General features: G+C 49.1%; 12 protein-coding genes across 12 annotated transcripts; 5 read left to right on the forward strand and 7 right to left on the reverse strand.

Moving 5' to 3' along the window:
- Positions 1–5,140: 5,140 nt before the first annotated feature.
- Positions 5,141–10,117, reverse strand: KVR01_013202 (uncharacterized protein; the record flags this gene model as incomplete). The annotated part of the gene is made up of 3 exons (XM_044792955.1): positions 5,141–5,788; positions 5,845–8,407; positions 8,565–10,117. The coding sequence occupies 3 exons, from the start codon at positions 10,115–10,117 to the stop codon at positions 5,141–5,143; spliced, it is 4,764 nt and encodes a 1,587-aa protein (XP_044637847.1).
- Positions 10,118–14,746: 4,629 nt separating this feature from the next.
- On the reverse strand, positions 14,747–17,484 carry KVR01_013229 (uncharacterized protein). The gene is made up of 5 exons (XM_044789803.1): positions 17,204–17,484; positions 17,086–17,119; positions 16,844–16,964; positions 16,373–16,697; positions 14,747–16,285 (listed from the first exon to the last, which is right to left on the reverse strand). Exons 1-5 carry the CDS (start codon positions 17,205–17,207, stop codon positions 16,272–16,274), a joined length of 498 nt encoding a protein of 165 aa, XP_044637874.1. The 5' UTR covers positions 17,208–17,484; the 3' UTR covers positions 14,747–16,271.
- A 175-nt stretch (positions 17,485–17,659) lies between these two features.
- KVR01_013154 (GTPase-activating protein SEC23) lies at positions 17,660–20,795 on the reverse strand. The gene is made up of 5 exons (XM_044787691.1): positions 20,453–20,795; positions 20,263–20,393; positions 18,341–20,210; positions 18,082–18,281; positions 17,660–18,025 (listed from the first exon to the last, which is right to left on the reverse strand). Exons 1-5 carry the CDS (start codon positions 20,552–20,554, stop codon positions 18,001–18,003), a joined length of 2,328 nt encoding a protein of 775 aa, XP_044637799.1. The 5' UTR covers positions 20,555–20,795; the 3' UTR covers positions 17,660–18,000.
- A 2,172-nt stretch (positions 20,796–22,967) lies between these two features.
- Positions 22,968–26,563, forward strand: KVR01_013227 (uncharacterized protein; the record flags this gene model as incomplete). Its single annotated transcript, XM_044785033.1, has 3 exons — positions 22,968–24,265; positions 24,338–26,402; positions 26,534–26,563. 3 exons carry the CDS (start codon positions 22,968–22,970, stop codon positions 26,561–26,563), a joined length of 3,393 nt encoding a protein of 1,130 aa, XP_044637872.1.
- A 2,464-nt stretch (positions 26,564–29,027) lies between these two features.
- KVR01_013151 (cohesin subunit SMC1) lies at positions 29,028–33,839 on the reverse strand. Its single transcript, XM_044794377.1, has 5 exons — positions 33,290–33,839; positions 33,136–33,229; positions 30,112–33,067; positions 29,386–30,060; positions 29,028–29,311 (listed from the first exon to the last, which is right to left on the reverse strand). The coding sequence occupies exons 1-5, from the start codon at positions 33,318–33,320 to the stop codon at positions 29,294–29,296; spliced, it is 3,774 nt and encodes a 1,257-aa protein (XP_044637796.1). The 5' UTR covers positions 33,321–33,839; the 3' UTR covers positions 29,028–29,293.
- An 806-nt stretch (positions 33,840–34,645) lies between these two features.
- Positions 34,646–37,271, forward strand: KVR01_013215 (glycerophosphocholine acyltransferase). The gene is made up of 2 exons (XM_044790519.1): positions 34,646–35,020; positions 35,244–37,271. Exon 2 carries the CDS (start codon positions 35,314–35,316, stop codon positions 36,931–36,933), a length of 1,620 nt encoding a protein of 539 aa, XP_044637860.1. The 5' UTR covers positions 34,646–35,020; positions 35,244–35,313; the 3' UTR covers positions 36,934–37,271.
- A 954-nt stretch (positions 37,272–38,225) lies between these two features.
- KVR01_013140 (uncharacterized protein) lies at positions 38,226–41,159 on the reverse strand. The gene is made up of 3 exons (XM_044782222.1): positions 40,207–41,159; positions 40,032–40,150; positions 38,226–39,973 (listed from the first exon to the last, which is right to left on the reverse strand). The coding sequence occupies exons 1-3, from the start codon at positions 40,536–40,538 to the stop codon at positions 38,604–38,606; spliced, it is 1,821 nt and encodes a 606-aa protein (XP_044637785.1). The 5' UTR covers positions 40,539–41,159; the 3' UTR covers positions 38,226–38,603.
- Positions 41,160–42,435: 1,276 nt separating this feature from the next.
- Positions 42,436–47,589, forward strand: KVR01_013189 (uncharacterized protein; the record flags this gene model as incomplete). Its single annotated transcript, XM_044785957.1, has 3 exons — positions 42,436–45,001; positions 45,073–45,881; positions 45,941–47,589. Exons 1-3 carry the CDS (start codon positions 44,574–44,576, stop codon positions 47,587–47,589), a joined length of 2,886 nt encoding a protein of 961 aa, XP_044637834.1. The 5' UTR covers positions 42,436–44,573.
- A 58-nt stretch (positions 47,590–47,647) lies between these two features.
- Positions 47,648–50,401, reverse strand: KVR01_013156 (uncharacterized protein). Its single transcript, XM_044787201.1, has one exon. The coding sequence runs from the start codon at positions 49,658–49,660 to the stop codon at positions 48,431–48,433; it is 1,230 nt and encodes a 409-aa protein (XP_044637801.1). The 5' UTR covers positions 49,661–50,401; the 3' UTR covers positions 47,648–48,430.
- Positions 50,402–50,903: 502 nt separating this feature from the next.
- KVR01_013141 (peptide alpha-N-acetyltransferase complex B subunit NAT3) lies at positions 50,904–51,532 on the forward strand (the record flags this gene model as incomplete). Its single annotated transcript, XM_044792965.1, has 2 exons — positions 50,904–51,072; positions 51,129–51,532. The coding sequence occupies 2 exons, from the start codon at positions 50,904–50,906 to the stop codon at positions 51,530–51,532; spliced, it is 573 nt and encodes a 190-aa protein (XP_044637786.1).
- A 2,139-nt stretch (positions 51,533–53,671) lies between these two features.
- Positions 53,672–54,498, reverse strand: KVR01_013180 (uncharacterized protein; the record flags this gene model as incomplete). The annotated part of the gene is made up of 6 exons (XM_044792128.1): positions 53,672–53,838; positions 53,893–54,025; positions 54,117–54,172; positions 54,236–54,313; positions 54,376–54,418; positions 54,472–54,498. The coding sequence occupies 6 exons, from the start codon at positions 54,496–54,498 to the stop codon at positions 53,672–53,674; spliced, it is 504 nt and encodes a 167-aa protein (XP_044637825.1).
- A 1,678-nt stretch (positions 54,499–56,176) lies between these two features.
- Positions 56,177–56,462, forward strand: KVR01_013163 (uncharacterized protein; the record flags this gene model as incomplete). The annotated part of the gene is made up of 2 exons (XM_044783386.1): positions 56,177–56,299; positions 56,346–56,462. 2 exons carry the CDS (start codon positions 56,177–56,179, stop codon positions 56,460–56,462), a joined length of 240 nt encoding a protein of 79 aa, XP_044637808.1.
- Positions 56,463–68,121: the final 11,659 nt, after the last annotated feature.

Genomic DNA, 68,121 nt, shown 5'->3' on the forward strand with positions numbered 1-68,121 from the left:
ACGCACTGGTTCCTCGCCAAGATGGGACGTAGACCGCACAGTAGAGCGAGGGAGGGAAGAAACGGCACCAAGGAGATGAGGGAAGTAGATTCCATCCAGACAGCAAAGTCTACTGCCGCATCAGCTATCTACGTAAGTCTTCCCCTTCCCAACTCTTCTCCAACCTCTTCCTGTTGCACCGACTAATCGATTTTTTAAGATGCCTTATCTTTCTTATTCCACACAATGCGCAGGCACAGATGACAGCCAGAGAAAGGATACGAACGAGGGAGGCGAAGACCCTGAGCTGAAACGGCTGCACCATGAGAAGAACAAGTACGAAAGACTGATACACCATAAAGAACGGATCGTCCATAGGTCACCGACTTTGGATGAATGGTACTACCATTTTGACCTCAGTGACGACGAATCTGTCGAGGACATGGAACAACGCAACAAGTCGCAGGTGGTGCACAGTTACCTAGCAAAAGGTGACAACGAACGGACTCACTGGCCCTTGATCCGTGTCAACCAGTTGTGGGTTTGGACTCTTGGCAATAGTATGTCCCCACAATATTCGTCGCTCTGCTCTGGTAACTATATAATGACAAATGTATGGTCAGAATGGCTGATTACAGCATCCTCCTACCCGATTGATGGAAAGAACACTCTACTACAAGGTATCCTTGGCCATCTCGATAAACAAAGGGAAGCTGGAGGGAGTCGTTCTCAACCAGGCACCGCAGCCGAGATGGCCAAGCTAATCGTCGACTACTGCATTGAGTCCTACGAGAGGTTACCACATGGTCCAGACGGCCTCTTATCCATTCGTCAGATGTTTTCCAAAGCGATCAATACTATAGTACGTGGCACAACTTTTCGAGTCAAAGGCCTTTTTCCCCCACTGACAATTCCGTAGGGCAGAGACGAAACCAAGCTTTTCAAGAACTTCAGCTCGCTGATACAACTATGGAGAGGTCAAGCAGGAGGCAAAGTTGACAAGAATGAGAAAAGGGGAGGGGAGATCTCAACGGATGGTGAGCTCAGCAGTGCCACCAAGACCGCCCAAGATCTCTCAAATAAGATCAAAGATATCCGAGATGAGCTCAACATCCTCAAGGCGGTAGCCCAGTACCAACAAGATGTCCAAGGGGCCTTGCATATGAGTCAGGAAGTAGTTCCTGGCTTGAATCAGAAAAGTCACTTGATGGATCGTACCCAGAGGCTCCAAGCTGATCTGAGTGCTGTCCACGTCGTCAACGACATCAAAGAGATGGACAGTGTTGCAGGCAGAATTCAGGAAGCAGTGAGTATCTCGTAGCATACCTACATACTTTAGACATGAGTCAGTGTTCATTAATACGGGCGCAATAGGTCAACACAACCCTTTCGCTTCAGCAAAGTGAGATCGCCAACCTACAGGCGAAACTTTCAGTGAGACAAGGACAAGAAGCAGTGAAACAAGGCAGAGCACTTATGGTCTTCACGCTGGTAACCATCCTATTTGTGAGTTATCACAGGCCATTCCCTCCAGTTGAGCAGAATCCTGTAGGCTCACAGCAATGATCCAGCTCCCGCTTTCCTTCTTGTCTTCCATGTTCGCCTTGGATGTGCAGTCCTTCCAACAGGCCCCGGGCTGGGTATTTGCGACTATGTGTATGTAAATCACTTCATCCTTGAATACTGATTGCATCCTCGATTCTAACGTGATACTGAATCAGTTTCTGTGTCAGTCGGATTCTTCGCACCATTAGCAGGATACGCTGTGTGGTCGGAAAAGGTCGAAGACTACGTCTCCGAGGCGTGGCATTTCATGCGGAATGCTTTCCAAACCAAGAGTGGTAAGACAGAAGCGATCCACAGCACAGGAAAGGACGTCTCCACCAGTAGTGGCCTTGGCTTTAGTCGGAACGAGCTTGAGGACACTGACCCCCCAAGGACCACATCAAGAAGACAGCCTGACGAGGAGGAAGGGCGCAGACTTATGACGTAGGAAGCTTTCAGATGCTTCTGATGATTGGATATATTAGTGTTGCAATTTCCGCTGGAACTTTCCTCTCCTTTCTTTCTTTCTTTCCTTCTGTCCTTCTCTCTTCCTTTCCTTTCCTTCTCTCTTCCCTCTTTTCCTGCTGTCCTTGTTGTTTTCCTCTTTTCCTGTTGTCCTCTTTTCCTGTTGTCCTCTTTTCCTGTTGTCCTCTTTTCCTGTTGTCCTCTTTTCCTGTTGTCCTCTTTTCCTGTTGTCCTCTTTTCCTGTTGTCCTCTTTTCCTGTTGTCCTCTTTTCCTGTTGTCCTCTCTCCTGGTCTATCGCTAGTTACATGTTGTCTTTTTTCTTCAAATGTTTCAAGGCCTTGGATTGTCGGTTCCACTTCCACCTGGAGCACTCAACACGAAGAAATATTCGTATGAAGAGAGCCCATTTCATTCGCTATTCCGTTGCGGATATTATTATCAGCGAGTCGATCAAAACTAGGAATCTTTTTCTTCCGCAACATTGCTACATATCTCCTACGCGCCCCCAAGATTATGCCGGGTGAGGAATACTATTGCTTGACGGACACAGACTGATGAGTAGTTAGTAAATTATCAATGCTTACTTACCACCTTGTGTATTTTAAACGCTGGGTCTTGAGCGTTTACCACTGTGTCAAGGCGCCATATATGTTCTCGGATGTATGCCGAATAGAAGCGAAACCAGTTGGTTTATAAGTGGCTTTCTATTGCCGTGTATTTCTCTACCAGCCGTTATTTTCGATAGCGGATATTCACACCCGTAAAAACGGATAGTATACCCGTTATTAAAATAAGTATATAATCTAATTACTAACTTAATTTAAATAAATTATATAATATATATATATATATATATATATATTAAATATCCTTTAAATGTTTTTTTATAATAATATAAAATTTAATAGTATAATTATTATTATAAAATAAATATTTAATAAATAATAATAAATATTAAATTTTATAAAAAGAGTTATATTATAACTTTTTTTTTAACTTTAAAGAAAAGTTTCTTTTAAATATAAAAAGTAATATTATAATATAATATAAAGAATAAAGTGTTTAATTATATTTTTTATATTCTTATAATTTTAATAAAAAGTAATTTATAATTTAATAAAATTAAGACGGTCCTTACGACCTATAGTAAAAGAAGGCTCAAATTGTCTACAAAGAATTATTGATTCAAAACTAGAGTTACCTAAGGAATAGTATAGGGGAGGCAGCAAAGCTGCAATCCCGCATTACGAGAGGTATAGAGGCCACTTAGGCTAATAAGATAAGTAGAGTACACAAACCCACTAGTTAATCCTGCAGGCGTTCAGCCCATAGCCCTAACAAAAATAATAATTATTTACTAATGAAAAATATAATAAAAAAATATAATTTTTATTAACTTTAATTTTATAGAAAATAAATACTTAAAGAATAGAATTAAAATAAAAGAATATTTAATATAATTATATATTAATAGATAACTTTTTAAAAAAATAAAAAGGGTATAAGCGGGTGTACCATCCGTTTTTATAGGTGTGAATATCCGTTCACTTATTTTCAGTTAAGGGGGGTCCCCTATGGCATGTAAGGGGGAATAGAAATGAAACCATTTACATACCACCACGCTTCCAGCCGAACAGCGGTCAGTCACATGTCATGTGAACTAGATAGACCACATACATCTGCGCACTGTTTGATAATCACACACTTCCACAACTAAAGGTCAAAACTCACTCTGATGAAAAAGGTGCAACAGACCAAGGAAAGTCCTCGATCATAATAGATTGATATCTCTTCACCAACAACATGGTGACCGGGGTATAACCGATCAATACATACAACTCAAACTCCACCCAACCCACCCGCCCACCCATCCATCCACTCATCCAGAAAAAAGACAAGAAAGCCCAGCAACAAAGCCACTGCAAAAGCCTAGCCAGTGTCCATCCGTCCACGGCCGACATACGTGTGTAGCCATGCCTGACAACCAACCAACCAACCAGACATACTCACTCTCCGCTGCGCTCCCAAACGCCGTCCACACCACACCTAAGGACCGGAACAATACGGCACATTCGGCAAGACATCAATGCACACACGCCTGCACGAAAAGCATAATAAAAAGAAAAGTCAAATGCCACACATGCACGCAGTAATGCGTGTGTGTGTGTGGTGTGTGTCCTGTATCACAATCAGACCGACCGTCTTCACCAAGAAGCGACCGACCGACCACGTGCAGGTATTTGTAGGGTACCTAGGTAGGTAGGTAACATGGATATCAAAAACCCCCCTTTCCCCCCTTCCCCCCTCCTCTCCCATCATCTAGTCTGTCTGGTCCAGCATCAAATCAGAGGGAGCCAGTCAGCCAGTCCGTTCGCGCCCCCCCCCCCGGGTGTGCAAAACCATACACGGGGAGAGCGAAAAAAATAATAATCAAAATATCAAAAACACCAACAAAAGGGGGCCCAGCAGATAAATAGATAGATAAGATGCCCCCGCCGCCCCAAAGAATCGCTCCGCAGCTCTCTCTGAACTGGATAAGATAAAAAAAAAAAAAGAGCATGACATGCCTGATCCGTCCCGTCCCTTCCCGTCCGCATCTTCCCTTCCCTGCCCTGCCCTGCCCGTCCCATACATAGGATAAGATAACATGATCCCCGACGAAAGTAAACTCGCTTTCAATGCTTTGCTCCGCTCCGCTCCGCTCGGCTTGGCTCGTCGCTCAACAGACAGACAACAGACGCGCGGCCATCATCAAGACCCCGTGGCTTGCAAGAACCCCCAATCAATCAATCAATCCCATTTGTAAACTGTAACGCCTTTCAAAATCCAAACAAGAGAGGGACTCGCGTCCCTGCTAATGTTGTAAATCCCCCAAGATGAATTCTTGTTTTTTCTTCTTAAATTTGGTTTTCCTTCTCCTCCTCCTCTTCCTCCTCCTCCCTCCTCCCTCCTCCCTCCTCCCTCCTCCCTCCTCCTCCCCCCTGGCATCCTCCAAGTCCTTTGGGGGGAGGGGGGAGGCAATCTGGAGGGGTGGGTGGACCGATGATGTTATATCTCAATTGGTGTGCAGCAAAAAAAAACTGCTGTTGTTGATGCTGTTGTTGATGCTGTTGTCGTTGTTGGTGCTGCTGTTGTTGTGGCTGCTGAACCTCACAGGTAAATATCCCCATCAACGCCCGCGACCCACCGCCGCCAGGCCTCATCATACGCCTCCTCGAGGTCAGCCACCCAGCGGCGGGTGTTGAACAGCGCGCAGCTCCACTTGCTCTCGAACAGCAGCCGCCGCAGCTCCCAGAGGCGGCCCTCGGCGACCCCGTACTCGCCGGTGCCCGTGCCCGCGCCGCTGCGGTACGAGATGCCGTTGGCCAGCCGGATGGCCTTCCTCTCGTAGTCGTCGTCGTCCTCGGCGACCAGCTCCAAGGCGGCCCGGTCGCCCGCCGCCGTCCGCGGCAGCGCGCCCTTGAGGATCGACGCCGCCATGCGCGAGCACATCTTGTAGTCGTACCGCGGCAGCGTCAGCAGCGGCGTGCTGGACCACAGGACGTCGGCGGCCGTCGTGTGCGCGTTGCACTCGGGCGTGTCGAGGAACAGGTCGCACACGCGCGCGCGCGAGATGTGCATCTGCTTGGGCGCCACGTCCGTGAACCGTATGCGGCTGGCGACCTCGGCGCCCGCCCACTGCTCGGCCGTCTCCTTGAGCGCCCGCTCGCCGAGCTCGGGGAACTTGAGTAGCCAGAGGATGGCCTTGGGCGTGTTGGCGAGGATCCTGAGCCACGTGCGGAAGGTGGTCGGATCGATCTGGTAGTAATTTGTCAGTGCGACGAGGCCACAAGCGGGACACAGGCGTGACTTACCTTGTATAGTTGATTGAAGTTGCCCAGGATGATCATGTCATCCGCGAGGTCGGGGAAGATCTCCTTGCGCATTTTCCACCTTCGCCGTTGCTCTTCTTCCCAGGTCACTGTTCGCTCGGCAGCATCTGCGGATTGTCTGTGGTCACAGCAGAAGAACGTGTCCCTGCAGAATATGATGTTCTCGGAGTACACCCAGTTCTCGGCATCGCCTTCGGCGTCGTCACGGAATACGTCTGTGAGTGTGAGGTTCCCCCTCCACGGCCTAAGGGTCTCAGGAGGGATCGCGGTAGTGTCTGCCAGAAGATAGTCGCACCATTCAGCCCCAAGGGTACCAGCAAAGCCCATGAAAGACATTTGTATGGGAGCGGGGCGCGCCGCAAATATCTCGTTCCGGGCACCCCTAGTGTACCCGTTCAGGTTGACAAGAATGTGAATACCGTCTTCGACGATTCGCTCAATCACCTTGTCGGACGACCAGCTGCTAACATCACGGAATACGGGAGCCTCTCTTTCGATTTGTTGGCGATGCGATGATCCGTCACTGGCGGTTGTCGCGTAGCAGAATGCTTTCGCACGAGTTTGATCATGGAAACCGAAGACAGACTGCATGAGATGAGCTAGAGGATGGTTATTGAAATCGGATGAGACGTATCCAATGTTCAAGCACGGATTCGGAGGTTTCGGGGGCCGATAAACTGAGGGTGGGAGCCATGGGGATCGTAACGTGGAGCATGATATTCGAAGCGCATTCCGTTGAGAAATCCTGCGCACGTCCTTGGCCGTCAGAGGGCAAGTGAAGGTGTGGAATGGTAGCACAGTCGGGGCGGACGGAACCGTGAGGTTGCTTGGAGGCCGAGTTCGGGGGTAACCATGCGGGGACTCCTGTCCACGCTCGTACTTGTCCAGGTACCAGTTCCGCATGGTTGCCCTGGTTGATCGTTCGATGAGGCGCAGTAGACGAGAGCCTTCCCACGGTTTGCCTGCCCAATAGCGCAGCTCAGAATCCAGATGGAGATTTGAATCGGCCTGAGGAGCACGAGCCGGGTCCAGTTGAGACACGATGGAGGCAATCACGCCGGCGGTGAGGGCTCCAGAACCCCAGGCGGAGGCTTCCTTGAGCTGACGGGCAACGATGTCGACGACCTTCTTCATCAAACCGGAACCCTGCCGCGTCTCTTTTACATCGATGATCATACCGTCCTCACCCACGTGCCACCTGTCGAATTTTCCGCCACTGAGCAATACTCCACCGCGCCCTTTCCAGTCGCACACCGAGTTCAGGGCTGTCGACAGCCCGCACACGGCCTCGGCAAATTCGGGATTCGAGTCAACAGCACGTCTGTAGTATTTGATGGCTTCTTCGATGCGACCCCGGTCCTTGACGGCATTTGCTAGGTTTGTCAGAGCAATGTCGAAATTATTGTCACACTCAACCGCCTTCTGGTACATTTGAATGGCGAAGTCGAGTTGGCCAATATCCTTCAGCAAGCTACCCAGGTTTGTGTGGAGGTGGACGTGTTTTGGGTCCAGCAGCAGGCCGTACTGATAGTAGGCCAGAGCAAGTTCCAATCCGCTTCCAGGAACAATGCCTGGTATGCGAGCGGCGTACTGTGTCGAGATCGAAGGCGACTGTGAGGCAGACTGTTGGACACTCGCAAGCAGGATGCCCACATTGTTGGCAGTAGATGGACTCTCCTGGAGCGCCAGAGACAAGTAGTACAGCGCGAGAATGTCGCCCACACCGCGTGGTTGTGCCACTGGCCCTGGGCTCGACCCACCTGCAGACATCGCATCCTGGAATATTTTTGCCAGAGAGAGCAGAGAGTTGCTTGTCGTCGAGATGGCGTTGTGCTTGTGCTTGCCATCGGGTACGTATCGCAGACCGGGTAATTGACCGCCACTCGATGCGAAGACCAACTCGGCGGTGCGCTTGGCCCTATCTGGCGGCAAGAGAAGCGGCGCAGACAAGCTCTTCGCGTCTAGTTGTTGTGGCCCGATCGCTCTGGGTGAGAGCACCAACTGGATTCTTTTGATCAAGTTCTGAATGCCACCAATGTGACGCCCGGCGCTGATCAAAACCGCTTCCTCGAAGGCCTCAGAGGCGCGGTCGATGAGTTTCAGAGCGTAGAGCATGTTGCCCTTGGCATGCACGAGAGTCAAGATTCGCCAGTTCTCGCTTGCTGGAATCCTGTAACCACTGGAGCCCCAGTCATCCTGCATTTCACCCGAGACCGAAAGTTTGCGGACACCCTGAGCAGCGTCTATGAGCGCTTCATCGGGGTTAACCACGCCATTCGAGGTCGACGTTGCTGTACCTATGCCCTTCTTCAGTTTGTTCTGATGCAGATCGTGCGATGAGAGGCGCAGTTTTTGTTGTACGTGCTCGATGATATCCACGGCCTGCTTGTTGCGGTGAGTCGAGCATAGCAAACCAACAAGGTGTTCTAATGCCTCCAGGTAATCTGGCCGTAGTTCGATGGCCCTTTGCCACTGCCTCTCAGCCTCATCTTGCCGGCTCAGGCAGTACAAAGTCGCCGCAATATTCGATATCGCTTCCACGTGGCTTGGCGATGTGTTAGCAGGCGGGCACTTGTATTTCATTTGCGAACAGTTCGAATGAAAACGGTCTTGGCGGTCTATATTCTGGCTTGGATGGGCTTGAAAGCCCGGGGAGAGAGGGGACGGGGGAAAAGTGGGGGCTGTGATGTCGTGTTACTCACTTCGCGTTCAGATCGATGATCCTCTTGAACCACTCCAAAGCCTCCTCATATTTCTCCAAAGCATAATGCAGGCAGCCTCCCAGAAGCATGCCGTCGACCCAGTTCCATTCGGACTGTTCGCAAAGATTGTGAAGGATTTCCAGTGAAGCCCTGGCGTTCTCGGTGGGGTATTTCTGGACAAGCACATTCCCGTAGACGTCGCCCATCATCGCAGGATGAGTGCTGATGGACCGCCCATTCGCATCGAGCCTGGCTGAAGGAAGCATGTCCGAGGCTCGGACCATGCGGTTCATGGCGCTTGGCGTATTGAGCGGCTGTTGAAGGGCACGATGGGGGAAGGGAGCCCCGGCGCCCGGGAACGTCTGGTGAGCCCTCTGCAGATGTGGAGTGGGCCGCGCAACGACCTGCTTGGGGGGCCTTGGGAATATCATGTTTTTCTGGGATCTCGAGTTCGTCTTGCCGTGTTGTCCCTTTTTCACCCTGTTCAGGTGGTGGATGAGATCGGTGTACGCCTTGTGTCCGGTGGCCAGGACTCCCTCTTTGAATTGCATTTGCGACGGAGCACCGCATGTCGCAGGTGACGCTGGGCCGATCGACATGCTCTGTAGACCTCGATGTGAGGGCTGAACCATAGATGGGAGTTGACCATGCCGTGAATAGCCATCGTCAAGCATGTATGGAGGGGTCTGCATCTGCAGGGGGAGATTGTGAGCATTGAAAGGCACCATGCCCAGGCCGCCCTGCAGCAGCGGTGCCTGAACAGCGACGAAACCGCTTTCGTATGGGATATTATGGGGTGGGTATCCTGTTGAAGACATCTGTTGTAAGCTTGGATGGAAGCTCGCGAAAGGGCCGTCACCCCAGACCGGAGCTGGGTTGAAGCCAGCAGGCGAGAAGCTTGAAGGGCTGGGTGTGGGTTGGTTCGGGTATGTATTTCCATAGGCGTTGCGCAGGACCGGGGTCAGATTCATGGGATGCAGCTGCGCAGATGGTGATGGAAGCAACGAGCCATGAGCCGGGCTGTATCCCAAGCTGCCCTGACCGAAGCTGGCGCCTATCGGGGTCGAACGAGAGATGGGACTGGGCTCATCGAGGCTGCCCCTGACGGGCTGGGAGGGGTACCACCAGGAGCTACCGCCGGCTGACAGACGGTGACCAGAGTTCGCGGTTGGGAATATCTCGCCGCCAGGAGCCAGGTTGAGATACTTCTGGGGTGGCGGGCCAGCAGCCAGCTGGGTGGGTGTGCCGTCGTAACCGTTGTCGATTGTGCCGTTGGGGGTCTTCCTCCTGAGCGAGTGCTCCGAGTTGTCGGCCATGTAGGAGGGAGGCAGGTTCGTGACGATTCGGTGGTAGGCGCTGTTCCACTGCGAAGGGGGATGACTGGTCTGGTAAGGGTTGTACGCCCTCGGTGACGGTCGGGCCTGTTGCGAGGCATGATCGTAGAGCCTGGGACCGGGGGCCTGGTCGGAGTTGGTCTGGGACGAGCGACAGCCTCTCGCATAGCTGGGAAAGGCTGGCACCGTGGGGTGCGTCAGGCCGGTGATCAGGTCCATGTCCGACGAGGTCGACGTCGTCGTCGAAGTCGCACGGGGGCGGGCAGCGGCGGGACTGAAGGGTAGGTAAAAAGGAGCGTCTGGCGGCGAGCCTGGTCGGGGCGGATTCACAAAACCTGGGCCCGTCGGGTCGGGATCGTAGTCTTGGGAGGGAGGCCGGCGTAGGTGATTCGGATGCCTCTGAAGGGGGAGTTGCTTGAGCGCCGCCTAGTGCCTGATAGGAGGCAACGAAAGGACGCTCAGGCCGTAGAGGAAAACATCTGGGGCTAGCAGAGTCGTCGTCGTGGCGACCAACCCTTCGACAAGCCAAGAGGACGGGAGGAAGGATTCGCAGGTAGTTGGTCGTCGAGACAAGCGGTGGTTGCTGGGTGTGGGAACTGGGAACCGCCAGACCTTCGTGAAGAAGGTGGGGTGTGTGGTGGAGGAAGGACGAGAACGCACAGTATCAGGCGGTTGTGGTTCTGGTGATGATGGAATCTTCGATTGTTGTGGGTCGGGTCAGAGAAAGCTAGCACACGCGGCGGACCGTCGTAGCAGTGGTATGTAGGGTGGAATTGTGTCTATTGAGAGAGAAGGAGCCAGAGGCGTCCACCAGGGGCGGGCCTGTGCAGCACCCGCTGCTACTGTATACGAAAAGGCGGTTCGGAGTACGGAATTGGAGGCCCAGGTACTCTGCACCGTACAGTACGCACCCGGTACAGCCCCATGGTTTCCCAGATCCCAGGCACGGCACAGGGCGGGCAGGCGGGACGGTGCTGCACAGTATGCAGTACATACATAGATAGTCCGTACAGTAATAAAATGGCCAGAAGCGGCAGCACTTTAGCCCCTGGGAGCAAGGACACTGGCCCGCTGGAATGTGGAGCCAGAATTGCACCGAGTTATTATTGTTGATATCTCCTCCCTTGCTGTGTGTCACGGTGTAGCAGCTTGTGGTGATGTTGAAATCCACCTGTCTGGTGTTGAAGTCTAGTCGTTGATCTGACCTCGACTTACAGATTATTTTTGACTAGCCTGGGCTGGTTCGCTTCAGAAGGCCCGCCAGGGGGAAGTTCGAAGGCCTTTATTGCGAACTACCCGGGCCTACTGTGCTACCGTTGCGCTGGACTTGGAGCTAGAGGAAATCGTACTTCGAAGCGTGGGCCCACTGGCCCACTAACCAGCCTAACTCAGGCGTTGCTAGCCGCATCTTGCTCAACCTTGGTTTTCAAAGGGAAGGGTCCCGCTTGCTGGGTTCTGTGGGAGCGGACCACGACGGCGTACAGAGCGCACGGAGCAGTAGGCCTTAGACCGAGAGCCCGTAATCTGTACACTGCTCTGTAGACCACTGACCTTGGGCACTGACCTTGAGCTGGCCCACAGCCCACAGCTCGCATTACGTCGTATCCTCTTTTATCCTCGCCTGCAGGGCTTACTACCATGTTGCTCCCAAAACACACAAATATACCACAGAGGAAGCATCTCAAACCGACAAGCGACAAGCGACGAACGACGAACCGTCGTCTTACACAGTGCACGCGAGGCTCCAGCCCGGCAGGCGCGGCCTAATGCGATGCTCTGCTTACTTTGTTACCGTCGCTTGCAGGCCCAAGGATTCGACCTGTCAGGGATTCCGTGCCCACCTGCAAATGCACACACAGTACCCCAGTACTTTCGAATACGTTCCCACCATGGCTAGCTGGTACCCACCCTTGGCATCAGATCATCCGAGCATCAAGATTGTGGTGTCTATATTGGTCGGTCTGTCTGTTTGACTGACAGACTGACGGACAGACTGACGGACAGACTGGACAACAGACTGCCAGAATTGCCAGACTAAAATGCCAGAATAAACTGACAAAATAAACTGACAGAATAGAGATAGATAAATTGACTGACTGCCTAGCCAGCCAGTCAATCCAGCACACTCACTTCCACCCGGGCAAATGCCCGCGCGTACAAACACGGGCTGTGCTTCGGGAAAGGATTGTCCTCGTTGCGTAACCAACCCAACACCACCCCTTCAACGACATGTCCTGTCACCCGTGTGATGGGCTGGATGGGCGGCGCAATCGGGAGCGATGGAAACAGGTGCGAGACTGTCACACCCCACTCCCGTCGGTCGTCACTGACATGTACCCGGTGTTCATTATGAGTCGGTCCTCGTCACAAATCCGCAACAAAAGTTCGCCGGCGCCGCGCTTCTTTTGGCGATAATAATAAAGTACGTGCGACTGGAGATCTGCATCAGCATCCATACGCCATCTCATCATCAGCAGCACCACCAGCACTACCACCAGCACTACCACCATACCTATCATCATCAGCAGCAGCAATCTGGCAAAGCAGAGTCAGCAGCAGATCTGGACGCCACCGCTCCCAATCCGTCTCTGCATCGCCCTGCCCGGGCGTGAAGGCCGTGCCACCCCAAATCCTGCGCCGTGAGAGCGTCGGCGTATCTGACACCTCACCTAGCCCACCAGGGGGAGGCCCTTCTGCGGAGTACCGAGTACCTCGTCCTTGGGATTGGGCCTTTCCTGCCTGCCTGCCTGCCCTGCCCGCCCGCCCTGAGACCTGCCTGCGTGCTCCGTAACACAATATCCCACAGCCCCGAGGGCAGGAATCCCATCTCTCATTTTTCCCTCTCTCGCCGTCGCACGCACGCACGCACGCACACGCCCCCCCAAACTCCACACCGACACATCAGACCGACCTTGGATCCTCATTCACCAAGCACACAGCGCCATCCCGCCCGCCGGCGCTCGGGAACCTGTTTTACCCCCAGCAGGGCAGCAGGGCAGCAGGGCAGGGCCGGGCAGGACATGGCATGGGACCATTGGGGGGGGGGCGTGTGGCACGCTGTCGAGACTGACACACTCCCACACGCCTGACTGACACCCTGCCATCCGGCCTGCCTGTGGGCTTGGAGCCCACCCACACCCACACCCCCCATGCAGAGACACGCAGCGACACGGCATGGGAAAAGGGCTGACAGGCTTCCAGGATAGGCTGCGAGTGGGTCACTAGGATCCTCGCTAGGCTGTAGCCGCTTGATTAACTTTTGCGCCGCTGCCAATCAAACCCAGAAGCCCGCCGCTCTGGCACATTAGCAGAGACCCTCCCAGGGCTGCCAATGCACCCGTCCCGCCTGGGCACAGAGACAGATTGACAGAGAAACAGAGAGAGGCTTGAGAGGGTGCCACACCTGCTGCTTGCTTGCTTGCTTCTGCCCTTCCTGCCGAACATGGGAGCGAAGCCGCCAGCCGTCAAATCAGTCAAAAAATCGCCCTCGCCCACCCCAACCCACGCCCACGGCGCGCCCACCTGCCCCGCCCCGTAACCGCCGCCGAGTGCATAGGCGCAACGCCGGCATCAACAAGAACCTCGGTTTGGTCGACATGTGCTGTCTCAGGATCAATCAATCACATCACCATCACGGGAACCTGGATGGCATGTTGGGGAAAGAAAAAAAAATTCATTAGCTAGCTATACTACTAGCCAGGAGGGAACAGCCAGGAGGGAACCGCCCGGTCGTCGCTCGCCGTCGACGACGACTAGGGCTTCTAGGCTGGCACTGGTAGACAGACGAGACGAGGCGATGGTAGACTACACTACAACAGCAGCACGCACTCCCGTAGATCGTCATATACCGAAGCACGCACGCACGCACGCACGCACGCCCGCCCGCACGCACAGATTTATAGGAACTCGTCAACTTGTCCAACTCGTCCCAGATCTCCCGTGGGACTCGCCATTACCACCCACCCCCTGTCCCGCCGCAACGCACCCGTCGCATCTGCAAGGCTTCCATACCGCCCAAGCGCTCGCTCCGCAGGCCAGCCCGGGGCAACTTCCCTGCGCCGGGCGGTGCGGCACATTTCCAGTCTCTCTACCAAACAAATCGTGTACTGTACATATGTACTTCTTTCTATGAAGGGTCCCCCCCCCCAGCCCCGGAGGTTTTATTTTTGGGTATATCCCGAACCCCGTCCGGACAAAGCCTCACACACACTCCCTCTCAAATCTCGCCTGTGCAAATAAATACCACTTGACTACACGCATGCTGGTGGCGGTGGTGCTGTTTGCTGCTGGTACCGAGATACAACGAGCGACGGCGACGGCGACGGCGACGACGTGACACCCCCGGATCCATCATCAAACAGCCCAACCTTGGAACCCAACCCAGGAACAGACACAGACGCAGCCGCAGAGGACACAGACACGCGCACCTACCTACCGGAGGCCCCGGTGTCATCCGATGTATGTCCTTTTGCTCGACGACCTGCATGATGGCTTGCTTGGAAGAGCATGTTTGTGTGTGTGTGTGGGCGTCGTACCCGGCCGGCCAGCCCAGCCCAGCCCAGCCCTGCCGTGAACAATACATACTCGCATCAGTGTCGGTCTGATGAGAGAGGCCTCACAAAAGAAACAACAACAAGAAGAAAAAAGAAGAGTTGCCCGTAAGTAAATCCCCAAAAAGCTCACTAGAAACCGGGGAGGACAGCCCTACCCTGCCCACCCAGCCACGTTTTGGCGGGGGGGCATGTGTTTTTGAAACTCCACTCCCGCAAACGGGTCAATGCCTTGGGGCCCGCCCCTTGCCCTGTCTCGCCGGAGCACTGCGTCACTCTTTTGCTGGTCCGTGAGGTGAGCAGCAGCAGCAGCAGCAGCAGCAGCAGCATCGGCCGACGCAAGGCGAGGCAAGGCAAGGCAAGGCGTAGTGTAGGATTGGGTTTTGGGTTTTGGGTTTCTGGGCCCCCCCCCCCAGACCGCCCAATCGGCACATGGAATAGAGCCCAGCCCAGACCGGCGGTCTGATACATAGTATCCTAATTCTTTCTCTCTTTCTCACACACTATCTTTTTTTGCCTTATTACCTTTCCCTTTCGCTCTTGTTAACTTCGGACGAGGGATTCTCGGCCATCGGTGATCCCCTCGTCCGATCTACGAATGATGCCGGTCATCCACCCATCGTTTTCTCTTTTTTTTTCCATGCCCACCTCGGTCCCGTGGCGTGGGTCAGTTAGTCATGCTGGGCCAGCCAGGAAAACGCCCGCCCCGCCCCGGCAAAGTATAACCCATACCAGTGGTTGAGGGACAGAGGGATCGCTCATGCGCGGCAGCGGCGACATCCTGGGACGGAAGAAGAAGCATTGCATGGGTGGGGGGGGTGTGCTCTGTTCTAGGTGAAGCCCACCGCCCACCGCCCACCGCCTTGCCTTCCACGTACATGGCGGCGGTAGGAGGGATATGCTAACATCGATGAAGGGGAAATCGATCCTCTGTGTGATGTGTGTGTGTGTGTGTGTGCGCGCGCGTGTGTGTGAGTGTATTTATTTCTTTGTCTCTAGCAGCACATACATGATCCATCTAGTGATGCCATAAAGGGGTCAGGTCAGTCCCTGGGCTGGCGGGCGGCCGCCGCGCCGCCGCGCAATTCCTTCCCGCGTCTATCTGGCATGCACATACATACATACATGCGTCGGATTCGTACAAAAGTAACATATTAAATGGCCCTGCCCTAATAAGCCTGGCCGCATCAGCAGCAGCCGGGCTGGCTGGCTGGCTGGCCGTTGGGGTACCACAAAAGGGGACGGGGCCTGGGCCGGGCTGGTCACCGCAGTACGTGTAGGGTGCCGATTCCAAAGGCAGGGGGGGAGGCGAAATTGGCAATACTACGGCAGCATACCCTGCATGGGCGCAAGCAAAGCATGTGGATGTATAAATGTCGACCTCGAAATAGGACCTCGCGCTCCACGTCGCCCGAGAACGAGCCAACGGAGCCGCGGTGAGTAATGGGTCTCTTTGATCTTCCTGCGCACTAAAATTGAAAAATACCATGGAGAGCAATGGTGAAATTTCAGAGTGTTGGCCAGGGTCGATTGGTTCGTCCGGGGACGACGGGAGGGGAGGGGAGGGGAGATGGGGAGGGACTCGAGAGAGGCGTATGGATGATGGTCAACAAGACATTTTTCACAACACCGAGCGATGTGGTTCTCTCTCGGCAAAGAGCTTGTTCATGGTTGTTTGGTGCGGTTGTATCACTGCCATTCTGTTTCCGAATGGGCGCGCCTAAGCTGGTGTGAAAAGAGCAAACCCTGAACTCCTCGTGACAAGCCGAAAGGTCCCAAAACCACCATGCCTCATTAAAAGTCAAGCTTTTGTGTTGTTTTCTTTACTCCTCGGGGACTGTAAACAATGGTTAGCATATAACTCTGTGTCGGACCAGAATGCCGACACTCAGGCCCATGACGTGTAACAGAAAAAAAAACTCACTGTCAATCTCGCCGGCCTCGATCTGCTCCTGGATGACCTTGGGGCTCTTGCCCTCGACCTGGCAGCCGACGGAGAAGGCGGTGCCCAGGATCTCCTTGACGGTGCCCTCCAGGGACTTGGAGAAGGACTTGAACCGCATGGTGCGGGCGATCTCGATGATTTCGTCAAGAGGAATGGACTTGCTGTGCTTGACGTTCTTCTCCTTCTTGCGGTCGCGTGGGGGCTCCTTGAGGGCGCGGATCACGAGAGAGGAGGCGGTGGGGACGACCGAGACGGCGGCTTGACGGTTCTGGATGGTGAGCTTGACCGTGACACGGAGGCCCTTCTGTAATTTTGCAAAAAGAACTGGTCAGCTTCATTCCATGATGTGCTATCATTCAACAGCCGCCCCACCCCCGGCCTGAGCCAGACGGCGGTAGGGCCGAGACGGACGGGAGGAGCGTGAACGAGGGGGTCGGGGGTGGTTCGTACCCAGTCACCAGTAGCCTTGGCGATATCTTCACCAACTTTCTTGGGAGAAAGACCCAGGGGACCGATCTTGGGCGCAAGGGCGGAGGAGGCACCGACCTCACCTCCGACGGCGCGGAGGTGGCTGTAGTATTCCCATCACGTCAGCATCGTCTGGCTCATCGATCACAAACTTCTTGAGATCGCGAGGTCAAATCGCTGTTGTGATGGTGTCGGGCGAGGAAAGGGAGCAGGCTTTTGCGTACATGACCTTCACCTCATTGGGGTCGAACTTGGGAGCTGCGCGGCGGGACGGCTGTCAGTATTTATGTCCTGAACGCGAGGCAGGGTCTCAATGGGGGAATGCAGATCGTGTGTACTCACGCATATTGACTGGTGGGTGAAGATTGGCTGGTGGGTGGTTGGGTGATTGAGTTGGTCGTCCGTCAACTTCAGAGGCCAAAAAGTTCGTCGAGGTCGACTGGCGAAACTGTCCCCACGAAATTTTAGGCTGGTGGGCAGCCTTTTTGGAAATCACGTGCTAGTGGGTCCGCCAACAGACGTCCCAGTTCTGATTGGTTTGTAGCTGAGCAGGGGTCCGGGGCCTCTGAATGTTGCACTCTCAGTCCTTCGGATACCCTCCGCAAGACGTGCACTCCATTTGCAGCTTATTTTCAAAAATCTTTTCAGTGAACATTTAACTGTTCAGGAATTTCCTGGATTTGAAGTCATGGTGTTCCGTGCCGGCCAGATGCTCAAGACCCCGCTAGCCGTTCCTGGGTTTCGGTGGCTGATGCCCACCCGATACTTGCTGCACCAAGAGGATGTAGCCAGATTCAGGGCGATCTTGCTGAATACATAATGGAATTCTTCTCATTTCTTCTTCACAGGCACTATGGCTCCAATGCATACTTGACCCTCTTGCATGAGTTACGCCAGCGGTTGAAAGCTGTCTATCACGTGTCGCGCTCTGCGGACCACCCTTCTCTTCTCAAACTTGAGCATAAGCCGGAAAAGAGCACCTCCCACAAGACGTAGGCTGTGCCACCAAGATGATGTACTTAAACTTGTGTATAAATTTTGCTTGGGCTATCTTTCTCAAAACACCATCGCTTCAGTCTTTCCCCACCAGAAGACAAACAGGGTCACCGGCGGAACCCTCTTACCCTCGTCTCCCATTCCTAATTAGTACCGCTGACAGCGAGCCTAAGGGGCGTGGTTAGTCCGGCGCTCGAGCCTGGGGCGTGGGGTGGATAACATACTTCATGAGGTGGTCCATGAATGTTTGCAGAGAAACGTCGTCAGTGAAGATGGTCTGTGCAGTCTGGGCCCCGACGCCACCGTACGCCCCTGTGGTGTGCGTGGTGGAGGGGTTCAGCTTGGAGAGCAGGAAACGGGCCTGCGAGCCGCCCGCGTCACAGACGATGAAACGGGGAAGAGGGAACCGGTCGGTGATCAGGTCCTGCACATTGTAAGTATGAATACAAAATTTCTCTTCATTGTTTGTCTCGTCAGGCTTACCCTTGCGTCCTCCTTAGGCTTCTCCAACAGTGCCGCGAAGTTCTCGTAGCCCTCTTGCTCCTGGTAACCGGCTTTCCTCCACTCGGCGATGGTCTCGCCGTGGAAGATGAGGATGTGGAAGAAGGTGTCAAGCAGGAGGATGTGCTGGGGTTGTATGGAGGTAGAGTCCAGCAGGACGGGCTGGCCCTCATCCTGGTCGAACGTGTACGAATCCAGTGTTGGCTGGATCATAATGAGCGAGTTGCTGACATCCTCGTGGTTGAGCACATGTCGGTAGAAGGCGGTCTCGTCTGGGGAATTGTTGAAGACCTGGAGGAATTGACTTCTCCTAAGATGGAACATAAACTGTGGATAGAGAGTGAAGTTCTTTTCGAGTCGGAAAGATGATGGGTCGTCCTTCCTGTAGTCTGCGAATCTCGAGCAGAGTCGGATGAGCATGCGATCGACCCAGCGCAGGACATCAGGGCCATCGTCCACCTCAGCCTTGAACACAGCAATCCTGGACATGAGCACCGCCGCGGCCTCCTGATCGAAAGACTGCGCAATCGCTGGGTCACCAGCTGGCCCACTCATGTTCCTTGCGACTGTCGTCACCCGCAGGTGGAACTGGCCGGAAGAGTGCTGGTAGTAGGTCAAGAACTGCATCATTCCCTTCTGAGGGGTCTGTTGATGAGCCGCCGGGCCTCCCTGACCAGCAATCTCAAAGTAGATACCGTAACTGGCGTTAGGGTCGATTCCGCACATCTTCCACGAGCAAGTGTTTCCGATACCGCATTCTGTCTCGCCGACCGAGGTGGACTTCTTGTTCAGGGATACCGCATGGCCGATCAGACCCGTGACCTTGAGCTCCTTGGTTGTCAGCACCTCGAGAACACCGTTGAAGCCCATCGTGAGGTTGTCGTCGTCATCCTTGTCGAATACTCGCACAAATGATTGCTTGAACATAGAGGACGTGAAACTGTCAGTCAAGATCATGTGGCCACCCGTAGAGTTGCAAAGACCCTTCATTTCGAGGAGGCCGACCTGGTCCAGACACCCAGCAAAGATGTCGATAATGTGGCCATTGTGGGCGGTTCGCTTGGCCAGGTTATCGTAGAACTTGAGCGCCTTCTTGTAGTACTTGATGTTGTCACGGTCAATGTCGTGGTGGGAACGAATGGGCTCTCTCAGCTCGGGTCCCACCACCAGGCCAGGGCCCTCCGTCGCTGCTCCACCGGCAAACAGCATGACGCGCCCACCTGCATTCTGGAATGAGGTCTCGAGGAGACCGACAGCCACGCTCAGCGCAACGCCGGTGCAACGCAGGTTCCTGCGGTCATTCGCGACGGGCCATGGGTCCTTCTGCAGCTGCTCGATGGCCTTGGTGAGGTTGAATTCGCATTGCGACACGGGCAGGAGGAATCGGGCGGCCGGTCCCATGGGCATAGGCCGTCCAGGCTGAGGCTGCATGCCGGGTCGCAGGGCAGGCTGTGACAGTCCGAGCATCTCCTGGACCTGCTTGGCAGAGTATTCCTTGCTGCCGCGGAAGACGTAGGACTTGGCGCATTCGGTGTAACCAATCTCGTGGACCTGAGCCATGGTGCCGAAGGTGATAAGGCCGACCAGTGCGTTCTCTGGCAGCAGGCTCAAGCTCATGATCAGGGACTCCTTCAGGGCGGCCAAGCTGTCCTCCTCCTGGCACGTGTCGACGACATATAGGAAAATCGGCGGGCTTGGCGCGGGGCGAGACAGCCTGTACTCGATCGTGGTATTCTGGGGGTGGAGCTCGGGTGGGATGGCGTTGGCCGAGATGTCCTTGTAGTGTGGTGGGAGGGCATTTCGCGACAAGCAGAACGGGCAGATCCAGAGGCGCGCCCTGAGATCAACTTGGCTGGGGTCATGTCAGCTGCAATTGTTCCCAGCCAAGACCACGGCGAACTCACCAGAATGGGTTCAGGACCGAGCGACATGGTTGCTTGCAGGTCACTGGCTCGAACTGCAGGAGCGGCGACTCTGGCTTCTCCTTCAACGGGGTATACAAGGCACCGATCGGAACCACGAGTCGAGAAGCCTCCTACAAAGTCGGTCAGCTTCTGGTCGCAAGACACACGCGAGTGGGCGGGCTGAACCAACCATCCGGGAGCTGGGGAAGACGTTCCAGCTGAGACGCACGCCATCGCGCTCTTCGACGTCGCTCCACTGCTCCTTGAGCGCCTCGTAGTCCATGGCGGCCATGATGATCTGGGAAGTATGGCCCTGAGGCTGGCTTGCTGTTTTGCCGAGCACTTGCTGTAAGATTGATGGGACACCTATTGCCGGCTGCTTGGGAAATGTTGCGGGTTCCTGCTCCAGTGGGACGCAGCAGGTGCTAGTGGCTGTCAAGTTGAATCGGGTCGACAGACGTGGCCGGAAGGCGCGAGGTTAGCTCGACGAAGCTGCCTGCCCCTCGAAGTTGAGGACAAGTTCACTGTCCGACGAGTTGCTAGCGCCACAGTGGCCCGAAGCTCCCTGCCTGTCAGCCCGCACGGACCTCGCCCGTTATGACCAACCACTTACAGATGTCTATTTGTTAACTTCTTTACTAAGCCCCTAGGGGTCCATATATTTTCAAAAGATAGTACTCTTTAATAATTCTAGTTTATATATACTTAATATAAGAAAATAATTATATAATATTATAGTTTTTTATTATTTTTTTATAATTAATATATTTAATTATTATTTTAAAATTTATTAATAATAATTAAAAGTTTTATTTTATATAAAATTATTTTATAAAAAAATTAATAAAAAGTTATTTATTTATAAATAAAAAGTTTTCTTATAAAAGTTTATCTTATAAAAGGTTATTTTATAAAAGGTTATTTTATTTATAAATAGAATATTATCTTATAAAAAGTTATCTTATAAAAGGTTATTATATAGAGGTTATCCTATGGGAGGCTGTTACATAAGAGGTTATCCCGGAGGAGGTTGTCCTAGAGGAGGTTGTTCTAGAGGAGGTTATCTTGGAGGAGGGTGTACTAGAGGAGGGTATCCTATAGGAGGTTATCTTACGAGTTGTGCCCTCTATCTTTGCGGGTGCGAGTGGTTTCGTTTCTAATCCCCATACATATGAAACATATACCGCGCCTTCAGACAGTAAGAAACGCCCAAGACCTAGCGTTTAAAAAAAATACAGTGCCAAATAACATTCTACCCGGGGCGTGTGAACAGAACTAGCCGCAAAGGAAATCGAGGAGGGAAATGGACTCTAGCTCAGCTCATATTTACATACAGAACGACCCCTTGATCCAAAAAAATATGGTTTAAGCATCTCGTAAACAATGGGTCACGCAGCATCCGTGTTCCTATCACCATATTTTTCTTAAAAGTTGTTGATTAGTGATTTCAGTCTTCTATTATATTACTTGCTTCTATAACTACAGTTTAGTATTTCAAGCATTAATAATAGCGTATCCAAATTTCAATATAGTGTGCTTCTTTTGTAAGAGTTGTCTACTTTGTTTGATTTTAATACCAGTCTTAGTCTAGTCCTCGAGGACTGCTACGGCCCTAATATGTTGAGGTACTTTTAGCTGGCCCTATACGGCATAGAGCCATCCGGTCGGATTAGCCAAAGCTGGTTGATAGAGATCGTTAGGTTCCGAGTATGAGAGTAGTGTAGAATAGGAGTCTCCAGAGTTGGGTGACGGATTGTGGCCGAGGGCTGGCGAAGATGATGAGAATTCCTTCAGTTTTAAGGCACAACAGAAATACACGGAGTGGACCACATAAGGATAACGGCAACATTTCGGGGCCGTTGGAAACCAGTATGGGGCTAATTTAATCCTTAGGAATTGAGTTGTAGCAGTATACGCACTGCAGTGGAGAGGCTGAACAGCACTTGAGCCTCGCCCATGTAGGACTCGTCGTGGGTCGGGATCCCCGAGCGGTGGCTGAGGATGTCCTCGACGGTGACCTGCTCCGTGAGAGGGACTGCGTGGGCAGCACGAAGTCTTCCGGGATGAGCACAACGTATCATCTGAGCTTAGATACCCATTGACTTTTAACGCTGGTTCTGGCGACTAATCTTGGCTTCCCATCGAGACCAAAGTAGTACTCATCCCTCTCTTCCTCATCTGGTTTGTAAGGTCCCTCCATCTTGACGCCTTGCTCCGACTTGTTCTACGCCTCTCCGCACTAACCTTATAAAATACATTATTCACGGCTGCCACGGGCCTAACCCATGGGGCGGGCTCGTGACCTTATGGACTCGACCCGTGGCTAAATCACGCACCCGAGAGAAGCTCATAACAATAAACGCAGTAATTTTTGACATGCGGGACTTTTCACTGTGAATTACCAGTCTGCTCCTGCATATATGCCTGTAGTATGAAGCTGCTAGCGTTGGGCCGTACCTGTTCGTGCCGGTGCTGTCAGCCCGTCGAGGTTGAGGCCATCGCGGGCCGCGAGCTAGTCTGACGCCGTCAAGTTCTATGTGAAAGTGCCATCGCCGTGTGACTCAAGACTTTATAAGTTGCTCGAAAGGGGCGCTTTACATTGACAGACACCCTCATTTATTACAGCTAGGCTCCCCAGATCATTTCTTTCCGACGACGCTCCATCTTCCCGTCTACATGCAACAACCAGCGTACCTAGGTACGAGATGGCGAATAACAACGAACGATCAATGCCCCTCCAGACTCCTAAACGCGATGTGCTGGTGGAGGCTGAGAAGAAATATCAAAAGCTGTGGGCCGAGACTAAGGTGTTCGAGGCGAGCGCAATCAGCACGAACGAGATCCCCCCCGGCAGTCTATCCCCAGCAGACCTCCGAGCTCAACGGCCAAAGTTTTTTGCGACAGTCCCATACCCGTACAGTAATGGGAGTCTGCACCTGGGTCATGCTTTCACCATATCGAAAGCTGACTTCTCGACCAGGTACGCTCGCATGCAAGGCAAAAATGTGCTGTTCCCCTTCGCATTCCACTGTACCGGCATGCCAATCAAGGCCGCCGCCGACCGCTTGACCATGGAAATCGAGCTTTTCGGAAAGAACTTTGAGCGCTACGACACCGAGGGGCCAAACGACGAGCACGTCGCAGTCCAGGGCTCCGATAAGCCACAAACAGACATCAACAAGTTCAGATCCCGAAAGAGTAAGGCAGCGGCCAGGACAACCAACGCTCACTACCAGTTCCAAATCATGCTTGCCCAGGGCATTCCCCGCGAAGACATCCACCTGTTCGCAGATGCCCGCCACTGGGTGCGTTTCTTCCCAGCAGCCGGCAAGTGTGACGCAATGAGCTTCGGTCTCGGGGTGGACTGGCGTCGTTCGTTCGTCACGACCGAGGCGAACCCCTTCTACGACTCGTTCGTGCGCTGGCAGATGAACAAGCTCTACGCGCTCGGCAAGATCAGGTTCGGCAAGCGATACACAGTCTATTCGCCCAAGGATGGTCAGGCGTGCATGGATCACGACCGCAGCGAGGGCGAGGGCGTCAACGTGCAGGAGTACACGGCTATTAAAATGCGGGTGTTGGCGTGGCCTGAGCAGGAAGCAGGCTCTGCTCAGCAGCCGACGGCTGCCTCTTCGACAATTGCCAGCAAGCTGCAAGTCGCAGGGCTGCCCAACGATGCCGAGGTCTATTTCGTGGCTGCCACGCTCCGGCCCGAGACAGTTTACGGCCAGACATGCTGCTTTGTGGGTCCCACGGCCAAGTATGCCATCTTCTCCACTGGCAAGGACAACGAATATCTCTTCATTTCGGAGCGAGCAGCTCGCAACATGTCGTTCCAGGGCGTATTTGCGTGTTGGGGTCACTACGACAAGGTGCTGGAACTGAGCGGTGCCGAAGTTATCGGTACTCGGGTCGATGCTCCTCTCTCGGCCCATCGTGATGGAGTTCGTGTCTTGCCCATGGAGATTATCGAGGAGGCCAAGGGTACAGGGGTAGTGATATGGTATGTATTGATGGTTTTGATTCTCGCAGCCTTATACAATCCACAGCAGATCCAAGCTAACTATATTCCCAGCGTACCTTCTGACAACCCCGCGGATTACGCTTCGACGGTCGAGTTGTCCACGAAGCCCGAGTATTACGGCATTCAGCGCGAGTGGGCAGCCCTCAAGGCCGTGCCCATCATCGAAACACCCGCCTACGGTAGCCTCACTGCACACTCGATAGTAAGTGAGATGAGCATCCGCTCACCCAAGGACCCCCGGCTCGCCGAAGCCCAGAAGATTGCCGACAAGCAAGGTGTCCGCCACGGCACCATGCTCATCGGTCCATTCTCGGGTCGGCCAGTACAGGAAGCTCAGGGACTCGTCAAACATCAACTCGTCGACGGCGGGCACGCCTTTCCTTATGCCGAGCCTGATGGTCGCGTCACGAGCCGTTCCAGAGATGTTTGTGTAGCGGCCCACCTAGACCAATGGTACCTGAACTACGGCACGGCCGAAAATGGCGGCGACGGTGCGTGGAGCGCTCAGGTCCAGCAGCACCTTCGCAGCCTGAATACATTTTCCTCGGAAGCAAAGCAAGCCTTCGAGGCGACCCTAGGCTGGATGGGCCAATGGGCCTGCGCGAGGTCGTATGGGCTCGGCACCCAGCTGCCTTGGGACTCCCAATTTCTGGTCGAGTCTCTGAGCGATAGTACCATCTACCAAGCATACTATACCGTGGCACACTACCTACACAGCGACATGTACGGTAAGCATCCTGGCATAGGTGGCATCACGGCAGACCAGATGACGGATGCCGTTTGGGATTATGTCTTTGCGCGCGCAGACCGGGTCGACAGCGAGATACCTCTATCGACACTCCAAGCCATGCGCCGCGAGTTTGAGTATTGGTACCCCGTGGACCTGCGCGTATCGGGCAAGGACCTCATTCAGAACCATCTGACCTTCTTCCTGTACATCCACGTCGCCATGTGGCCTTCCGAGTTCTGGCCCCGAGCCATACGGACCAATGGCCACTTGCTCCTGAACGGCGAGAAGATGAGCAAAAGCACCGGAAATTTCCTTACGCTACGTGAGACCATCGAGAGGTTCGGCGCCGACGCAGCTCGTATTGCCATCGCCGATGCGGGAGATGGTATGGACGACGCCAACTTCGAGGAGAGCGTGGCCAACAAGACCGTCCTCAAGCTGTACGAGCTGAGAAAATGGATTGAAGAAACGCTGGACACCAGAGACGCAAATGCCGGTGAAGCATTGCGTACAGGGAACGACGAAATGTGCTTTTGGGACGAGCTCTTTCAGAACCATCTCCACCACCTCGTGGCTGACGCCACGGCGCAGTACGACCAGTGCCTTTTCAAGGCGGCACTCCGATCCTGCTTCTACGGCTTGACGGCCGCACGCGACTTTTACCGCGACGCCGTCAAGGCGGCCGGAATTACCATGCACCATGGCCTTGTCCGTCGCTACGCCGAGCTCCAAGCCCTCGTCCTGGCCCCACTGGCGCCTCACTGGGCAGAGCACATATGGCTCGAGGTGCTTGGGCAGAAGTCCAGCATCCAGACAGCACGCTGGCCCGAGACGCCACCCGCTGATGCCGCATGGATGCACACCTTGGACTACATTCAGACAACCTTGTCCAACGTGGCGGCCGCCGAGTCCCAACAGCACAAAAAGCTAGCCAAGGGAAAGAAGACCACCGCAGGCACGGACTTCAACCCCAAAAGCCCCTTCGAGGTGACGATCTTCTTCACGAGGGCACTCCCCACATGGAAAGACTACGCCATGAACCTGGTTTGTGAAGCGCTGGACGAGCTCAACATAGTCGACATGGCCGACATCAGCAGGAAGGTCCCAGCTAAGGACAGGAAGCGGGCCATGCCGTTCATCAATGCCTTGAAATCCCGCCTCGATGCGGGCGAGGACAGAAACACGGTACTGTACAAGGCCCTGCCATTTGACGAGGGCAGAGCCCTGGTGGAGATGATACCCGTGCTGAGGCACATGATGCAGCCGAGATGTGGTAGTGTGCGTGCCGTCGAGGTCAGCCGGCCGCAGGGCGGAGGAGATACGGACGGTGTCAAGGCCGTTGAGGTCGCGAGCGGGGAGGCTTGGCCCGCAGATACAGAAGGAAGAGTTCAAGATGGATCTGCCGCGCAAGGCAAAGCTGCAGCTGCGGTGCCTGGGGTGCCGACCTGGCTTTTTGAGAATCTGGAATGAAGGCACTCTCTGCAACCTTGGAGGGTCTTCTCAAACGACCTCGTTAGCCCACAATGATACCACCCTGGCATGTCTGATGAGGCGAACCTCTGTATTCTTCCTACCACACCGCCTGCAAGTCGCACGCATGTATCTACAATATAGCAGACGAGATAAATAGATCATTAAAATTAATTATCCATCACAGCGACGTCAGAAAAGAAAAGAGAACGGAAATTCGCGCACCCAGAATCGGAAGGCCCGCACCCTCAGCTAACTAAGCATGTAGCTTATACAAGACGTCTTCTACGAAAGGGCCGGCTAGGGCGAAGGGGGCGAGCCCCGGAGCGCGAAGCATAGCGGAGGGCCGTGAGTAGGGCCGGTAGGCACGACCCGAGTCCTAGAGGACCAACCTGCCCTGTTTGTGGTCCCTTAATCGTGAAGAAGGCTTATTTATTGAAGTTGTGAAGACTTTGAGGTTCTGTACTCTGATTGGTCGAATAATAGGGAGGGTGCGCACCTTCTGATTCTGGGTGCGCGAATTTCCGTTCTCAAAGAAAATGCTCATTCATATCTAAGTAGCAAGGATTAAAATTCCTTAGTTGAACATTAAAAAGCTTTTCCCGGTCGCAATAGTTATGGCCCATCGATGTTGTGGGTGAGGAAGTGTGGGAATTAAGGGATGAATCCTCTCTCTATCGACCTATGGAGGAGGGAGGAAGGCCCTCTACATATAGACCTTTCGTCGGCTAGAATTCGGTCTCTAAGCTTATAGCTATAGCTTCATAATAACCGAGAGAATACCGACTTGACTCGTAAATATATGCCGTGCCATCGGCTATTAGAAACAGCGTATTTTTACAGAAAGCCACTGCAGGTGGGAGGAGTTGACTGATTTCGTTCAAGTGCCAGTGCTTCTATTCCGCATCCGTCCGAAGACATACATGGCACCTTCATACAGTGGTAAATGCAAGACCTAGCGTTCAAAAAGCATATAATATTGATAATAGTGGTAAAAATATGATAGGTGCATGTGGCCTCAGCCTTGTGATGCACAGACAAGGCTAAGTAAGGGGCACCGTCTTGACGGCTGCGAGCTAAAATACAGACAGGTCGAGGACAGTGATGAAGTCGGCCTCGATGGTCTTGACTCAGCATTCGTCTTGTGCTTTCGTCGGGTCTGCATGGGGTATTATCATCTCTCACCCCACATTCTGCGGGCGTTAAGACCGTCCCTCCACTTATTATAGCACGCGTGCCATTCCGGCATCGTTCTGCAGACGAAGGGAAATGATTACTTAGGTATGAAAGCTGGCGCCCTATTTATCTCAAACTTTCCCCGTTGATAAAATCTGGCTGTATAGCCGGACAGTGTTGAAGTGGTCAGGCTCGGATAACAACTTTGATTTCCTTGGGGGATGTCAGTAGCGGACGGAGCCTTGGTGATCAAACAAATACGTCGATAAACCTTCTTTTTGACGCCATATCCCCCCCCTCTCAGCCCTCTGTCTCTTGCCAGGCGAGGAATTTAAATATTGGTTATAGGCGTAGCCCAGTGCCTCAAGTGAAACTTGAATGTAATTTGACACCAGTGACGATTGCCTCCTTGACAGTGGCGGCGTGGCCGTCAACGTTGGATGCATTTGTGCCGGTAGTAATATGTTGGTTGTGTTCTCCCCGGACCCCCTTGCGCCGCCTGAATCACAGCCCATCCGGAGGCCGCTCTGTGTGGGTGGTGCCGAGGTTATTTTTAACCCAAGGCTGAGTGATCATTCAAAAACAGAGGTCAGACCCCTGGCTAGCCAGCCACCCGGGCATCGTCAAAATTGCATGACTGAGCCAACCTTGGAACGTCGCTGCTGAAGGACCGTTGGCAAGGCTAGGCTGGGTTTGAAGCCCAACCCAATCCGGACGAGTTAGTTGCGAGGCTGGTTAATCTTTGTAAGGTCGTCTTCCGATCCAAGCACAGAAGACGTGCCTGCTAAATTGTGAGGTTCGGATGCGTTGCTGTCTTCTGCCCTCTTCCCACGGCGGTGTGGTGCAAGTGATAAGTGCGGCAACTTGTGCATGCAACTTTATGTATCCAGAACAAATGCAGAACTAATACCTCGGTGGTGAAATGAAACCCGTCAGACCGCCGATTTCATGAAACACTTTCGAACCGCTCCGTGTGTGCATGATTGGAGAGGAAGATAATGGGCCAGGACATCAATCGGGATGCCAAATCAGTTGCGAGGCTGGGATACCTAGGTATCTTTGGTTTCGTCCTGACCCAAACCAATCTCCCATCCCGTGGGATCTGGCAGTGTGAAGCATATACTTCAAAGGCCTGACTATTATAAGCTATTATTTCTCATAGGAAGCATTTTTACAATCGGGGCCGCGCAAATATTTCATATCCAGTGCATCCGCATCCACAAAATCATCTATAGGACTTCACAGTGGTTCCTTCAGAGAGGCAGCACATCCATGAACTATTAAATGTGAACAACAACCTACTGTCACGGATATATCACGTAATACTGAGGCTGAAGTGCTGCTCTCTCGCGGTTGGGGAAAACCTGCAAAAGCAAACAGAGCTCGAATTCAATCGCCGAACCCATATGTAGCCAGCCATGTGAGGAGTGCAGACCCTACCACACAGCCCTCTAAGAAGTAAGTATGTTCGTATCCTACAAATACCGGGAACCCGAACACAACACGCTCGAAAACCCTTGACGCTGATTAGGGCTGTCCCGTCCCCACTCCGACCCAAAGCTCCAGCCCATGTCTGCCTCAGGCCGCGTCCCTGGCTGCGTTGGCGAACCCTCTTCCCAACAACATGCCAATTAGGCATATTTTCGGAGCTAGGCGTCGTAACATTAGTAACAAGCCGGGGACAGGTAGGTGGAAGGGGGCCAGGGTAGCATAGCAGACTTACATCCAAGGTCAGGGTCTTGGAGCTGTTGACCTCCTGGTCCCGGTAGACGCCGATCAGGCTCTCGCTGTCCTGGAACAGACCCGTCTTGAGCGAGATGACGATGAACTGCATGCCGGGGCCGGCGTGCTCCCGGATGTACTTCTTGATCTTCTCCACGTTGGCGTTGTCGAGCGCGGCGTCGACCTCGTCGAGCACGAAGAACGGGCTGGGCTGGTAGCTGTGGACGGCGAACAGCAGCGCCAGGGCCGCGATGGTCTTCTCGCCTCCGGAGAGGTGCTCCATGTCCCGGAAGCGCTTCAGCGGCGGCATGGCGTGGTACTTTATGCCCGACAGGTACGGCGTGTCCGTGTCGTCCTCGATGTCGAGGTACGCGTGGCCGCCGATCGGGAACGCCTCCGACCGCGTGAGGTCCTTGTACACCACCACGATCTGCTCCTTGATGTGCTCGAAGGCCTTGTTGAAGAGCTCGAACCGCTTCGCCTTTACGGCGTTGAACGCGTCGCGCGCCTCTCTGAGGGCGGTGCGCGAGTTCTCAAAGTCCTGCTCGGTCGCCTTCAGCCGGTTCTCGACGCTCTCCAGGCGCTCGATGGCGCGCATGTTGGGGTTGAGCTTTTCTAGTTCGGCCGTGAGAGAGTTGATCTTGTCTTGAAGCTTCTCCTCCACGTCTTCGTCCGTCTGCGTCGTCGTTAGTCTGGTACCCAGAGACCAAAGTACTGGTTTACTTACTATCTTGAGCTCATCGTCCAGGCTGTCGAAATCGACCTCCACGCCATAATCGTCCAGCGCGGCTTCCATCTCAGCTTCATCACCATCATCGATGTCCATCGAATCCGGATCTTGGCGCAGCAGCTGATCCTCGTTTGGCAGGTCATCGAGGGAGCCTTCTGCCAGAGGTATTTGCACTTGCTCCAGCTTGCAGCGCCTGAGGAGGGCGAACTTGCTGGAGCTGTTCTTCTGGATCTCTGCCTCCAGGGCGCTTATTGCCTTGAGCCGCGCCTCGATATCCCTGCTCCTCTTCTGTACTTCCTGTTTGGCCTCGTTCACCTTGTCAGCCTTCCTGCCTTGCTTCTCTTTCACCTCCTCGAGGGTCTCCTTGAGCGCTCCCAGTTCGTCTTGGTGCGCGCTCAATGTCTCCTCGATGGCTGTCTTTTCTTGTTCATACGCCTCAATATCGGCCTCCAGCCGCTCGAGACTCGAGCTGATCTGCTGCAGACGTCGTTGGGTCTCGTCGTGCCGAGACGACTCCAATGTCAGCATGCTCTTGAGCTTCTGCTTCTGCAACTCGAACCCGTTTCGCTTCTTAGACGCTTCATGTTCCAGGCTGCCTTGCAGTGCCTCGTATGTGCGGATGTCTGGGTAACCGAGTCTCTTGCAGAAGTCGGCGAAGATCTTATCTTGCACTGTTGCGATGGCGCTCTCGAACTTTGCGACTGCCGTGCGCGTGGCTTCGAGTTCACCGTTCTTCTCCTCGTACTTTGGTTCCCACTCATCGAGTTGTTTCTCCTCGTGTCGCAGTTCCTTCTTCTTGTCTGCCTCGTTCCTCTCAAAGGCCTGCAGCTCACCACGAGCTGCCTTGAGCCGCTGCTCCAGGCTGGCCAGGCTCTGCCTTAGGGTCTCCTCCTTGGTCCTGTCCGGCCGCGGCAGTGAGAAATATGTCTCACGGTACTTTTCGAGTTGCTTTCGCAGGTTCTGGACGTCCTGTTCTTGGAATTGGCGCTTGCTACCCTTGCGTTCTGGCAAGCGACCACCGGTCATCAGACCCGCCTTGTGTATGACATAGCCTTCCAAGGTCACGGCTTTCACAGGGATTCGTCTCTTGTAGCAGACCTCCTTTGCTATGTCCAGGGTGTCGCATACGATGGAGCTTCCACAGGCGTAAGTCATGGCACGTTCAAGAGACTGGTCGAAATCAATCGTCTCAATCGTGAGTCGCGCTCCCGGTATGCCTTTAACAGCCGAGTTTGGCGCATTTGTCTTGATGTTGTCCAGGGGGATGAAGGTCATGGGAGGGTAGCGCTGCTGTTTGAGATACTCGACACAGTCGAGACCAACCTTTTCAGTGTCGACTACAACAGAATCGAAGTCGCGACCAAGCGCAGTGATGACGGCCTCGTCAAACTTCTTCTGCTTGGGCTTGCAGAGATCGCCAATCCTCCCACGCACGCCCGAGTTCATGCGCTTGAGGCTCTGCACCATCTCTTTGGTCCTCTTCTCCCGGTCGCTCTCTGCTTTGCCGCCTTCGGCCTCTTCGATCTTCCTTCCGAGGTCGTGCATCTTTTCGTCCAGCTCGGTCTTGGAGTTGTTGATCCTCACTCTTTCGGAGACCAAGTTGTTGTGCTCCTTCTTGTTTTCCTCCAGTTCAGACGAGATCTGTCGTACGAGCTCCTGTGTGTTTCCCTTGCGCTCTCGGATGGTCTCGAGCTCGCCGTTGAGCTTTTCGACTGTGGCCTGGAAGGTGTCGACTTTGCCTTTCAGGCTGTTGACCGTGACTTCGTCACCCTTCAATTGGCGGATGAGACTGTCAAGCTGAGCCTGGTTCTGTGATGACTGTAGCCTGGTCGTGGTCCGCAGCGAGTTGTATTCCCGGCGGTCTGCATCCGTGAGTTGCTTGCCTTGCTTCTTGATGGTCTCCTGCCACTGCCTCTCGAACTCGTGCTGGGCCTTCTCGACGGTTGCCAGGTCCTTTTTGGCCTTTTGAATAGCTCTGGCTTGGTCGTCTCGCTCCTTGCTTACGGCTTCGGCACGCCTCTTCAACTTCTCAATGTCGTTGGTGCTCTGGGCCACCTTCTCGTTGATCGGGACCAGGCCGTTCTCCCTCTCTTCAATTTCCCTCTCTTTCTCACGGATGTTGCGCTCGATCTTGCTCACCTCCCTTCCCACCGTCGAGTATTCCTTGCGGGCAACCTCAAGTTTCTTTTCGAAAGCCTCGACGTTGCGGCGGAATTCAATCAGGTTCTGTTGGTGCTCCTGTATTTGTGCGCTAGACTCATCCATGACCTTCTGGAAGTTGTAGAGCTTCCAGAGAATGTGGGTCACGATGGCTTCGTCTCGCTCCTCGGTCTTCTTCTGGAAACTCTCGGCCTCCTTCTTCTGCTCCTGGTACTGCTTGATCTCAGAGTTGATGCCCCTCCGCCTGTGGAGCTGGAAGTTCTGGTTTTCTGCTGCAGCCTCCGCCTCGGACTGGAGCCTATCATATTCCGACTTGTACTCCAAGCTACCCGAGATTTGCTCGATCAGGCGTGTCAGGTCTTGGGCGGACTGCGACGCGATCGCCTCGACGTCTCCCTGGAAGACTAGGAAGTTGCGTGCCTTGATGAGGATATTTTCGGACTCCAAAGCCTCGTTGTACTGCTGCGCTGTAACACTGCGGTCATTGATGTGATATGTGCTACTTCCCTGGGGCGAGATGGTGCGCTTCCACTTCTGCTCGTCGCCCGCATCGTCCTCATAAACAGCCATCACCCACGCCGTCTTCGGGTCGTTTCGAGAGCCTCTCTGGGATGTATCCTCGTCCTCGTTGGCGTGTCCATTGGTTGTCCCGTTGGTGGCTGGCTCGAGAACTGATCCGTCGTCATTGATCTTGCTTGTCTTCATGACCCGGCCGCGGTAAACGAGCTCTTTCAGGTGGGAGGAGCGGAGCTGGGAGGATTTGATTCCGAGGACGAACGAAATCGCGTCCATGCTGCGGCTGCCGGTTAGCTGATGGCTGGGGGTTACTGCTGCGGCCCCGGATGCGGGATGATTACTGACGAGTTGGATTTCCCGGAGCCATTGGGGCCGATGATGGATGTGAAGTAAGAGTCCCCGAAGAGAAGGGTGTGGTGTCCCTTGTAGGACTTGAAATCTACGAGGTACTGTCAGCGACAGCCGTCTCGCCTGCTCTTTGCACGCGATAAAAACGTACTGAAAAGCTCGAGACGGATTAATTTCCCCATGGTGGATGCTGAGATGGTATTGCGACGCGTCGGGGGGTGTCGTGTGTGGTGGCGCAAAAGGTCGAGGGCGCCGCAGTCCCGTGGCGGGAGTCAGAGTCGCGTCGACCGGGAGTGTTGATCTCGCGCCGAGACTCCAGGGTGAGGAGGTGAGGAGGATTGACAGTGGTTCTGTGTGGTTAGCAAGTGTGCGTCTCCGGTGGCAGACTGCTGCAATGCGTGCAGCTTGAACCGGGAGAGTCGCAAGATGGGAATGGAGGCGCTGGCGGGAAGTGTGGGAGGAAACGCGACGCTATTTTCGGAGGGGTTGTCCAACGCGATCGAATCAGGTGGTTTGAATAGTGCAAGTAGGACGGCCAAGCCGGTGTTCTTGCCCGTGGCAGGGGTCCACGCACTGGGGTTGGAGATCACGGATGGGGAGGCAAGAGGCATGTGGATTCCTGGACTTGGTGGGTGCACAACCCTGGGGGTCAAAACGGGGGAGTCCAGTCTAGTCCACCAACTTGAGGAACTAGGCTGTCTTGATCTCAGTTTCCTGCAAGCATCATTGCTAAGGTATCAGTTCATATCTTCGTTATGTAGTGCTATGCTTCGATAAGCCATGAGGTTACAAAACATGCATGCCATCTATGTATATATACAGAGGTAGTTAGGCTAGCTAGAAGAAGCAAGGTACATCGATCTGCCACAGCATGCAGCACACGTGTGGATGTGGGTGTGTGTGTGTGTGTGTGAATTCTGTCCATCGCGCTGGATCCCAATGTTTCATCACTTGAAGAAACGGTGCGAACACACTCTGGTTCGAGTAAAGGTACTTCCTAGGTAGTGAGTAACGCTGCTCATGGCCATCGTCTCAGCTCTGTGGAGAAGGACGATAACAGCTGTTGCTTGGGCACAGACAACATGTCGTTGCGGGATCAGCCAGATAAAAGATCCCCAGGGTCCTTCTCTTGTAGGTGCGTTCGACGAGCTCGGCTTGGCGTTGGAGATGGATCACCGTTGAGTGTCTGACAGCCACGAACCCAAACCAAGGGACTCACACCTGCAGACATGTTCATAAACTTCCCTGCCAGGTCTGCTGACAGTCTGACCTAAACTCTTGTCCACGAGGTTCCTCACTTGGTCCGTTTTAGTCTATCGACGAACTTGCCGCTGCCAGCTTGACCTTTCGTCCATTCACGTTAGGGTTCCAAGGCACGCGTCTAGTACCAGGGCCACGTCTGGCCAGTGCGGCAGCCGCTAGCTACGTCAATAGGCCTGCATTCGCTATGACATCAAAAAGGCGGGTCCTTGCCTGCCTACCTGGGCAGGTACCTCGAGCTTAACATCGACAGTCCAGCCAGGCCGGCCAGGCCAGATCGTTACCACCCCCAACAATATTGTCTTGCACCTCATCGTCTTCGCCGTCACAGCATCAAACCACGCATCTGATAGTCACATCGGTCACCTGCAGTATTCCCACACCACCCAGCTTGTCTCGACATACGCCGCCAAAACCCCAAGCCATCAGGTACTTCGTTCTAGATCGGCACTTGGTCCTCGTGCCGTTCCCAAGCTGCTGCGACCGCAACCAGCAGCGAGACCCCTGGAACCCGCCAGCAACAGACTGCGGCAGCCCAACCCTCTTCGTGATTGTCCCTGGTACTTCTTGTTGTTGTTGAGGGTGGGAGTGCCAGTTGGATCGTCGGAATACCCTGACTCTTGTAAGTCCGCCTCTCAAGGGTCCCTCTGTCTTGCCGTTCTCGGCCCATTTGTGGTGTGCGCATGTGAAGGCCATCACGCCCTTCTGGCCGGGATGCTGCGATATTAGCACAACCCTCCATGGCCCTTCCCCTTCTTCTCGTCGCCTTCCCTCCTACCCGTACACCCATCCGGAAAACGCTCTTGGAGCATCCCTACAGAAATGGCTGACACGTTGGTCCTCAGGCTGGTAGAAGCCCTCCCTAAATTGTCCACTCCCACTCATCAGAGGCCTCACCGCCGCACGTTGAGTGAGATGGCGGATCCAGATCCGTTATCGGTCCCTGCCACCAAGCACGATACCACCGACAGCGAAGGCGGCTACTTTCAAGGCGCCGACGGCACCGCAGATTCGCCCAGCGAGCATGCCGTTACAGACACTCCGACTCTGGGCCCGACCACCCCTGGCTCCAGCAGTCCCAAGCTGTCGAGAAACCCGTCCTTCTCGAATAGCAGCTCATATCAAGAAGACTGGGAGGCCTTCCCGCCCTTGGATCGTCTGGGTGTGTTGGACATCCTTGACAACTTTGCTCTGCCGCATCAGCTTGAGAAGCTGCAGAGAGGGCTGTCAGCTCAGACCCAGAAGGTGCGCAAGTCGCGAGATGCCCTCAAGAACAGGAGCCAGGTCGCGCGGGAGCGCATGGTCGAGGAGTGGAGGAGACGCGTCCCTCCTGCGGAAGAACAGCTCGACCGCTACAAGAAGCGCATGCGGACGAGCGTCGACAAGCTGGGCAAGCAGTGGAATGACACAAAGGTCATCACATTGCGCGAGAAGGTCGCGTTCATCTGCGGCGTCCTGAACATCTTCATCAGCGGCTACTTGATCGGCGCCTACCCAGAATACATGCACCTGTGGTACTCAGCCCAGACCTTGTACTTCATGCCGATTCGATATTACACCTACCACAAGCGAGGATATCATTATTTCCTGGCCGACCTCTGCTACTTTGTCAACCTCTTGCTGATGCTCAGCATATGGGTATTCCCGGGCTCGAAACGGCTCTTTGTCGCGACCTTCTGCCTGACCTTTGGAAACAACGCGGTTGCAATCATCATGTGGAGGAACTCTCTCGTCTTCCACAGCTTCGACAAGGTCACGTCTCTCTTCATACACATCATGCCATGTGCCACCTTGCACTGCGTAGTCCACCTTTTACCCCCCGATCTACAGCTCCAGCGATTTCCCGCAGCCTACACGGTGAAGCACTCGCCGCCCGGCTCTCCCACGGCTTACGCGAACATAATTTCCATGCTCGCCTGGAGCACAATACCTTATGCCGTCTGGCAGATCACCTACTACGTCTTCATCACCGTCCGGCGGCGAGAGAAGATCGCAGCGGGCCGCCCCACGTCCTTCACCTGGCTGCGCAAGTCGTACTCCAAGGCCTGGCTCGGGAGGATCGTCCTGTCCCTCCCCGAGAGCCTCCAGGAAGCGGCATTCATGCTCATCCAGTACTCGTACGCCGTGCTGACCATGCTCCCCTGCCCGATATGGTTCTACAGCCGGTGGGCCTCGGCGGGCTTCCTGATGGTCGTGTTCGTGTGGAGCATCTACAACGGCGCGACCTACTACATCGACGTGTTCGGCAAGCGCTTCCAGAAGGAGCTCGAGGCGCTCAAGGCCGAGGTGTCGAGGCTGCACGTCGGGCCGGACGGCCTCCCGAGCCCGCTGATGACACCGCACGGGGAAGGGGCCGCGGCACCGCAGAAGGAGGCGCACGAGGGCGCCGGTGCCGACTCGGCCGGGAACATCGACAGCATCCCGCTTCTTAATGAGGAACGAGAGGTGAAGCGTGGCAGTGCCAGTGGGGTCGAGATCGACGGGGGAGCAAAGGACGTGGCTAGGGAAAGGAAGGCCGGTGTACCGGGCTCATGACATTGACTTGGCGCTCATGTTACGGTTTATATAATTGACGATGTTTCTCTCCTCTTGTTGTTTTCTCTTTGTTTAGTCAGCACAGGTTGGACATTCGAGGCCGGGCGGGGCGGGTCGGTCTGGTATGGGAGTTGCTCGATTTTTGATTGATACCCAGACGATGGATGGGTTTGGTTATGTAGTTCTGGCTGGTCCAAGGCCGTCATTTCAGTTTCCTTTTGGCTGCGCTTCATAAATGCTCGGTGTGTCTTTTCATTGTGTGTGCATTTTATTTATACCTCTGAATAAACTTCACGAGCGGCTTTCACTACTAGACATTCACTTTCCGCCTTGGAAATGGTGGTGGTGGGTGGGTGTCATGAGGGAGGAGGGACACGGATACAAAGAGAGTAGGATGCAAGCATATGTTTGAGTAGTATGGATAGGGTGATAGTATTCATCAACATGGACAGTCAGTCAGAACGCACATGTTGGTATGTCTTTTTTGTTCTGTATCTGGTCTGGTGGCGCGGTGCTGGAATTCAGTTCGATCGGCCCAGACAAAACAAGCACAGACAGAGACACTCGAGACACAGCTGGTCTGGTCGGTAGGCCATGCAAACAAAAGTATCATACGTACATACCTACTAGCACATCAGCCCGGTCAGTCCATCACTTGACGGAAGACAAGAAGTGCACATAAACATCCTGTACACAACACAGCCTCTATCCAATTCATCACCATCATCATATCTCATATAAGCACACACAATCCATCAATCATATCTCGGTACATCCATCCATCCATCCTGGAAAACCAGGCCAACCAAGTAGGTCTATGCCAGTCCAATCCAGCCCCAAGCCCCCGGGCAAGTTACCAGCATCTCTCAGGAGAGAGAGTGCGTGCCGGTTCCGTCCGAGGCACACCGCCGGTAACACGGAGGGGAAGAGATGTAGACCGCCGGTGGTGGTAATAATAATAATAGTAGTAGTACAATGCAAAGCAGCAGTAAATTAACCCTCCCCCCCCTCGGAGGGCGGAGGAAGAACGCCACGCCTAGAAGAAGAAGCCGCCTCCCCCCACGCCCCCCTTCTGTCTCGGACGCCGCCTGCCCCGGAGGCCAAGCAAGCCAGCCAGCCATCCCAAAAAGAGATTTACACGCAAGCTTCTTTCTGCTGCTGCTGCAGTGACGATGATGATGATGATTGGAGTCGAAAAGCCCCCGCCCCTGCCCAACGCCTCGCAAATGAACAACAATCCATAGGACCAGAACAAACCAAGCACCAACCAGCCATAATAACCGGACCTGTACCTCTCTCTCTCTCTCTCTCTCTCTCTCTCTCTCTCTCTCGTTATCAATGCCGCCAAAAAAGAATAACGCCATCCGTGTCCCTTCCTTCCTCCCATCCCATCTCCTTGGAGAGGTTACATGCGCCGGCCACGACAACAAGACTCTGGGGTGGAGGATAAAAAAAAAGACAACGCCTTGCTTGCTTGCTTGCTTCTTAAGATGACGATGGTCTCATTTATACACGTAAGATGGGGTGTCAGTCAGTCAGTCAGTCATGTACGTCCCACGCCCAAGAAAAAGAACGCCTAGAGGAGGAGATAGAGATAAAAAAAAAGCCTGTCTGCCTCCAGATAGGCATGTGCTTTCCCTTCGCTTCCTTTCCTCTCCTCTTCTCAATAATCAGCGGATTATGCCCCAGTCCGAAAGGCGCCCCGCCCCGTCGCTGTCCTCCTTGGCCCCGGGCTTCCTCCCAAAGACGTTCCAGAACCGCAGGGTCTCGTCGCCCGCGCCCGTGACGACCGTGCGCCCGTCCGGGCTCATGGCCAGGTACAGCACCCGGTACGTGTGGCCCGTGAGGCTGACCACCTGAGTCATTGACGGGTACTTCCACACCACGATCTGGTTCTGGCTGTAGCCGTGCGTCGAGACGATCTCGTTCGAGTTCTTGGACCACGCGATGTTGCACACCTGGCTGCCCGTGTCCACCTCGTTGATCACGCTGCCCTTGAGCGTGTCGTGGAATATTATCCGCCTGTCCGCCGTGCCGCCGCCCGACGCGAGCAGGCCCCTCTGGTGCGGCGACCAGGCTATCGCCTTGACCGCGGCCGTGTGGTCTGAAAACTTGAACAGCGGCGTCTCGCTGAGGCCCTCCCAGACCATAAGCTTGTTATCGTTACCGCCTGACGCGAGCTGCCCATCGTCCGGGTTCCATTTCAGACCGCACACCTCCTGCTTATGGCCGACGAGCTTCCGGACCCACTGGTCTGGCCTCCTGACGTCGCGGTGGTAGATCATCCGGTCTCGGGATCCTGACGTTAGGATGTGCGAGTTCCATGCCAGTGAACCGACCCTACCAGTATGGCCAGTCATGGTTCTCAAACGCCGTGTCTTCTCGGCATCCCAGATCTGCACCAACCCCTTGTGGGTGCCGATTGCAATGTGCGTTCCTTTTTGGATCCAGGACACGCTTGTGACAGTGTCATCCTCGAGGGTGCAGAGCTTGTTCACGCGACTCGTCTGGGCATTCCACATGTAAACACTCGATCCCAAACCGACGCCCAGGACGTTTGCCGAGCCCCAGTCGACCAGGTTAAGGTAGAAGTCATCTGCCAGTTCCGGTGCGTCCAGGACCTTATATGGGACCTTACTCACAGCCCGGGGCTGCCGTCTTGGACTCAACAACATCTGCTGACTCCCGAACCTAACGGGCGACAAGCTGTAAATTTCGGCCCTGGTATCCATATTGGGGCCATGCCGACTTTGCGGCGTTCTCGAGGGTGTCATGTGGCCGGGAACGCCGCTGTAGTTGCGTGGTGACATGTAGGTGAACAGATTTTTATGGGGCGTAGATGGGGTCATAGTTTGTGGCAGGGACGGAGCTGGAGCCGCCGGGGGTGTGTGCGATCTCGTTCCATCATACGAAGTGGCATTACGCGCCGATGTTGGCAAAGAAGGGTCAGGAGACATTATGGGGGGCGTGGCGTGTGGTATTGAGCCTTCAAAGAGCTCTGCTCGGAGTAGAGAGTTGTATGTCCGGTTTGCTTGCTCCGCTGTGTGGTGCGTCAGCTCTCTGAATCCCCACTCTGCTGCTCGGGTTGAAGCACTCACTCTTCTGAAAATTCAACTCGCCATGGGAAGGCCTCTTGGACCTTGCCGCCGTGGGCGTGCCAGGCTCATGGAGGCTGTAACTAGCCTGCAGGTCTTGGCCTGTTCGAGTCGGAATAAATCTACGGCTCCGTGTCAGCCAGGATCCCTCAAGCGATAGAGTCAAAGCTCATTTTACCTATCACCATTTATCCTCTGCCGTTTCCTGGAAGGACTTCCCCCTGGTGTTGATTCCCTTTGCGACCGGCTTGCCTGCCGACGCAACTCGATATCCACTGCCTCTACATCCAATGAACCTCCTCGCACGACATCGGTTTCCTTCGGATTTGACCTAGAATGTCTTGAGACCCCGAGATCGATGTTGTGCTTGACTTCCAGGCGGGCGCGGTCTGCTGGCGGCGGTGGTGTTGCGATCCTGCCAGGAGTGTGAATGGTGCTGTTGGTTGCCGAGCAACCCCTTTTGGACGTAGGCAGGTCGATGCCACCTAACCTGTCTGGATCGAGGGTCATGATGGCAGACGGAGGATGTGGGATCGCTGGAACTGCGATTCGGGGTGATTGGCAGCCTCTCGGGCAACCTGGACGGGCCGACGCCCAGTTCTCGCAGGGGCACTTGTGCACTGGGCTCGATGGCGAAGATTCTCGTGGGCAGAGTGGTGTCGCGCCTGCCTGTGCTCGGGTAGCGTTGTCGAGAAAGAGGGTGTGAGTTGCGAGTGAGCGTCGTGGTGGGAGATGCTTTGCGAGCTTGTGTCGGCCAGGGATTTAAATAGACGAACGGGTGGATCGGTGGTCTCGAGTAGAAAGAGCCGGTCGGTGACTGTGTGGCTGCCAACTATTGTGAGGTGCGGTGGGGATCACGGCATGTCGCTGAATGGCAACATCGACTCGAATGAATGGGCAAAGCAGGATAACAATGCGGTCGCGCAAGCCAAAATGGAGAAAGTCGATAATGAGAGCTGTTCCTATTGTTATGGGCCTGTTGATGGACGGGACGGTGGCTATTGCGAGCGAGTGGGCTCGTGGCCGTGGTGGGCGGTGACGGCGGACGCAAGTGTGAGGTTGAGAATAGGCAAGTATGGAAGGATGAATGGAGGTCGTTGCCGTGTGGATGAGGCGGGTACGCTCCCACTCTGGGCAGTGCGGGCTGGCAGCAGCTAAGGTGAGCGGGAGGCTAGGACGGGCGGCGCAACCACACAGCAACAGGACCACGGCTCGGTCCCCTCATCCTCCCCTGCTCTCCCCAATCAGAGCAACACACACGCGGTTCTGGAAACGGCCTAGCGCGACTCTGTGTTTTGGCACTCCCTCGTACCTCTAACTGGACCTGAGCGGATGCGAAACAAGAAAACACAGCCAAAACCCCGCGGTAGCTATTGTACCCTTGCCTTTCGAACATGAGAACATCACCATCGTGAGATGAGCAATTAACTATTTAGAGTGCAAGCAAATGCACTCGCGTTGAGCGACGTGAACCTGCTTTGCACACCCTGGATTTCTTTCTATGACGCAGCTTAGACGGACTCTTGCACAGAGCGTGCCTCGGGTGGCTGGCCCCAGGTCTCTTCTGCCTCTGCCTTGCTGCCTCCCTGCCTCCCTTGCTCAAAGTCTATTTCACGGTTCGCGGTGAGTCCACGGTGAACGCGAAGTGTTCGTCTGCGACCAGCCACCATCCATCTGTCGCTGTCCTCTTGTTGTTTGCTATTCTTCATTGACGACTGGATCAGAAGCCGCTTCAGAACTTGCTCTCCCAGAGCCCAAGCACTGTCACAGCGGCTCGCTCCTGAGCCAGAAACCAACCTTGTTTTTGCCCGCCAACCCAACACAATGGGGCCGTTGTTATTGCCATGTCGCGTCCGTCTGATGCTTGCCAGGTCTGGTGGGGACACAGGCCTCACAGGCAAAACAACCTGACCAACCTGCCAACATGCAGGACCGCATGCGTGTGCACTGTGCACTGTGCATTGAGGAGCAGCGAGGGGCAATGTTTGTTTTGTTGACAGGGGAGCGAGCGGCAGTGCCTTTGCAATTGCAGCTTTGATTGCAAACGGGTCGCCAGCCACTTAACGCGTCAACCCCCACCTCGTCGCATCCAACACACAACACTCACAAGCACGACCATCGCCAATCAGCGCCATGCATTGGCCTCGCGTGTCCCTGCCTGCATGAGCTTCCGAGAGAACCCTGGCTGTAAATAGGCTCGCAGCAACGGCCCTGCAGCTGTCGCATTGCTTACGCCAATTCGCTTCCCACACGCGCGGCGGGTTCGCGTTGCACTGGCAAACTGGGTGTTGGTCGGTCCCTGTCAGTCAGTCAGTCCGTCTGTGTGTCTGGTCAGGGAGCCAGCAACACGACTAGTAGAGCAGCTGTGGAATGCTGACTCTAGCCACCCCTTGGCAATGTCCTGCTGCTTTTTTCTGTCTCCTCTCAATCCTCAACGCAGGGCGCTTGACAGATGCCGCGCAATGGAACATGCTCATGTTGCTGGTGCCATTGCGAGCCTTGACTCTACCACTCGTTACAACCCGAAGTGACGGTACCAACCGGTTGAGGACAACCACATCCTGGGCCCTACGACGTATGCTAAAGAATTTGACTCTTGACTGACGATAGAATATTCCGAATTTGGGAGGGACCAAACCTGCTCGGTACGACAAATTGAACTCTGATCTGATTTTGCTTTCTGGACTCGAGTCGCAGCAATCACTTTCAGCTGCCTCGGGTGCAACACTCTAGGCCCCGTTCGCCGAGGGTTCCCTCCCTTTACCGTACGGGAACCAAAGTGAACCTCGTGCCAACCCACAATCCTGCCCGTGTGCGCGCCCTGCGTTTATGCTGTCATGCTCGGCTTTCCACCTGGCGGATTTCACGTTCGTGGCTCATGATCAAACTAGCACCCGGCCCGGCGACTGGGTACACTGCTGCGGGAAGCTCCACGGGCGGGACAGGCTAATGCACTTATTATCCGCACTGAACTCTTGATAGTTCGTCCGGAACGCGGGCCCCATTCACTGGCGGCGGGAAGGACCCAGCGAGTGGATGCTTTCCGATGTATCTGCTGTGCTTGGGAACTGTATCTGAGCTACTGTGAAAGCCCACCTGGCTGATCGACTTTGCAGCCCATCAGATTTGCACCATCTTCGTCAAGGAACAGAGCAGGGATCTCCTTTCCTCGGAAAATTTGCTGTCAGCAATAATAACATGTATCTATGTCTAGGGAGAAGCGATTGAAAGTCCCAAAATCTGGAGTGGGCATGCCATGCAGGGAGCTGGGAGCTCAGACGCCGCCTGGAGATATACGGCCGGCTCAGGGGCCGACCACGTTGCCCACCGATTGAGGTGCCATCACTACAACCTCCTCCCCTTTCACACTCCGTACCGAGCCCCGCCCCGCATCTTTCAGAGCCTGACAGCCTGACTTCACGCACTTTCTCTACATAGGCTCTCATAGTGTACTTATGTATGTATTGTGGGAATGTGTCCGAGCACAGACATACTACCGCCAACCGGACCGCTGCCCGTTGAGCCCCGCCAGCAGAAGCAGTTAGGTCACAACGCCACTCTTCCATCGCTCTAGAAGCACATGTTGTCTCTGCAGAGAGTAGCACAGCAGCCTTGAGACCAGTCATTTTCATATCTCGACATCAACCTCCGGTGGGCTGGCTGACAGCAAGCCGACGGCTGAACACAAGATGAGCGAGCGGCCCTGTGGCCCTGCTCGTGATCGCTGGCTGCTCCATGGGCGACCCTGGTTCCCTGGTTCCTCATCCCTGAATGCCATCCCCCGGAGTTCCACTCACAGCTCATGCGGAGATTCTGTGGCTTGTTGACTTCAGACAGTTGCGGGCCCCGGGGAACTAATGTTATCATCATCCGCTGTTACCCCCCCGAAGCGCCATATGCCGGCATGCTGACAATAGCTTGGCTGCGAGTGTAGTTACACTGGCGTGGAACCTTATTTGCTGTGCGGCACACAGTCACGTCCTGTCTTGCGACCCGCGGGTACCTGCTCCTCATCCGCCACACACGACCTGCGATGGCGAGCTTGCACAACCGCGGCGTTGACTGGAAGGCCGTACGCTATGGCCTTGACTCGCGGGAACTTCCTTGCCATATCATATAGTTCATTCCTGCACGTACTGGCCCGTCAGCTAGGGTTCAATGTCATCGTCCGATGAACGCTCGTCTGATGGCCTACAGGGTTGGCTTGTCGACCTGCTCCCTGTCCCACGGAGGCCTGGCCAGTGCCCTGTTACATGCGGAGGAAACTGTCTTGGGTCAAGTTGCAGTACACAACTCCTCACAGGCACAATTAGATTGAGGTCGGCTTGCGAGCATGGACCTCAGGGTCGTCTTGGCCGAGTGGGCAGGCCCGGGTTTCTGCTTTGATACCGGCTGTCCTGGCGGATAAATATTCTCAGCACGGCGGCTTCGGTTCTTGCTTCCTCTTGTCTTTTCTGCACAGATGCTGTTCGTTTCTGCTGTTCATTTTTGATCGCCCACATTCACCGGGGTACCTCACTGCTCTCCCACGCGGCAGCGCCTGCAATGACGGACGTTAGGAGCAGCGACAAGGCTGAGTTCAAGGGCTTGCGCCGGGCTTCCTTTGCTCGTGCTCTCCACGTGCCAGCCATTGGCCGACGGAAGCATGTTGAAATCGTCGAGAATGCCAAACGCACTGCTTCCCCCGGCGGGAACAGTGTCGGAAAGGAGCCCCAGCGCACCCCGAGCCCCAACCCAGTGACTGTGTCTATTGCTTCTCGCGGAGCTGAGCACAATGACGGCGACGAGGGCGCGGAGATTCCGGATATACCCCTTCGAAGGGCCAACATGAAGCGGGTCAGCGCTGACTACAGCGGCTCGTCTTTGGGCAGCTTGGAACGCATGCTGGCGAGCGGCGCGCCCCCGGACGGATCCAACGGTCACAACTTCGGCCCTGGTTATCCCAACGCACTCATGTCCAGCGGCGACAAGAGGTATAGTGCCTAATCTGCACCCTGGTCCGGCCGACTTGTCAGTGGCAGCCGGGAAACTGACGATGGAGCAGTCTGCCAGATGTCCCGGAGGTCTCGTCTCTATCCACGATCAGACCGGAGGCTGATTCGTATCTCGAATCTGTGCGTGAGACACACTCGGCCCCCGAGTCCACCGTCGGATCCGTCGCATCGCCCTCCACGTACGGGAGGAGCATCCAAGACAGATCTACCATCGAGCCGTCCATAGCCTCGGTCTCATTGCACACCGATTTCACATCGTCGTTGCCGGCTCTACAAACGAGGGGTGCCGACGAGGCATGCGACGCTCTAGAGCCGCTGGCCGAGGAGGATGTGGAGCCGGGCAGCTTCGACCTTGTCATACCGGCGACGAACCTTACCGTCTACAACCTCGAAAGGAGATCGGAGCTTCTATTCTCGGTGGACCACCTGCGCATTATTTTTGGTGATCCTGTCTTCCTGCAAAGGTTTCTGAACTTCATAAGCATCTACCGGCCCCAGTCAGTCCCCCTGCTTCGCTACTATCTCGAAGCCCTCAAGGCGATACGGGCGCTCGATTGGATAAACAGCATGATCTCGGGTACTCTTAGACTAGACGGTCACGATTTCGCTTCCAAATTGGAACCAACAAGCAACAGGTCCCTGCTGCAGAAGGCGGAGGAAGCCTGCGAGAGGCTCGCCAGGGACGAGCTCCCTGCTTACATCACCCATGTCTGGACCGAGTTTGTTGAGACATCGATGCGAAGGCGCATCACGGGTACGCTGCCAGCGCACCTGCACGACATGAGTGACGGACTCGCCGAGGTCTTCTGCATCACTGACCCGTCGCGGCCCGACAACCCAATCGTTTTCACTTCTGAGGGTGAGTTCCTTTCCAATCTGCTATTCTACCATGGATGTCTACTTACGAAAGACCAACAGAGTTTCATCGAATGACTCAATATGGCCTTGACTATGTCATTGGCAGAAACTGTCGCTTCCTCCAAGGCCCCAAGACGAACCCCTTCGCGGTAAAGAGGATCCGAGAGAAGGTCGAGCAAGGAAAGCAACACTATGAGACATTCCTGAACTACAGGCGGGATGGTTCGCCCTTCATGAACCTGCTCATGTGTGCCCCGTTGATGGATTCCACGGGTGTGGTGCGGTACTACCTAGGGGCGCAGGTGGACGTCTCCGGGCTTGCGAAAGACTGCTCCGGGCTGGAGTCCCTGCGGAGGCTGGTCGACAAGGACGAAGAGGGGAGGCAGGGCCCAGGAAACCAGGACAACGACGGCGATGCCGCCTCCAGGGTGGACAGCGGCGCCGAGGTGGAGGTAGGCCCCCCTCCCGCCGGGTTCCCCTCGGCCAGGGATGCCGAGCTGGGCGAGAGGGAACACTTCCGCCTCCTGTCCGAGGTGCTCAACCGCCAGGAGCTCGAGACGGTGCGGCGCTACGGCGGCAGGATGCACCGCAGCCAGCAGGAGCAGATGCAGCACGAGTCGGCCTCGAACTGGTCCAAGGGCCGCGTCATCCTCCACGACAGCGAGGGCTCGCCGCCCAGCAGCCCGCGGCGGCAGCAGCAGGGCAGCTCGGAGGTGCAGGACTTCACGGGGAACATCACCATATCCCCGCGCGCGGCGGCGTCCCCGCCCGCGACGGCGGCCGGGCCAGCACCCGGCGGCGGCGGCGGCCACCACCCCAACATGCCCACCAGCGTGCCGACGACGCTCCACGGCCCGCGGGTGCCGACGATCTACGAGCACTTCCTCGTGGTGCGGCCGTACCCGTCGCTCAAGATCCTGTTCGCGTCGCCGTCGCTCCGCGTCCCGGGCATCCTGCAGAGCCACCTGATGGGCCGCATCGGCGGGTCGAAGCGCATCCACGAGGAGCTGGAGCAGGCGTTCGCGCTGGGCCAGGGCGTGACGGCCAAGGTGCGGTGGATCTCGGGCGGCGCGGTGCGCAGCGACAGCAGCAGCGTGGGCAGCGGCGGGAGCGGCGGCGGCGGCGGCAGCGGCGGCGGCAGCAGCAGGGAGGGCAGGCCCCGCTGGATCCACTGCACGCCGCTGATCGGGTCCAACGGGTCCGTCGGGGTGTGGATGGTCGTGGTGGTCGACGAGGACGCGGACGGCGGCGGCGGCGGCGGGGCGGGCAGCCGGCTGCGGCGGGACGCGCCGACCGTCAGCGGGCCGCGGGCCAGGGGGTCCGGCGGCGGCGGGAGCGGCGGCGGCGGCGGCGACAGGCGCAGGAACCACGACAGCCTGCTCGCGCTCGACACCATGTCGCTCAACGACTTCGCGGCGATGAACAGCCTGCCGCAGGACGAGGACCTGCGGCAGCACGTGCGGCACATGTACGAGGAGACGCGGCGGCGCGAGAGGGCCGCCGCCGCGGACAGCTGGGACAACGGCGGCAACAGCAGGAGGTGGGGCAGCGACTCGCGGGACGGGGACAGGGACAGGGACAGGGAGACGATCCGGGTCAAGGAGGCGTCCGCGTCCGGGTCGTGGAGGGGCCGGGTGGAGGAGCTGCGCAAGGTCGCGTACAGCCGGAGCCGGAGCAGCTCGCCTTTTACGCTGAAGATTGATGATTGAGGGGGGACGGCGAGGGGGATCACGGCCGGGTTTGGGGGCGGGGGGGGCGAGGATACCACGCACGGGTGCTGGGGCTGAGACTGTGAAGAATAATGAAGGCTGCAAAGTGTGTAACCAACAGTGACCGGTTGAACCTGGGTTTTGGATATCTGGGATATTTCTTTTGTTGGTGGAGAGATCATATACCTCTTGAGGTCCTCGTTGACCTGCGGGCATGGGCTGACTGACTGACTGGCTGGCTTGACTGTCTTTCGTTTCGCTATCACTCTGGTCCTGGTCCTCAAAAGGGCGGGCGGCCTTTTAATTCATCTTTTGATTCACAAAGTGATGTGACGATTCATCACGTTTCTCCTCTTCTGTCTGGTGCCAGGGTCTGCAGAATTGGTAGTTAATATGATCCCGACGGCTGTCAGTCAGTCAGTCTGTGGATTTCCTGTTCGCCTCGTCTCCATACAGTCTATCTGTATACAACAACAAAACAAAAGCCAACAATGAACGGCTGGTGTGCCCTCGCCGTCAGTGTCTTGTCTTTCTCCCGAACGCCTCGTGCCACCTGTACCTCTTCCCCTCCCGCGAAGGTATCAATCGTCACTATTATGCAGAATACAAAAGAAAATTTACAGTGTAGAAAGGCTGACGCCCGGTGACGTCCGGGTCGTCCCTCTGGTGGGGGGGTTCAGTCTAAATAAGGGCCCGGTACAAGCAAGATTGTGTTGTGTGTTGTGTGTTGTGTGTGTGTGCGTGTTGTAGCCTTTCGCAACGGGATAAACGAGCCCGGCCTTTTTCTTTTCACGAGCAAGGAAGCCCCCCTGAGGCTGTTTCTGTGTATGTGCGGCTATTATCAGGCAGGGGACGTCTCCGCCTGGGCGAGCCTCGTCCTCCAGCCGTCGCACACCTCCTCGAACCCGCCCACAATGTCGCCGCACACGCTGGCGCACTCCCTCCTCTCCAGCCTCTCGCCCCAGTTGCCCCTTGACAGCCAGGCCTCGCCCTCCTCCCGCAGCTCCTCGTCCCTCCTGAGCTCGGCGACCAGCTCCTTGGCGCTCCGGAGCTTGCGCGCCGCCGTGGTCGACGTCTGCCGCGACATGTGCAGCGTGTCGGTGAGGTAGGACAGGGTCTGCGCCAGGTCGGTGGTCAGGTCGCGCAGGCCCATGATGCTGGAGAGGGCGGCCTGGGGCGGGCGCGGCATCATCTCCTGCAGGGCGGTCAGCTCCGGCAGGAGCGAGTCGATCGTGTCCGGGTCGGGCGGCACGGCGAGCGGGTTGAGCAGCGGGAAGGCGAGGTTCTGCAGCTGCCGGGTCGTGTGGGTGAGGTGTGTCGTGAGCGCCGAGTGCGCCGTGATGAGCCGGGTCGTGTTGGCCTCGACGGTCGACTGCGGGGCCAGGTCCCGCAGGCCGTCCGTCACCCGCCTGAACACGCCGTCCGTGTGGCCCCCGTTGTTCTCGGTGCCCCGCCGCGCGAGCGACTCGACGGCGTCCATCCGCGCCACCAGCGTGGCCGACATGCCCGGCGACTCGAGGTCCGACTCGGAGCCGTACTCGCTGCCGTCGTAGTCGCTGGCCTTCCGGCGGTGGCCGCGCCCGTTCACCGCCGGCGGCAGCGTCAGGCTCATGTGCTTGGCCCTGCGGCCGCCGCCGCCGCTGCCGCCGTCTGGGCTCCCGACGTCGACCCCGCTGTCCCGTATGCCGTCCTGCCGCTGCGCATCGCTGCTCTGGTAGTCCCTGCCGCTGTCGTCCTCGTCGCCCGTGTCCACGCTGATGCCGGGGGCCCCGCTCTGGTCGTAGTACTCCTCGTCCTCGCCGTCCGACAGGGCGTCGGCCAGCTCGTCGGCGAGGTTGCCCAGCCCGTTGCCGCCGCCGTTGTCCGCGTCGCCGAGGCCCATGCCGCTCGTGTTGAACATGATGCTGTCGCCCTCGCCGCCCGGGTTGAAGCCGCTCCGCAGCGGGGTGCCCGGGTCGTTCGGGCCCGCGAGCGAGCTGCGGGACTGGCGCCTCTCCGAGGGCGAGTGGGAGAAGTCGAAGCCCGAGCTCTCGCGGGAGTGGGAGAATCGGGGCGTGGTGGGGGACGCCATTTTTCTCTTTTGGTCGGTCGGTCGGTCGGTTATTTCTGGTAGGTAGGTAGATTTGCGTGGAGGGAAAGGAGGGGAGGTTGGGTGTGTGTGTGTGTGTGTCTTTGTTTGACCGCCGAGGATCGCAGGCTCTGGCGCGTGGGAGCCCCGTCTCGTGGTGGTTTTGGGCCCCGCTGAGCAGCGTTTGGATGAAGTGTTCGTTGAAGGCCCCCTGGGGTGTTGTGGTTCGGCAACCCGCTGGCAGGGCAGGGGATGGAATGGAATACAGGGAGGCAAGGAGGGTACGACGGGGCACACTGGGTGGATGTCGACTGCAATGCCGAACCCAACGGTTGATGTCGTGTCGTGGCTCGTCCGTCCGTGGGATCGGTTTGGGCGGGCTGGTTGGCGTGAGCAAAGGCAGAGGATAAAGAAGAGTCACGGACCCTCTCGTCGTCAAAGATGATGCAGCTGTTCGTTGTTGCTATAACAGAAATTTGTTATAGACAGCGGAGCACAACAAACACTCTGCGGTCGTTTATTCGCTGGGATGGGGCTTCGGGCCTGGCAAGGCATGAACAAGTAGGCAGTCCGCTTTGTTGTGACGGGCATGGGGTCTGCGGTCGAACAATGCCGGCGGCTTGCGTTGATCAAAAGACGGGTGAAATGGTTCGAATGTTGGAGGTCAAAGTAAAGTCGAGAGTTTACTTACCCCTTGGTGAAATGGCCCTTGTTCTCAGCGTGTCTTTCTCTCGTCACCGGCAGCGAGTGATGCAGCAGCACATGGCAATCCAGCGCGGATGCACACGTACCCAGGTATCCCGTACCCAGGTATCCCGTACCCAGGTATCCCGTACCCAGGTACCCAGGTACCGCAATCAAAAGCGCGTTCGAATCGTCAAAAATGCCCGACCAGGGGTGGGGGGCCGATGGGGGCTACCTGGCCACTAGCAGCCAGGCCTGACGATCACACTTTGGAGCTGGTAGCAGCCGTGGTAGACCACCCCCTTGGGTTGCCTGCACAATTTTTGGCCCTGACAGCAGTCAACGTGGAATGACGGGACAACCACGCCATTCGCCCATTATTGTCTCACCCGCGGGTCCTAGGGAGCGCCTTCTCTCACCACCTGCTCACCTCAAGCTAACTTATAAGCTGTTGACGGCCAAAGGGACGGACGCTCGACACTCGGCAAATCCCCCCAGCTGATGAGCACACACGCCCGTGGACCAAGCGAGTCGGGGGTGACAGGGCCGACATCAACTCACAATGGCAAATTTCCGCCGTTTCAGACCAGACGATGTGAACAAGTTCTCAAAGTGCAATCTCGACCCCTTTACCGAGACATATGAGCTCGGCTTCTACCTGCAGTACCACGCCAAATGGCCAGCACTCTTCCAGGTCGCCGAGGACCAGGACGGCAACATCATCGGCTACCGTGAGCCATCATATATATACACATATATAAGACCATACCGCTGACGAGTCTCACAGTCATGGGCAAGCTTGAGTCCTCTCCGGCCTACTACAAGGGCTCTGAGAACTACCTGCCGTGGCATGCACACATCACCGCCCTGACAATCGCCCCCGAGGCACGCCGCCTGGGCATAGGCAGGCTGCTCAGCGAGCAGCTCGAGGCGGTGGCCGACGACAACAACGCCTGGTTCGTCGACCTCTTCGTGCGCGCCTCAAACCACAAGGCCATCGCCTTCTACAAGAGCATGGGCTACAGCGTCTACCGCGTCGTCAAGGACTACTACGGCGACAACGCCGAGGACCCCACCCTGGACAGCGAGGACGCCTACGACATGCGCAAGTCCAGCAAGAGGGACGTCAAGGGCGAGCACGTGAGGGAGGACGGCATGCAGCATGAGGTGAATCCCGAGGACGTCTGGTGAGGGGTTGTGTGGCCTCTGCATCGGCCCCCGCCCAAAGACGAATCAATCCACATTGCCCTCTCTCTCTCTCTCTCTCTCTCTCTGTACCGAGCCAGCCAGATCGCAATTCCAGCACTTTGTTCGCCGTCTCGTGTCCAAGCCCCGTCTACTGCATATACACTGCCGCTCACGAATGTGCTCTCTGGGCCCAAGAGGAAGACGATTACGTTTGCCGCCTCCTCTGCGGCTCTGTTCCGTTGGAAAGCACTCGGTTCGTCGAAAAGGGCGCCAGATGGCCTGCCGCTCGGGTCCCAATGCTTCTGCGTCAGAGGGGTATATATATATATACCCCGGGGCCACGGCGTCCACCCGGACCTCGCGGAGCCGTTCTCCCGGGCCGCCGCGCTTGTCAACCCTATCACGCCGTGCTTGCTCGCGTCGCATGCGGCATGGCCTGCGAAACCCACCCACGGAGGAAAGGGTGTGAGCGATTGGGTCGCGGCGCGGTCTCTAAGCCTGCGTGGGGTGTGGGGATGGGATATTCGAATAAGCGAGGCCGGGGACCGGTGGAGGCAGGCATTTGCATACCTTTCGTCCCATGGACGGAAGCAACATTCACAATGGGGCCACCGGCTACCACCGTGTCCAGCCCGGCCCTCGAGCAATACATCATGCCCGTCAGATTAACAGCAATGGCCCGGTCCCACCCGCTGTCATCCAGGCCCGCCCGCCCACGGCGTCCCTGCCGTGGCCCCTTGCCATTGAATAACCCCGGCGGCGTCGGCAGCCCCGTCCAGCCTTCCAGACTCCACCACGGTGCTTTCACCCGCCCACGACTCGACGCCGGACCGCTTCGAAACGCCCAGTGCCGAAGCCCTGAAGCCGTGTCCCCGTGAGGTGAAGAAGGACGCGGCGCGGTCCAGCGCGGCCTCGTCCACGTACGCTATGCAGACTATCGCGCCCCCTCCTTCCGAGCCAGACCCCTCTGCCGTAGCGAGCCATATCCACGAGGCGCACCCCCCCTCCTCGATAGCGAAGACCTTTCCCTCGAGAGGGAGGAGGGGGTTGGGCACCGTGCCGTTCTGGTCCATATCGCGTATACCCTACGGGCTGTGCAACTACACAAAACACGGCCGTGTAGAATCCCACGCTCCAGGTAAGGTGGGTTAAATAGATTTTTTTTTAAAAAAAAAACCGGTCGGTCGGCTACCGGGCCTGGCGTGGCCATTGAGGGCATGGGGTGTTTATTCCTGCGTATGCGTCCTGGTAGCTACTACTACTACTACTTGTTATCTATCATACGAGCCGCGCAGCCGTGCCCGGCGCGCGGCCATGCGGACCGACGCACCCACGACGTGCGCATGTATGTACGCCATTTGCGGAGCGAGCAACCGGCCTTGTAGGAAGTACCCACCGCTGCGGCGGCGCGCGCACCTGTAGGTTGGGCGTTAATACCGAGTGTCGGGAGGCGAGAGCTCATCATTATTGCGTGCAGTCACCCCGCAGATCAGTCCAGCATCGCGCTCGTCACCGGGCGGGGAGCTTTTTTCTTTTCTTTTCTTTTTTTTTTGGGGTTGGGGGGGCGGGGACGTCTTGAGGAATTGATTATCCCGTCGGCTGACATCGAGTTGACAGACAGGCAGACAGACAGGCACTCGCTCGGGTTGCCAAGGTGGAGTCGGGCTGGCTGGCTGCTTTGCTCGTAGTTGGTGTATGTGTCTCAAGCTGGCGGGTTGACTAGGGCATTTCGATTGGTGCTGTGTGTGCGCGTGTGTGGTTCATGTTCTGGCTGCTTGGCTGTTTCTGGACAAATCGATGTTGTGTGTGGCTCGGCTACTTGTTCCCCGAGACACGTTGGAGGGAGGAAGGACCACAGCGGGCGGTGTTGGTGAGGTGAGCTGAGGTGCTCTGCCGGCTTTTCGAGAATGGCTATTTTGAGTAGGTGGGTAAAAGGTGACGATACCTGTGCAGATCAATGTGATTCCAATTGAGTGAGGCGGTCCTGGGCTCCAGCTTCGGGGCCGTCTGTCTCCAGCGATGGTATTCAGGATGGATGGCCTCGGAACTCTGTCTACTAGGTAATAGACATAGCTAGTAACAGAAAGTATAGCTTTAGCCATACTATATATTAATTAAAAAAAAAATGACATAATATCTTCCTCAGCGCTCCTTTATCTGTAGAGGGTTGAAGCCTGTAATATGGAGATAGTCACCCTTAACTTCAACGGACACTTCTCCACCCCAGACGTCGACATCGTTGTCTCTGCCGTAGACTCCGCTGATATCCACAATGTTCATATTCACGCCATCCTCAACTTTCACCATCCCTGATTGCGGGTAAGCTAAACGTGGTCGATCAAAAGCTCGAGTTGGAATCTTACCTGCATCAACATACTCCTTGGCCTTGTCCGGCAGAATGGTGTTCGAGAAGATATTGTTATTCTTCGCGGCAATCATGCCAGCAATCACCAGGGCGCCAATGGCCGGTACGCTGATAAATCCAACCACGGGGAGCTGAAGAGCCAGGAGTCAACCAAGACGGCCGGCCACCTTGGGGGAAGGGCTCCCAAGACGTCACACACTTGTAGAGCACAGGAAGACTTACCAGGTTGCTAACGATTGCCGTGCCAGTATCAATCTCGTCACTGCTGCCAGTGTTCACTTTGGACACGGTATCAACAATCATGTCCTAGCTTAAACGCGCCGCATCCCAAGCAACAGTACCTTTGGCGTTCACAGAGACCCAGACCAACCCGGGATCCAGCACGGTCGACGTGCCCGGGGGGGTGTTGTTATTCCATTCTATACGGATTAGATGAGAAACACAATGGCGAAGCACCGTCGGAGAGCACCCGGAGACGCACGGAGAGGCCCTGCCATGCTGGTCCAGATGTCCAGGTTCTGGGCCTGTTGCACGTTGAGCATGTAGACAGAAGACACCGAAGGGATGGCTGACAAACCGAGTTGTTGTGGATGGTAATACCCATGGTGATTGGGGTGCGCTTCTGATTGACTTTGGATAAGATGGCGGCTCGACTGGTGATTCTTGGGTGGGCTTGGTGAAAATGCCTGAATAACTCGAATCTAGCAGTAGTAGATTAGTACTTATATACACGCGGTTCAGCTCGCCCGAAATCCCATACAACTAGTAGAGCAGGCTGAATGTAAGCTCGTATGTGCCAATCAGCCCCTATGGGCGCTTGGTCTTCACATGGCTGTTTGAGTAAGTCGCCGCAAGAACCACAGGATAGCAGCTCCGGAAGCAACGCCACCCTGACGTTTCGGGACGACTGATATATTTTTGTGTATATAGTTGCGGAATAGCCGGCCACGGATTTCTTGTTCGGCGCCATTTGACATCAGCTGGCCCCCAATACGATGAAGTGCAGGAAATATGGCGCTACACCAACGACGCCGACAAGACGGCCAATCTCAGCCCCATCTCGCTCAAGCCGAGCATCAAATGGAGTCCTGAAGTGTTCTGGCTGTGCATCGCAAGGCTGGGGCCACATGCACCTGTCGTATTTCAACCACTATTATCGACATTGTATAAATTAAAAGCTGAGTGCTGGATTATTACTTCCCGTCCTAGGAGGGAGCCTAGACTTGCTTTTTAAATGCTGTTCTGATTGTTTACTACTATATGAAGACTCTATATATATCCCTCTAATATATGTGGAATAGAAGTGAAATTAGAAATAAGGAGTAAAAAAGAAGTAAAAAAAGCTTTATATTAATAGTTTTATATTTAATTCTTATATATATATATATGTGGTTTCGCTTCTATTCCATATACATCCAAGGATATATATAGCGCCTTTATATAGTGGTAAGCACTTAAGACCTAGCGCTTAGAAAGAATATAATGCTAATAATAATAGTTATAATATAATAGGTGATATATATATATATATATATAATATATATAGTGCCTTTATATAGTAGTAAATACTTAAAACCTAGGATTTTAAAAGTATAATATTAATAATAATTAGAATTAATAAACTTCTAACTTAAATAGGAGAAAAGCGCTTCATGGCTAATTAGTACTCCTTGGATGAGAGAATGATTGGTCTTTTGTTTCGGTATGTAAATGGATGCGAGGGATGTGTTGGCGAGATTCGCTTTGACTGTACAGGACGTGCTACACAGCTTGGCAGAGCGGTAGACCTACAGTTCTCAATCACGCTCCAACAAGTCCTGCTTTGAGCGAAAATTTTGGTTGGCTTCTGGATTCCTCCTATACTAAACTTTTATATTTCTTCTTCGTTGCGGCCGTCACGATGTGTGTGTAGCATATGCGCTAGGTAGCAGCCTCATCATTAACCGTGGAAGCCTGTGGCTTACGTCATCGACCCAACCGCCGCATTCGGAAGGCTTCCCAGGCTTCCATTGCGCCACAGCTCTGGTTCCGGGTGACAGCTCCAATTCAGCCAGGCAACACTGATCAAACTCAGCATGCCCCTGCAGTCGAAGTTGCACATCCAAGCGAAACATTGTGCCCGTCTCATAGGGTTCAGTTCGGCTGCTTCGTGTTAATAAGGGCATCATCACTGTTTTTCTTTTTGCCTCCTAAAACATTTCAACCTCTTCACTTACCCCTATTGCAGTACATGTATAATCACAAGTACCCGCTCTTCAGCCATCTGACGGCACCACACAACCATGGGTGGTGAAGGTCCCACCATCGCCATCATCCGGGGCCTGAAGGTTCGAGTCCCAGTGCTAGACTCTTTCCTTAGAGCAAACAAGCTTGATGAGACACACGGCATGGCACCCTTCTACGATGTCGACCCCGACGAGCCGTCGCAGTTTCTACGCGCAAAGGTTGGAGGTGGAGATACACGTACCCGTATATTCGTTCCCTCGAAACAAGGCCATAATCAGAGCAATTTCGCATATGTTGCCTATGCTTGGGAGATGGTCTACGGGCAAAAGGAGATTTACCTAGACCAGCAACTCCCCGCAGAACCTCCAAGGGGATGGGAAGCCCTCAAGGATGAGATTTTATCCTTTAGCCATGATATAGATTCTGTTTGGAGGGAGGCTGGGCACGGAAAGATGGGTCTTTTCATTATCGTATCGGATGGACAGAGCTATTGCCCCCCCTCGATCCAGCAACGAATTTTTGTGAGTCTTCATGTCTTTTCACACTTGTGGCTATGCAATCGCTAAATTGAGGCTTTCTCCAACAGCCACCTATGCATTGTGACCGTTGCGAGGCGACTTTTGACAGCTTTTCAAAACGACAGGAGCATCGAAAATTGGAGCATGGAGTCGACGAGGGACGTAGTCCAATCCCAGACAACGATTAATCTGGAGACAGCACAGCGGCTTTGGGCGTTAGTTTTACCAGGCAAACAGACTTTTTGGCCGCAGACTCTCCTAAGGTGATCTCGCATCTGTCAATGCGTAGTGTTACCATATCACAAGCTGCTAGTGAACTTCAGTTACCTCACCTACAGCTAACTACCTAGGTACGAATTACTGAATTGAAACCGAGTGTCTCAAACAGGCACATCTATTCAGCCCAGTGCAAACGTGGTGCCTTACTCAAGATTGGTATCTTGACCTCTGTTGATCAACAGGGCTGGAAACATTCCCAACCATTTCGTACTTTATTTTCAATGCACTAATACCGGATCGAGAAACAGGGGAACTTCTCGCACGTATACCTCGCCTCGACCACCTTATCTGATAGTTTCTGGAACAGTCTCCGCCATGTCGTGATCTCGTATATCGCGGGTCCCAATGCAAAGAGTTCTCTTGAAATTGGTGGGCGTTCCTGGAGTGATCTGCCTCGTAGGGGTAGCTCGTACTGCGTCTCCTCGTAGAATATTGCCTGAAAATTGTAGCCGTCGAGAAGCGAGGAGCCAAAGTCGCCGAGCTCAATACGGAAGTCGTCAAAGAGGAATAGATTTCGGCAACTCATATCACAGTGCTGTACACCTTTAGAGTATATATATACGACGCCTATTGCAATATCAAGAGCCATAATGGCCTCTCTCGCTAGGTCTTCCTCGCAATTATCTCGAGCAAAGCAAAACTCTCCATCCTTCCACACCTGATATCCTTTTAAAACTGTCTTATGATCGGTTGTCGTGACGTAGCAGGTGCCACTGAGAGCAGGTAGCTCGTAGGGCATGCTGAATTTTGGTGACAGTCGAGAATGTTTGTCCTGTTGTGATTCGGCGGTGGCGGATTCTGCCATGGACGCAGGCAGCGACTGTAACCGAGGCATGCAGGGCGGCCTCGAAAGTATCCCGAGCTTGGAACAGACCGTTAGTAACTCAGCCATATGCGTTCTGGAGAAGCGAATAGTGGGCTGTTTGGCCGCCTTCATGGTCGCGTCCGGTGGGTGGTGTTTTGGCGTGATGCTTAACGAACTTTTAGCATGGCCCAAGGTACTCAAGTACATCTTGGTGGCATTGTTTACAGCCTCAGTTGGTTTAGCCGGTAGTTTCAGCGCATTCTCGACGCTGGGAACCAGCCGGGCTGCTTCTTGACCTCAGGTTAATTCATGAGGATCAAGATCATGATACAGGTGCTCCGAGGCTGCCCTGAATAGGGCGCCCAATGAATAGATCATAGCACACTGAAGCACACGAAATTGAACTTCATTTAATCACGTCTAAACTCATTCTGACTGATCTAACTAATCGGTGACATACCCAGAATCGTATTGTGCAGCTGTTCTCTCCATGCGCTCTCGCCTCCGTGCTCTGGCGGCAGGGCCGCTTGCTTCACGCCCAAATCCCCTAGTACACGTACTAGTCTTTGGGGGGTTTCTCTCAAGGAGTCTACTAAGCGATTCAATCGCGTTAGCCTTTTCAAAACTACTGTATAGAGCCTTAGGATCGAGAATGTTTTCACGGTGATAGAACGGCGTGTCTGTCTCAACCGCTTTGAAAACGATGCCAACAGCCGGGAGTAGAACGATAGGCGGCTTTTCACCAGCCTTGGGATGTGTTGAGAGGTTGACATGTTGCTGTTCTGTGTCCCAGTCCCACGAATCGATCCTGCCGCCCGGCCATAACAAGTGGTAACGCTCACCGGCAATCAACTTGGTCTGGTAGTTCGCGGGGAGGGTGAGCGAGCAGCTGGTCGTGTTTTTAGGTGGGCTCGGTGACAATTTCCAAACGTTGTCAGCATTGTCGTAAAGCCCTGCGGCCTTCTCATTCTCCTCTTCCGGGCACCCGTTGTCATACATGCCAACGTCGACCTTTTCGAGCTGCCCGGGTGCCTTCTCACGCAGGAGAATAAACTGCCCCTCAGCCAGGCAGTTCCAAAGAGACCATCTGAAGACGACCGTAGAGTATTTATAAGCTTCAGGAAGCCGGGATATGTTTACTTCAAGGCGGTAAGGTAATGTGATGCAAAGTTCGTCAGCGTTGGGCCATTTGGAGGACCCGCGGATTTCGAGGGCAAGGCGTGGCGCCTCAGAGCTATGATGCTATCAACTACTGTTTTTGATAAGAGCTTTGTACAATAAACGATTACTTACGCAGAGTTTTCATCGAACAGAGATATAAAGGGTCGGTACTCCGAGCTCATGCGTGCAGCCGAGGCCATCACGGGAAGGGGCGTTGGAGAAGCAGGGACAAGATGCCAGCTCAGCAGACAGCCGTGAACTATCTCGGTCCTAGGTAGCTGATATGAACAGATTTGTCACCAGTTGCATTGAAAATTGAGAGTTGGTGAGGGGTGGACCGTGTCAATCAAAAGGTATAGAGATGGAACCGAGTAGCAGGTGCATATAGGTGAGCAATTGGCATGACCGATGCAGCGAGGAAGATGGAGAAAGTATTTAAGTCCCACGCGATTTATCCCCGGTCTGACCCTGGCCACCTGACCAATAACGTAAGTCAAGACATGGATTAGTGGGATACAGTCAAGTAACATTTATCCCTATAGCTTACACGATATTTAAATATAATATTTAAATATTATACTACCTTTTTTAATATTTAAATATTACACTACCTTTTTTAATATTTAAATAAAAAAAGAGTATTATTAATATTTAGTAGTTTTAAGTTCTCCTCTTTAATAGAATAATTATTAGTTTAATTTTTAAAGACTACTTCTTATAATACTCCCTATTATCCTTAAATATTATATAGCTTATATAACCTAAATCCTTTATTTTAAATACCTTATAATAGCTAATAAAAGGTTTAACTTAAACTTAATCTTATTATACTTTATATATATTTCCTTTATTTTTATTATAAAAGTAATTATAACTCTAAATATTATTTTAAATTAAATTATAAATAACTTAAATATTTCATTTATAATTATTCTATAAATATTAAAAAAGGACTATATTATTACTATTTATATTTACTAGCTTTTAGATATTAACCTATTAATAATATTAGAATTTTTTAAATAATATTATTAAGGTACTTATATTATTTTATTTTTATTTATATTATAGAAAATATTAAGAATATTTATATTAATAAGTTTAAACTTAAAGGAATAGATAGCTAGATTTTTAAGATTAGGCCAATTCCTATATTCTTTAAAGTAATAATTTAAAATAATATTTCTTTTTAGAAATTAATTATTAAAAGAATTAAACTTAAGGCCTTTATTTAAGGAGGAATAAACTTTACTATTTTTATTAATTATATTAATAAGGTTTTAATTAAGTAAAATATATTTAATTTAATTTATTTATATTAAAGAAATTAAATAATATTAATATTTTTATAAAGATATTTTTATTAAATTATAAAATACTTTAAAATATATTATATATATATATATATATTATTTAATTTTATATTATATTTTATATTATATAATAATATTTCTTTAAATATTATTAGAAAATAAATATATTTTAAATTTTATAATTTAATTTTAAATATAATATTAAGTAAAAGAATAATAAAATATTAATATATAATAAATAATACTTTAAAAATAACTTATTTTATATTTAAAATATTTTTAAACCTTTTAATACTAATTTATTTATTTTAATATTTTAATATTTTAGTATTATAAAATATAAAACCTTTTATTTATTTATTTATTTTAATTTTATATTATTACTTATTAACTAATAGTTCTAAAAGCTATAAAGTTATTATTTATTAAGTTACTTTAAACTTTATATTTTAATATAATACTAGATATAAATAAGGCTTACCTTATAAGTTTAATATTACTACTACTTTTATTATTCTTTTCTATAAGTTTATATTAAAATATTACTTTATATTAAAATACTATATTTAAATAATACTTATAATATATTTAAATAGTATTTATAATATATTTAAATAATACTTATAATATATTTATAATAAATATTAAAATATATATTAATATAAATTCTTTTATATTATAATAAAAATATTTAAATATTTAATATTAAACTAATAATAATACTTTAAATATATAAATATAAAATATAAATATATTAGAAATATAAAATATAAAATATAAATATAAAATATAAATTATTAAATTAAAAGTAATATAATATTCTTTTATATATTTATATATTTTATAAATTAAATTTTAAAACTTATATTTAAGTAATAATTTTCTTTATTTAATAATTTTATTTATAATTAATTTAAATAAAATTATATTATAAAAATATATATATATATAAATTAAATAAAAAAGTAATGAATTAAATAAAGTTAAAGTATAAAATAAAATTATTAGTTTTTAAGTTTTATAATTATTAAAAATAATAAAATAATTATTTTAATATTTATATTTATTATATATTAAAATAAGAATACTTAAATAAAAGATTAAGTAAAAATTTAATAAATAGTTAAATAAATTTTAAAATAAAAACTTTATTAAAGAGTTAAATAAGAAATTATAATTTTAATTATATATTTTTATAAATTATATATATATAATATAAAATAATATATAAGTTATATATATATTATTAATTTTAATATTTATATTTTAATATATAGTAAGATTATTTAATATAAAAATATAATATTTTAATATTAAATAATTTATAAAGATATTTATTAGTTTATTATTTTAAATTAATTTTATTATTATTTTAATTATAAAGGTAAATTAAATTATTTTTATATTTAACTTTATTTATTTATTTAACCTTAATTATATTATAAGAATTTTAAAAGCTTAGCTATATTTTATAGTAATTCTTTTATTAAATTAGTGGATATACTATATTTTTTAATTAGTATTTATTAAAGTTAAATAAATTAGAATAATATTTACTTTTAAGGTTATATATTTTCCTTTAGCCTTAATATATTTAAAATATACCTTTTAACTTAAAAGCTAAATATAAAGAGTTTATATAGCCTTTCTATTATTATATTATAAATCTATATTAATATTAACTATATTTTTATATAGTTAAAATAAATTATACCTTTTATAGTTAAGGAACCTTATACTAATTAACTTAATATAGTCTTTTATAGGGCTTTAAGTAGATTTATTACTTAAACTACTATACTTTTAACTTTATATAACCCTAATAAATATTATAATTTTATTCTAGATTTCTTTAATATTATATTTAAATATTAATATTTAAATATAAATAAAATTATTAAATTAAACTTACTTTTAAATAAGCTTTTTAACTTACTTTTTATTTTATAAAGACCTATATTTAAATATTAATATTTAAATATAAATAAAGATTATTAAATTAAACTTACTTTTAAAGGAGTTTATTATTTTACTTTTTATTTTATAGGACCTATATTTAAATATTAGTATTTAAATATAAATAAAGATTATTAAATTAAACTTATTTTTAAAAAACTTATTATCTTACTCTTTATTTTACTCTTTATTTTATAAAAATCTATATTTTAATATTAGTATTTAAATATAAATAAAGATTATTAAATTAAATTTATTTTAAAAGGAGCTTATTATTTTACTTTTATTTTACTTTTACCTTACTTTTTATTTTATATAAACCTATATTTAAATATTAATATTTAAATATTAAATAATAATTATAACTTATAATTTATATTATATTAAACTCTTTCTATTTTTCTTCTTTATTTAAAGGGTTATTACTTCCTCCTTTATATATTATTAAAGTTTAAAAGATAAATTAATATTATAATATTAATATTTATAATTTAAATAAACTTATTATTTATATTAATTATATTTTTAATTAAGTTCTTTAAAAACTAGTATAGTATTTAATATACTATTTCTATTAAAATTATATTTAAATTAATACTTTTTTATTACTTTTTTATTTTTAAATAAAATAATTAATTTATTTTAAGATCGCTATATAGTATTTAAATATAAATTAAATAATAAACTTTTATTAAAACTACTATTTAAATATTAGTAATTATATTAATATAATATTTTATTATAAAAACTTACTAATAAAGATTTTATTAATAAAATTTTATTAACCTTTAAATTAAAATATTTATATTAAATTAGTTTATATAATAAAAGTATAATATATAATTATAAAACTATATATATATATTTTAAAAGGGAATTTAGATTTATTATTACTATTATTATTAAAAATAGCTTTTACTTTTTTATTATTTAATAATAATAGTAATATCTTAAATATTTTAATATTAAAATTAAATTAAGTTTAAATTTAAATATAAAAAAATATAATTTATTTTAATTTAAAGTTACTTTTATAAATATTTATAGTCTAATTATTTTTATAGTCCTTATTATTAATAAGATTATTAATAATAGGATTTTAATTTTATATAGGACTTTATTCTAATTATTATTAAAGTTTTTATATTAATAATTATATAAGATATTATTTTAATTATTATATATTTATTAATAGAAATAAAGTATTTAAAATAACTTAATTTAAATTTTAAATTAAAGTATTTAATTTAATATTAGGGTATTATTAATACTTTTAATATAGAATTTAAGTAATTATTAGTTTAGTTTTATAATAGACCTATATTATTTATAAAAGTAAAATATTTATTAAAAATAGAAATATTTAGCTTTTAGGTTAATTAATATTATAAATTTTAAATCTAATATTTTATAGTTATAAAAGTTTAAAAGTAATAATAATTAAATTATATATTAATAAATTAATATAATATTAAAAATATAATAATAATATATAAGATTACTTATAATATACCTTTATTTCTTTTAACCTTAAGGTAAAACTATATTTTATTATTTAGAATTATAGAATCCTTATATTTAAGTTAAATATAGTTATTAAAGGTAGTAATTAACTTATAAAATGTTATTTAAAATAAAAATTAATATAAAATATATATAAATATAAAGTAAAATATATATTATTAAATATTAAAAGTATAAATATTATAATATATCTACCTTACTAATTATTAACTTTATTATAATATTTTATAATAAAAATAATTAATTATAAAATATTAAATTAAATAAAAGTTTAATATAATAGCTATATAACTTATTAATAAATATAAAATAAATAAATAAATAAATATATTAAATCTTTTATTACTTATAGTTTAAATACTATATTAAATTATAGATAGTAATATTTAAGTAATATATAATAGGAATATAATAGAGAGATAATATAAATAAAGAAGAATATTTAAATATAATAAAGAGTGAATTTAAATATTATATTTTAATATTATATTAAAATTTTATTTAAAAATTATAAAATATAATTTACTATAAAGTATTTTTAAAAAAAAATATAATAAGATTTATAATAATAAGTATTAAAATATTATATTTAAATATTATTAAATAAACTATTTACCACTATATAGTTATAATTTAACTAATCTTTATTAAAATAAAAATTTTTAATAAAATATTATAAAAATATTTATAAATTATTATATTTAAATATAAAAATTTCTTTTATTAAATAAAACTTTACTATTTAATAACTATTTATAAATAGTCTATTTATATAAATAAATTATAAAAGATAATATAACTAGATTTATAATATATAGTATTTAAATATAATATTTAAATATAATTAGAATAGTTTATTATTTAATAAAAGTACTTATTAAAATAAGATTTTAAATTAAAATATTATAAAAATATCTACTAGTTATTATATTTAAATATTATATTTAAATATAATTAGAATAACTTACTACTTAATAAGAAGTATCTATTAAAGTAAGAATTTAAATTAAAATACTATAAAATATCCACTAATTGTTATATTTAAATACTATATTTAAATATAATTAAAAATAGTTTACTACTTAATAAAAGTACCTATTAAAGTAAGAATTTAAATTAAAATACTATAAAATATTCACTAATTATTATATTTAAATACTATATTTAAATATTATTAACTAAATATTAATAAGCTATTATTAAAAATATTATAATAAAAATTCTAATATATTTTAATAATATATTAAAATATTTATTCTAAATTAAATTATACTTTAATTTTATAAATATAATTTTATTATTTTAAAATTATAATATAATTAAATATAAAGTTCTTTTCTAATTTTTAAAATATAATTTTATATTATTCTTAAATTAAAATACTATTATTATAAAAAGTATTTAAGACTTTATTAAAAGAAGTCTTTTATTATTAAAATCTCTTAATTACTTTAATAATAATTAAAGAAATATAAATTAAAAATATCTTTATAAATAATATTTCTAATATATTTAAAAGGATTTAATAATTAATTTTATTATAAGTTAATACTCTATTAAATAATAATAAAAATAGTTTTATTTTATTAATATAAATAAAAACTCTAAAATTAAAGCTAAAATAATATATTATTATAATTAATTCTCTAAATACTTAAAGTCTTTAAATTATAATATTATATATACTTAATAATTAAAAGTAGTAAAACTCTAAAAATAGTCTTTTAAATATATTTTTTTTATTTAATTACTATATAATATATTAACTTTTATAGGAAATTCAGCTTTATAGGAAAGTATATTATAATAAACTTATTAATAATAGCCTATTCTTTTAAAATTAAGTTATTTATTACCAATAAATTAATTACTTAATTACCTTATATTATAAATATCTTTATCCTAATTTAAAGAGTTTATTATATAATAGTATTAAATATCCTTTTTAATACTATATTAAACTAAATCTAAAGTTAAATTAAGTTAAAATTAAGATATAACTTAATTTAAAAAGCTTAAAAGTAAAATTAAATTTATTATATTTAAGTTTAATACTTTATTAATTTAATAATATAAATAGTTTTATAATATAATTACTATATTAACATTTAAGGTTCTCCTTATTATATTAATTCTTATTTCCTAACTTAAATAATTATAAATTAAAAATTTAAAATATTAAAAAGTAAGTTATATTTTAATATATATATTTAAATATATATATAAATATATATTTAATATATATATATATAAATTACTAATAATATATAAAATAAACTAAAGATTTAATATTTACCCTATATTATTAATAAAACAAGCTATAAAAAAGTTACTAAAAGGTATTAACTATTATTTTATAATAATCTTAAAAGTATTATAATAATCTCTTAATATTATTATAAATTCTAACTAATATTTATACTTTAAATTTAAAATATTATTAAAAGTCTTTTAAATAGAAACTTAGTTTTTAAATTATAATAAGTAAATTATACTATATATTTTATATTTAAATTTTAATATATTATTTTAATAAGTATTATATACCCTTAAAGTTTTAAAACAGTTATTACTCTACTAAAAAATATACTAGTTTTATTAATATATAATTTAAAATACTTATTTTAACTTATTCTAAGCTTTAATAATTTTTAAATTTTATACTAGCTCTATTCCCTATTAGTAAAAATCCTATTAATAATTTAAGAAGATCTTAAAGAGATTATTATATAAATAAACTTATTAAAATTAATAAATAATAAGTTTATTTTAATAACTAATATTTATAAGTATTAAATAATTATTAATATTACTTAAATATACTATATATTTACCCCTTAATTAAAAGTAGCTAAAAGAATAATAAATATAGTCTTTAATAAATATTTATTTATTTTTATTAATAAGAATTTAATTTAATTACTTATTTATAAGTATTAATTAATTTATTAATTAAATCACTTAAATCTTCTTATAGTATAATAACTTTTAATAAAAAAGAAATATACTATAATAAATAAGTATTTAATTTATTATATAATAATATTAATATTTAAGATTAAAATTAATTTATAATATAATATATTTAAAATATTCTTATTAGAAAGAATTCTTTTATTATTTACTTTAATAAAGCTTAAATAAATTTTTCTAAAAATTTATTTTTATTATATTAATATAAACTTTAAATATCTTATTAGAGATTATAATAAGGTTATTTTATAGTATTTAAACTAATAACTAAAAAATAAGTATTATATCTTTTTAAATTTAATATTTATTAATTTATTAAATAGTTTTAAATATTATATTAGTTTATATTTATATTAATTTAAATTTATTTTTAATATATTATTATCTATTAAATAGACTTTTTAATATATTAGAAAAATAATTTAATTAAAAGTATAATAGTAGTATTTAGTTAATAATATAATAAATAAGGGTAACTTTATTAGGTTTATTATTAATTAAAACTATAAGTTTCTTATAGGTAAATCTTATATTTTTAATATTTTAATTTAAAATATATTAAAATATTATATTTTAATATTAATTATATAAAAATAGGGTTTAAAATATATTTTTAAACTTAAATATTAAGTATTAAAGTTAATAAAAGTAAATTAAATATATTATTTAATTTTATAAAGTATATTTTAAGAGGTATTAAACATATTTTAAAATAAAATTATATAAGTATATTTTATTTATTTATTTTATTTAATAAGTATTAACTTTATAAAATAAATTCCTTAATTATTATATAGAATAATAATAGCTTTATTAAATATAAAGAATTTATTATAATATTTAAAGATTTATTAATATATTTAAAGTATATTATATATTTTAACTTAAATATATTTATAAATTATTATATTAATACTTTTAATAGATCTTATATAAACTTATATTATTAAACCTTACCTTTAATAAAATCTTTTAAAATAAATAAAATAAAAGAGCATTTAATAATTTAATATAACTTTAATAAATATAATTTAAAATTAAACTAAATAATTAAAATAAAATATCCCTTTATTTAACCTAACTAAGATATAATATTAATATAGCTATTTAATTAATGGTTATTATAAATTACTTTTAAAGGCTATTAAAAGGTAAGTCTTTTACCTAAAATATAAAGTCTTTTAAATAATAATATTAATACCTTAATACTTTTATTTTTATATATAAGATAAAAATAATTTTACTTTTTAATTATAAAAATATTTAATTTACAATTTATATCTTAACATTTAAATACTTTTAGTTTTAAATATAAATACTAAATATAATAAATATATATATATTTTAATATTATATTTAAATATAATATATTTATATTAACTTTTATTAAAAATAAAGTATTAAAAATTAACCTTATTAAATTTTAGAAATAAGGTAATATTTAAACTATTAATTAATATTATTATATTTTA

This window comes from Diaporthe batatas (assembly GCF_019321695.1).
Source record: "Diaporthe batatas strain CRI 302-4 chromosome Unknown Contig00024, whole genome shotgun sequence".
NCBI lineage: Eukaryota > Fungi > Ascomycota > Sordariomycetes > Diaporthales > Diaporthaceae > Diaporthe > Diaporthe batatas.

What these genes read in the sequence shown, in the direction of transcription:
- KVR01_013229 (XM_044789803.1), bottom strand. An exon ending in CCCAATGAGGTGAAGGTCAT is followed by an intron (nt 16,965 to 17,085) that starts GTACGCAAAAGC and finishes GGAATACTACAG; the next exon opens with CCACCTCCGCGCCGTCGGAG. An exon ending in CCAAGGCTACTGGTGACTGG is followed by an intron (nt 16,698 to 16,843) that starts GTACGAACCACC and finishes GCAAAATTACAG; the next exon opens with AAGGGCCTCCGTGTCACGGT.
- KVR01_013154 (XM_044787691.1), bottom strand. Translation starts at nt 20,554, where the DNA reads ATGGCCGCCATGGACTACGAGGCGCTCAAGGAGCAGTGGAGCGACGTC. An exon ending in TCTTCCCCAGCTCCCGGATG is followed by an intron (nt 20,394 to 20,452) that starts GTTGGTTCAGCC and finishes CCGACTTTGTAG; the next exon opens with GAGGCTTCTCGACTCGTGGT. An exon ending in AGCCTAAGGAGGACGCAAGG is followed by an intron (nt 18,282 to 18,340) that starts GTAAGCCTGACG and finishes TACAATGTGCAG; the next exon opens with GACCTGATCACCGACCGGTT.
- KVR01_013151 (XM_044794377.1), bottom strand. Translation starts at nt 33,320, where the DNA reads ATGGGGAAATTAATCCGTCTCGAGCTTTTCA. An exon ending in GGCTCCGGGAAATCCAACTC is followed by an intron (nt 33,068 to 33,135) that starts GTCAGTAATCAT and finishes CGGCAGCCGCAG; the next exon opens with CATGGACGCGATTTCGTTCG. An exon ending in TGGACGATGAGCTCAAGATA is followed by an intron (nt 30,061 to 30,111) that starts GTAAGTAAACCA and finishes ACGACGACGCAG; the next exon opens with ACGGACGAAGACGTGGAGGA.
- KVR01_013215 (XM_044790519.1), top strand. Translation starts at nt 35,314, where the DNA reads ATGGCGGATCCAGATCCGTTATCGGTCCCTGCCACCAAGCACGATACC.
- KVR01_013140 (XM_044782222.1), bottom strand. Translation starts at nt 40,538, where the DNA reads ATGACCCTCGATCCAGACAGGTTAGGTGGCATCGACCTGCCTACGTCC. An exon ending in CAGAGGATAAATGGTGATAG is followed by an intron (nt 40,151 to 40,206) that starts GTAAAATGAGCT and finishes ACGGAGCCGTAG; the next exon opens with ATTTATTCCGACTCGAACAG. An exon ending in CGAGTTGAATTTTCAGAAGA is followed by an intron (nt 39,974 to 40,031) that starts GTGAGTGCTTCA and finishes CGCACCACACAG; the next exon opens with CGGAGCAAGCAAACCGGACA.
- KVR01_013156 (XM_044787201.1), bottom strand. Translation starts at nt 49,660, where the DNA reads ATGGCGTCCCCCACCACGCCCCGATTCTCCCACTCCCGCGAGAGCTCG.